The sequence below is a fragment of the Pinus tabuliformis genome, chromosome 6, assembly GCF_031772625.1.
Source record: "Pinus tabuliformis cultivar Carrire ecotype Pingquan chromosome 6, CPIR1, whole genome shotgun sequence".
Classification (NCBI taxonomy): Eukaryota; Viridiplantae; Streptophyta; class Pinopsida; order Pinales; family Pinaceae; genus Pinus; species Pinus tabuliformis.
The window spans coordinates 1,931,691,288-1,931,763,376 of NC_142292.1; the positions used below are offsets into that span (position 1 = coordinate 1,931,691,288).

Consider the following 72,089-nt stretch of genomic DNA (forward strand, 5'->3'; position numbering starts at 1 on the left):
CCGAATTGCCCCTGGTTGTACCTCGCTGACCACCACCCCACCCATTGATCATTCATCGCGCTAGTCAAAACACACTCATACCTACCCTAGATGTCCTACCGACCCTAGGCATTTTCCCCAAAAGAATTGTTTGACTATTGCCACTCGCATTACAGCTCCAACCTCGGGCAATTAACCGTATCCATTCATACTATCCACTTTCATTATCATGCCTTGTTGACCCATCATATTAAAGTCATATTTATCCATCATGATTCCTCGAATATTTTAGGTGGTTGATACCTCTTTCCTGTCGACTTCAACACACATTTTCCAGGATAAAGGCAATACCTTAGATGTTGCCCTCCCTTAAGGGAAATTCTCGGGTGGCACAGTGGGAATTATTATCGCCCATTGATGTCATCGGTCTCCCTAACATTAGACACCAACATAAGCTTTCATGTCAGGGTGTTATTGTTGGCATTATGATTCAAGTGTTGTCCTTGATGGCAACTCACTCAGAGGTATGATACAAGTGTTGTCCTTGATGGCAACTCACTCAGATGACAGATCATAGAGCAGCAGGTCAAGAGAGAGGTATACGCAGGTTTACCGTGATGAAAGCGCGTATACACGCGGGTTAGTGGAGCAAAAGGCGTGTATACGTACACACGCAGGTTTGCAGAAGGAAAGGCGCGTACATGTCGGAAACCATGGTTTTGGTCAGTGGTACTTGGTCCATGGTATTTTGGTATTGGTCCGTGGTAATTGGCCCGAAGTGACGACCCGAGGTATTGGTTCTACATGGTTTTGGACCATGGTACTGAGAGAAGCCTAAACTTATATAAGGAGAAGATCATTAGGCCAAGTGAAGGTGTGAGCATGTGATGAAGATCTGATGATGTGTGAGATCCAGATGCTGGCTATGGGTTGGTGATGCCTTGCTTGATCTGAACCAAGAAGGCACTCATGTGAAGGATGATGAACGATGGATCAAGAGCTTAATGATTGAATGATTATCATTATATGGTTTGATTATGGATAGACTAGATCTATTGACACATGTTTATTGTATGAATGTTATGATCTGGGTATGACAGATGTTTGGAACAGCGGCAATGTTATGAGTAAATATTTGCAGATCTGTACGCGAGTTGGCCTTGGTGAAAGCGCGTATATACGCAGGTTTGGTTCTTCAAAGTAGCGTATATAGTTTGAGATATGATATTTGAGGCTGCAGTTGGATCTGGTTATTATTGCAGAGTTCTGTTGTTGATTGTGTTGTTGACAGGGTGATTCAGAGATTGTTGATTACAATAAAGATTGTTTTGTATTTATGGATCCAGTATGAAAATGTATGAAACGTGATCCCTGGATGATTTTTGAGTTCTGTAGGCCGGTGCCTACGTACTGGTAAACATATTGGCCAGTACAAGAGCCAGGGGGTTGTAGCTCCCTTCCAGAAGCAGCTGGAAAACGAGTGAAGGTTGGAGCCTTCAGTAGGCCAGCGCCTACGTACTAGTAAATGGATCGGCTAGTACAAGAGCTAAGAAGGTTGTAGCCTTCTGCAGGTAGAATCCTGCGTGCTGGTAAAGGACTGCACCAGTACATTGTAAAAGAAGTTTCTTATTAAAGGAAGATAGAAACAAATTGCAGCAGGTGGTTTTCACCCACATTGGGTTTCCACCTGATATCATGGTGTTCATGTGTGTGGCTTATGTGTGATGATATGTTCTGTTATACTGCTCTTGTTTATTGTTAATATGGTTAATAATGTTCTGATGCATTCACTGAAGATAAACTAACTGAATCATAAGATTACTGTATGTACGCTAGTTGCATTTAAAACAGTCGCGTATATACGCGGATATCCTGAACTGAAGTCGCGTATATGAATCTGAGTATGAAAATGAAAAAGTGGTTGAGTTGCTAATATTGATTCACCCCCCCCTCAGTATTATTTCCAACAATTGGGATCAGAGCAAGTCCTTTGGTAGAAGCTTGATTGCTTGAAGGAGATCCGTAGAAAAATGGGAAAGAAAGCGCGTCAAAAGAAGAAGACAGCTCAAAGGAACAATGACAGCCTGCCGGTGAGTGAAAGTAAGTATTTAGATTTTGAATCACCTCAGATTGAAGACGGACAAGCAAATGAAGCATCAGATAAAATCATAGATCAACAAGATCTACCTAGCAAAAGGGAGAGTGACCTCAAGGAAGAAATTATCAGCTTAAAAGCTCAGCTGGAATGTGCCTTCAGAGTTCGTCAAATGCTGCAAGTGCTGAATGAAGAACAAGAAAAAGAGATTCTCAAATTAAGGCAACAAGTGGAAGAAGGAAGGAAGTCTGAAGAAATCTTGAAGAAGCAATGCATGGAAAAGGAAGAAAAACATCAGGTTGAGGTAAATATCTTGAAAGATAAATTAGAAGAAAAGGATAAACTATTACGATTTCAAGATAGTACTAAGATTTTGGATGATATTCTTAGTAGTCAACGGTCTCCTGCTGTCAAAATTGGTCTTGGTTTTCATGAATCTATTGAAGGTGAATCTAGCTCACAAGGTGAGGCAAGAAACTCTAATGAGAAATCTGAAATGCTCAACAAGGAACAGCCAAGGAAATTTATAATGTTGAATTTTATGTATGTCATAATCATGGACACGTTGCAGCTAGATGCAGAAGTAGAATGGTTCAAGACCATCACACAGAAAGATATTCACGTTCCAGGTACTTCAAAGGATATTGTTTTTCTTGCAACATGTTTGGTCACAAAGCTGTTGATTGCTACAGAAGGAATATGAAATATGTAAGATGTTATGCATGTAACAAGCTTGGACACATAGCAAAGGAATGTAGGAGAAGGTTGTGGACACCATACCAAAAGGAGAAAACATCATCACAGTTGAAGATATGGAAGAAAAAGGAAGTACAGCCAGAAAGATGTGGCATAGCAGAATACACAGACATGACAGACTCAGAGGAAGCTGAAAGTGTGGAACATCTTTGTTCTAAATCTCATACGCAAGTTTCATGAAGACAAGTCGTGTATATACGCGAGTTAGACGCTGCACAGTCGCGTATATGGAGTTCTTAAGAAAAGCAGCAGTACAGAAGTCAGATATGGTTCAGTCACTGTTTGATGATGGCATGACACAGGTTCAGGGGGAGCATATACTTCAAATAATGCATTGTTGGCATTACAGTTAGAAGCCTTTGGTGATGATGCTTATGATACATCTTGCTACTTATTGTTGGTCGGTCAAAAGAATGGTATTGCAGGTTTGGATGCTGATGCTTATGGTGCAGATCATATATGATGTATGATAATCATGGTCTTGAATGGATTGTTGGTCTTTGTTTTGTTACCCCACTATGCATGGGATGGATAATGTAATGGTTCTTGTTGTTGAGTCATGTATAAACAATTGGTATATCCTCACTTGGTTGGGTGGATGAGTTTAAAATGGTGTATTCCCACTTGGTTGGGAGATTGATGTATGTATAGAGTCATGATATGCTTTTGCAGACCTTGCATGTGCTCAAGGGGAGCATGGACGGATTGGTACATCTTGGCATGTACAAAGGGGGAGCTCAATCAGAGATTTCAGCAGGTACTCAAGGGGAGTATGGATAGCAGGTGGAGATCAAAGAAGAGAATATCTTGGTCCGCCCTTTGCCCTTGATGTCAAAGGGGGAGAGTGACTTGGTGTGGTTGTTGCCATCAAGTCCAAAGGGGGAGATTGTTGGCATTATGATTCAAGTGTTGTCCTTGATGGAAACTCACCCAGAGGTATCATACAAGTGTTGTCCTTGATGGCAACTCACTCAAATGACAGATCATAGAGCAGCAGGTCAAGAGAGAGGTATACGCAGGTCTACCGTGATGAAAGCGCGTATACATGCAGGTTAGTGGAGCACAAGGTGCATATACGTACACACGCAGGTTCGCAGAAGGAAAGGCGCGTACATGTCGGAAACCATGGTTTTGGTCAGTGGTATTTGGTCCATGGTATTTTGGTATTGGTCCATGGTAATTGGCCCGAAGTGACAACCCCAGGTATTGGGTCCAAGGTATTGGTTCTACATGGTTTTGGACCATGGTATTGAGAGAAGCCTAAACTTATATAAGGAAAAGATCATTAGGCCAAGTGAAGGTGTGAGCATGTGATGAAGATCTGATGATGTGTGAGATCTAGATGCTAGCTATGGGTTGGTGATGCCTTGCTTGATCTGAACCAAGAAGGCACTCATGTGAAGGATGATGAACGATGGATCAGGAGCTTAAGGCTTGAATGATTATCATTATATGGTTTGATTATGGATAGACTAGATCTATTGACGCATGTTTATTGTATGAATGTTATGATCTGGGTATGACAGATGTTTGGAACAGCGGCAATGTTATGAGTAAATATTTGCAGATCTGTACGCGGGTTGGCCTTGGTGAAAGCGCGTATATACGCAGGTTTGGTTCATCAAAGTAGCGTATACAGTTTGAGATATGATATTTGAGGTTGCAGTTGGATCTGGTTATTATTGCAGAGTTTTGTTGTTGATTGTGTTGTTGACAGGGTGATTCAGAGATTGTTGATTACAGTAAAGATTGTTTTTTATTTATGGATCCAATATGAAAATGTATGAAACGTGGTCCCTGGATGATTGTTGAGTTCTGTAGGTCGGCGCCTATGTACTGGTAAACATATTGGCCAGTACAAGAGCCAGGGGGTTGTAGCTCCCTTCCAGGAGCAGCTGGAAAACGAGTGAAGGTTGGAGCCTTCAGTAGGCCAGCACCTACGTACTAGTAAATGGATCGGCTAGTACAAGAGCTAAGAAGGTTGTAGCCTTCTGCAGGTAGAAGCCTGCGTGCTGGTAAAGGACTGCACCAGTACATTGTAAAAGAAGTTTCTTATTAAAGGAAGATAGAAACAAATTGCAGCAGGTGGTTTTCACCCACATTGGGTTTCCACCTTATATCATGGTGTTCATGTGTGTGGCTTATGTGTGATGATCTGTTCTGTTATACTGCTCCTATTTACTGTTAATATGGTTAATAATGTTCTGATGCATTCACTGAAGATAAACTAACTGAATCATAAGATTATTGTATGTACGCTAGTTTCATTTAACACAATTGCGTATATACGCGGATATCCTGAACTGAAGTCGCGTATATGAATCTGAGTATGAAAATGAAAAAGTGGTTGAGTTGCTAATACTGATTCACCCCCCCTCTCAGTATTATTTCCAACAGGTATCGTACTTCGTGTTCATTGTAGTTCTCTCATTTAGTCAAAGACCCATGCATCGCTTAACACCTCTTTTAGTAGTGCTTACATTACAATGCATGGGAGGTACCCACAATCGAAGACCCATGCAACCATGAGCACCTCACTCAATAGTGCTTCACTTTTTTATGCATGGGGGCACCTGATTTTGTCTATCTGTTAGAAGCGCCCTTGAGGGCATAAGTAGTTACCATCAGCAAGTCAGCCACTTCAAATGCTGACTTGACAAGAATTTTTCCTGTATGATTGTAATAATTAGTCACTAGTCATCATAACGAGCATGGGACATGCTCGCCTCATATAGACACCTTTTTTAGAGCATGGTTATCTTTCTCCTCAGTCAAGGTTTTTCCCGACTCATCTCTGCAACAAGTTATTCTCTCTCTCTCAAGAAGTAGATTAAGCAGCCTCTCAGGCATAAAAGAAAATTTTGATGTATTTCGCTTATACGTCTTCTCCTAACCTCATACATCATGGGGAAATTGTTAACACCAGAAAATGATACACACATTTGTACAGTCCAAATGGCACCCAAATTAGCCCAGCAAAGCGTACAAGTGAAGATTTTCCATCTGAAGACAACATGAAAATTTAAAATAAAATAAAAAACTCCAAAGGTCTCATATGTAAAATTGAGTTGCGTGATCTATCTAAAGGCCAAAATTGACAACTGTGTATCTTTTCCTTCGATAGTCATGCAATCGAAGGAAAATGAAACTCGGTGATTCGGGACCACTTCACACACTTGGAAGATGAGATTCCCCGACATGTTCGAGTCAAGGATGGTTGAATTCGAGTTTCCCTGAAGATATACAACCTCCAAAGGGAACCCCTTGTCCTACTCATGGGTCATTTTCTCATTGATGGATCAAGAGAGGGAAGAGGGATTCTGATGAAAAGGTAGTCTTGGATATTACCCAAAATCCCCTTTTCAAATAAAAATCGGCCCTTGACCTGTGGTAACAACCTACAGGCTTTATCGGAAGCACTTAAGGCTTTAAGCCTTTTATGACCATGGACATATGAGGAATCAAAGCCACCTTTTTATCGGTGCTCTTAATCACCCATCGGAAGCCACCACCTGAGCTTTAAAGCTCGCAAGCACCATATTACATGAGTCGGGAATGATCCATCATCAATACATGGGAATCATATATATATAAAGCCCCCTTATATAACCGCGCCCACATACATATATAATTATATGGGAACAATACAAAACCCACTCTAATCAAAATACCGGACTTCAAATTATATATATACCTTTGCAATTTTCGGCAAGTCCGATATCGGCCGTCACCACCATAAACATTATACCGCAGACCCGATGACCCCGATGAGGTTGCGGACCCGATCCACAATTCACCACAGTTGATATTTCTATCGCATCCGCCTCTGCCCAATAGTATTTCGTCGGCGATTGGCAATCGCTCGATGCGCTATACACATATATGCATCCACCGATATAGAACCGGACCCGACTTGGGAATTCAACCTGATATATAAAATATCGTGTCCACTTTCATTTCTAAGGTTTCCGATGCGATATCGTTCCGCCGATATAGAACCGGACCCGACTTGGGAATTCAACCCGATATATAAAATATCGCGTCCACTTTCATTTTTAAGGCTTCCGATGCGATATCGCTCCGCTGTCGCCGATATGCCGATGCGATGATGTTACCCGGACCCGATAAGTTCAAAGGCAAACTTAATATTATTTCAAGTCCGCCTAGTGCTCTGCTAAAGGTTTCGGCGTTGATTCTCTATGTTAATGGCTTCTCTGCTCTCGGACTCTAGTTAACCCAGATTGGCTTTAAACACAAGATTGCTTTCGGTTATGAATAAACGCACAGACAGATCGAATTGCATGAACTTTAAAAAGACAATTTAAACACACAAGACCTCCACGAGCCGCTTTAACAAAACGTTGCACAAAATACTGAAATTGCTCATAAATAAAACACAGAGTCTCGGCCTTTGGCCAGATTACACCATAAAATGACCTCTGTTACCCAAATACAGTCCACAACACACTTTGAGCTCTCACTCCACTCCAAACCTCACACTCTTCTCTCTCGCTCACCGCATTTGTCCTCTTTTTTAACTCAATAATATCTCTAACAATCTCTAGCAACAATATTCTACTTTTAAGAGATCTAACAGCAATCGTCTATCTCTTAGCTCTCATGCACACCTAAGCTAACAAATATTATCCCTAATCTAAATAAAACAATGCCTTATTTATTACAATAACTAACAATTTGAGAAGTCATTCTTCTCGGTAATAGTCGATGAAACTTAACTGTGATTAGCCACAACATGTGGACAATCCTCCACATTGCTGGCTAATGTCGATGCTCCTGCATCAGACTCCTAGGGAAGAAAAGATTTGTTCTTCAAACCTTCAGGACTCACTCCATATTTCTGTAGTTCAGCTGTTGTCAACCAACTGGAATCTTCCACTGGCTGCTCCTTCCACTTGACTAGATATTGGAAATATGTCTGCCTTCTGGTTTTCTTAGATACTCTTCGGTCTAAAATAGCTTCAACTTCTTTTTGAGATGCTTTTGGTACTTGTTCCTCCCAATCCACAGTTTGAATTTCATCACCTGTGACTTCTTTTTGCAACTCTGTTTCTGCCTCTCTGAATGGATACAAGTCTGCAATATTAAAAATGGGGGATATTTCGATCCCTTCTGGTAGCTCAATCTCATATGCACTAGCTGAAAATTTCCTTTTGATTTTACAGGGTCCTATTTTCTTCAGTTTCAGTTTATTATAAGTCCTTGTAGGAAATCTCTCCTTCCTCAAATATGCCATGACTAAATCTCCTACTTGAAACTCTTTTTCTCTCCTTTTCAGATCTGCTCTCTGTTTGTATCTTATGCTACTTTCCTGCAATTTATCTTTGACTTCTTCTTGTAGCTTTTGCATTTGTTCAGCAAAATCTTCAGCAATTGCACTTCTGGCTTCTTGTTTTCCCAAATCTCTGAGCTCATATACTCCTCTTGGATGCATCCCAAAGACAATCTGGAATGGACTCATTCCTGTGCTTCGATTTGGTGTATCATTGTAAGCAAATTCAGCTTGAGCTAATGCCAAATCCCACTGTTTGGGATTCTGATGAACCAGAGTTCTTAATATATTTCCCAAGCTTCTGTTCACAACTTCAGTTTGTCCATCGGTCTGAGGATGGTAGGCTGAACTAAAACTAAGTTTAGTTCCCAGCTTCTTCCAAAGTGTTCTCTAGAAATGCCCTACAAATTTTGTATCCCGATCTGATACAATGCTCACAGGTAAACCATGCAATCTTACAATCTCAGAAAAGAACAAATTGGCTATGTGTGTGGCATCGCTAGTCTTCTTACAAGCAATAAAATGGGCCATTTTTGAAAATCTGTCTACAACAACATATATAGAATCATTTCCTCTCTGAGTTTTTGGTAAACCCAGAACAAAGTCCATACTCACTGCATCCCATGGTCGATCTGGTATGGGCAATGGCTGATATAGACCTGTATTTTGACTCCTTCCTTTGGCATACTGACATACCCTGCATTTCTCAACAAACTTTTTAACATCAGTTTGCATTTTAGGCCAATAATAAAAAGCATTCACCTGAGTGAAAGTTTTGTCTTGTCCAAAATGACCAGACAATCCTCCACTGTGCTTTTCTTTAATGATGTTTTCTCTCATTGAACATTTAGGAATGCATAATTTGTTGCTCTTAAATAACAGGCCTCCTTGAATAAGGTAGTCCATCCATTGACTTCTGTTATGGCTCATTGGATTCTGCACTGTCGTGTAGATATCCCTAAAATTCTCATCATCATGATACATTTCTATCATCTCATCAAAACCTACAACACCCACTTTGAATTCTTGCAAAAGAAAACTTACCCTGCTCAACACATCTGCCACTTTATTAGACTTACTGCTTTTGTGCTTTATTACAAAAGTGAAACTTTGTAGAAATTCTACCCACTTGGCATGCTTCTGATTTAACTTTGGCTGATTATTAATGAACTGCAAAGCATGATTATCTGAATATAAAATGAATTCCTTTGGCAGTAAGTAATGCCTCCACTTTTTCAACACCTGCACAATAGCGTAGAATTCTTTGTCATATGAAGAATATCTCCTTTTCGCATCATTTAATTTCTCGCTGAAATACGCTATCGGTCTTTTCTCTTGGCTCAACACTGCCCCAATTGCTTCTCCACTTGCATCAGTTTCCACTTGAAAGACTTTCTCGAAATTTGGCAATGCTAGAATAGGCTTTTCTGTTATCTTTCTTTTCAACAAATTAAAATTCTTGTCGGCTGCTTCTGTCCATTGAAATGGATGATTGACCTCCCTGATTGTCTCAAGGATTGGTGCACAAACTTGACTGAACCCTTTTATAAACTTCCTGTAAAAACTAGCAAGTCCATGGAAACTTCTTACCTTGAATACACTCCTGGGAGTAGGCCAGTTTCTGATTGCTTGTACCTTTTCCGGATCCATTTTTAAACCTTCTTTGGAAATCACAAACCCCAAATATACCAGCTCCTCTTTCATGAAACTACATTTCTTCAAGTTAATTAGTAGTTTTTCCTTCTGCAGTGTTTTCAAGACTAACTTCAAATGTTCCAAATGTTCCTCTTTACTTTTGCTGAAAACCAGAATATCATCGAGGTAAACAACAACAAATTTACCTGTATATTCTTTCAGGACCTCGTTCATTAGTCTCATGAATGTGCTGGGCGCATTAGTGAGCCCAAAAGGCATCACTAACCACTCATACAGTCCACTATTTGTTTTGACCGTTGTCTTCCATTCATCGCCTTCCCGAATTCTAATCTAATGATACCCACTTTTTAAATCTATCTTTGTAAAATACCTGGATCCACTTAAACAGTCCATTAAATCATCCATTCTGGGCAAAGGAAATCTATACCTGACTGTTATCTTATTGATAGCTCTGGAATCTGTGCACATGCGCCATTCTCCTCCCTTTTTCGGACTAAGCACCGTTGGCACAGCACACGAACTCAGACTTTCTTGGATCAGTCCCTTGTCCATTAACTCTTGAACCTGTCTTGCAACCTCTGCATTTTCTTGAGGAGTTAATCTATAGGCAGCTTTATTAGGTAGACTTGATCCTGGTATTAAGTCGATATGGTGACTTATACTCCTAATCGGTGGTAATTCATTTGGCAATTCATCCACAATGATATCCATGTAACTATTTAACATAGATTGAATTTCTTCAGGCAAATCATTTAAATTGGTGGAGGTTAAAATTACCTTTGGCCTTCCTACGATAGCGAAATGCACCTCTTCGCTTTTATCAACCTCTTGTAGCAGTTCCTTGCCACTCATTAACATAATACTATTTTCAGGCAGCTCTTTGTCAACATCATTCTTTACTGGCAGCAACGTATGTTTAACTCCGTCCTTCTCTATAGTATATGTATTCCTTCTACCATCATGAATCGCCTTCCTGTCAAATTGCCACGGTCTTCCCAATAACACATGACATACATCCATGGGCATTATGTCACATAAGATCACGTCTTTGTATGTGTCGATCTGCATTTCCACATTACACTGCTCTGTCACAATGACTTGATAACCCTTCTGTAGCCAAGATACTTTGTAAGGTGCAGGATGCGCTTTCCTTGTTAATCCGAGCTTTTCCACCATCTCTGTAGACACAAGATTGTCAGTACTCCCGCTATCAATTATAACCTTACAGCACTTACCCTTTGACTTGCACGTAGTCCTGAACAAGTTCTTCCTTTGCGCAAGTTCTCCAATCTCCTTTTTTGATCTTAACAAAGTTCTTCTAAGCAGCAATGCTTCACCTTCTTCCGATGTTTCTTCTACAAGTCGAAGTGGTTCCGGCTCTGCCTCAGCCACATTTGCACCCCTCTGGCTTGCTGACTTGTTACGAGGACAGTCTCATGACATATGTCCCCATTCTCCACGGGTATAACACCTAACATCTCTTCCTCGCCCTCTTCCTCTGGGCGCGAATCTCCCTCTACTAGATTCACCCATCTGTGGTGATCTGCTACTTGAACTCCCTGTGTCAATTTGATGTTGTGTTCCTCTAGATCGGCCAGCTCCTCTACCTCTTGCTGAGCTCTTTCCTCTATTCCTTTGACTTTGTTTTCTTAATATCTTCTCTTCTGCCTTCAATCCTGCTTGATAGGCATCCTCAACAGTTTTCAGACTTAACAGACCAATCTCATCTTGGATCTCATACCTTAGCCCATTAACATATCTAGCTACTTTTTCCAAATCATCCTCTACATGCCCTGTTCTGATACTTAATCTGTAAAATTCTTCAGTATATTCTTTAACAGACATTCCTTTTTGCTTCAGATTTTGCATCTGCTTAAAAAGATTCAAATGATAATCTTTCGGCAAAAACTTGGCTTTCAGTTTACTTACCATTTTATCCCACTGCTTGATCTTAGATTTCCCCTTTCTCGTTCTTGATGTCTGTACCTCGTCCCACCAGATGGCTGCATGACCTTTCAATCTAGTTACTGCAAATTTTACCTTCTTGTTCTCTTCAACCTCTTCATAATCGAAGTACTGATCTATGGATCTGATCCAATCCATGAGCTCCTCGGCATTCAAACTCCCTTCATACATAGGAATCTCCACTTTAGGTTTGCATCCAACCTTTGCCAACATCTTCAGGATTTTGATATTTTCATTCTCTTCTTCTGCTTCCACATCTGTATCAGATTCTTCTGCAGGACTCTCAGCTCCCTCGTCAGGCGCTCTTCTTTGGGCTGTCTCCATTGCCTCCATTCGTGTACGCAAACTCCGCACTTCTTCTATCAAAACTACATTTGGTTCTGGTATCCCTCGACCAATTCCTCTCCTTGGCAGCATCTTTACTGTAAACACTATCTCTTCTGCTCTGATACCAAAATGATGAAAAGGTAGTCTTGGATATTACCCAAAATCCCCTTTTCAAATAAAAATCGGCCCTTGACCTATGGTAACAACCTACAGGCTTTATTAGAAGCGCTTAAGGCTTTAAGCCTTTTATGACCATGGACATATGAGGAATCAAAGCCACCTTTTTATCGGTGCTCTTAATCACCCATCGGAAGCCACCACCCGAGCTTTAAAGCTCGCAAGCACCATATTACATGAGTCGGGAATGATCCATCATCAATACATGGGAATCATATATATATAAAGCCCCCTTTTATAACCGCGCCCACATACATATATAATTATATGGGAACAATACAAAACCCACTCTAATCAAAATACCGGACTTCAAATTATATATATACCTTTGCAATTTTCGGCAAGTCCGATATCGGCCGTCACCACCATAAACATTATACTGCGGACCCGATGACCCCGATGAGGTTGCGGACCCGATCTACAATTCACCACAGTTGATATTTCTATCGCATCCACCTCCGCCCAATAGTATTTCGTCGGCGATCGGCGATCGCTCGATGCGCTATACACATATATGCATCCGCCGATATAGAACCGGACCCGACTTGGGAATTCAACCCGATATATAAAATATCGCGTCCACTTTCATTTCTAAGGTTTCCGATGCGATATCGTTCCGCCGATATAGAACCGGACCCGACTTGGGAATTCAACCCGATATATAAAATATCGCGTCCACTTTCATTTCTAAGGTTTCCGATGCGATATCATTCCGCCGATATAGAACCGGACCCGACTTGGGAATTCAACCCGATATATAAAATATCGCGTCCGCTTTCATTTTTAAGGCTTCCGATGCGATATCGCTCCGCTGTCGCCGATATGCCGATGCGATGATGTTACCCGGACCCGATAAGTTCAAAGGCAAACTTAATATTATTTCAAGTCCGCCCAGTGCTCTGCTAAAGGTTTCGGCGTCGATTCTCTATGTTAATGGCTTCTCCGCTCTCAGACTCTAGTTAACCCAGATTGGCTTTAAACACAAGATTGCTTTCGGTTATGAATAAACGCACAGACAGATCGAATTGCATGAACTTTAAAAAGACAATTTAAACACACAAGACCTCCACGGGCCGCTTTAACAAAACGTTGCACAAAATACTGAAATTGCTCATAAATAAAACACAGAGTCTCGGCCTTTGGCCAGATTACACCATAAAATGACCTCTGTTACCCAAATACAGTCCACAACACACTTTGAGCTCTCGCTCCACTCCAAACCTCACTCCTCTCTCTCGCTCACCACATTTGTCCTCTTTTTTAACTCAATAATATCTCTAACAATCTCTAGCAACAATATTCTATTTTTAAGAGATCTAACAGCAATCGTCTATCTCTTAGCTCTCATGCACACCTAAGCTAACAAATATTATCCCTAATCTAAATAAAACAATGCCTTATTTATTAGAATAACTAACAATTTGAGAAGTCATCCTTCTCGGTAATAGTCGATGAAACTTAACTGTGATTAGCCACAACATGTGGACAATCCTCCACATTGTTGGCTAATGTCGATGCTCCTGCATTAGATTCAAAATTCTATATAAGAAGACCATTGGAGAACCAAACACAAGGCAATGTTACGTTGGCAAAATTGTTCTCAAACAATCCTGCATCTCATTTTTTAGAAGAAGTGAAGCACTATTATGTTGGAAGAGTTGCTTCTTAGCAATCCATCATTCTAGTGTGGAGAGGATTTCACCATTGAGAGAGTCTTGATACTTCTTTGAGAGAGAGGAGAATCTTGCAAAGATATTGAAGAAAGGAACCTCCTTGTTGAGAATTTTTTAACACCATTGCTCAAATAATTCTTTCCAAGTGTTTAGTATTCATCTATTGTATTCATCTTCTACTTTCAGTAGTCAATAAAGGGAGCCATTTTCCATTATATTATTGACTTGTTTGCTTCATCAAGCATTATTTATGTGTTTTGTTTTTAGTTTTTAGTTTATGTTATGCATGCATTGTTTCTTACCATTTGCAATGATTTGCTTCTCTTGTTTGTCCACTAACAACAACTAATTTGATCTGTGATTTCTTTGCAGGGAACAACCAACTACTAAGAAGGTGTCTTTTGGTTCCTCCTTGCTACAAAAACACATAAACAACAATTATAAATATAGTTACATCAAGTTACCAAAGATGACCAAAAGTACATTATGAAGGCCGACCATAGTTACAAATTCAACACCTACAACTCAAAGAATCAACAACAAGAATGGGGAAAGAGGACATCCTTGATAGAGCCCTCGAGAGGCTCAAAAGAACCCAGCCACTCTTCCATTGAAAGGGTAAATCCACATAGATTTTATGCATAGTGCAGCCCAATTTAAGAGCTTGTAATTAAAACCAAACTTCGCCATCACTTTAAGGAGGAAATCATGACTTATCATGTCAAAAGTATTTTCCATGTCTAATTTGATGATCATTCCATTATCCTCTCGATTCATACTAGAATTTATTGCTTCTTACACCGGGATTATATTGTCAAAAATATGTCTCTTGTGAATGAAGCCCTCTTGATTTTCTAAAATGATATTCGAAAGAAGTGGCTTGAGCCTCCTAGCCAATATTTTGGACATCACTTTATAGAAGAAACAAAGTAACCTATCAAACGGGAACTGTACCAAGTTCTCACTTTTTTAGAGTTGCAAAAAATCATCCGACTTTGAAAAGTGGTGATTCAGAATACAACTTTTTTTTGGAGCATATTTTTGACACTTTAAATTTTCTTATGTATTAAGTATGCACATTATTTTTAAATGTTTGTGATTTTCATGTCAATTTGAAAAGTGTTGATGCAACATCAACCCCCTTTTTTGGGGCTTATTTTTGACACTATAAATTTTTTGATATAATTAAGTATGGATATTTTTTTTTAACGTTGGTGATTTTCATGCACGCTCATGCGGGCTTTCAAAAGCATCAACCTTTTTTTTTAGACATATTTTTGACACATTAAACTTTCTTATATATATAAGATCCACACCATAATTTTAAATCTAAAATATTTTTTATTTTTTTTTAACTATAACGGATATGTTTTTTTTTTTTTTTTTATAGTAGGAAAAGAGTGGGGCTTTGCCAAAGCAGCCCTGTTTACATCATGCTTGTACTTCTAAATCGGCTTGTCTATCTAATCATTTAGTAAGGAGTTTCTATATATCTGTCCTCGTTTATGAACAGCAACCCTTTATCCAGAGCAGCCCCTTTGTTGGCCATCAAATCCGCTTCGTTGTTTGAGCTTCTAAGTATATGGAAGAATTTGTAGGAAGCAAAGGAGGAGAGCACTCTTTTCAATCTTTCCAGAGATCTATTAAGGCCTGCATTTCTGAATAGTTCTCCAGCATTCAGCGTCTTTATAAGAATCTCCGAATCTCCAAAAACCTGAATGTCTCTGATCCCTTTTTCTCTGGCAATTTGACATGCTTTGAGGAGACTGAGCAGCTCTGCTTGATTGTTAGTCTTCAGGCCAAGACCCCAACAGAAAGAATCTTGGGAGAGCCCTTCAGGGGAATAGATGATCCCACCGGCACCCGAGGGGCCGGGATTTCCTTTGGAAGCCCCATCAAAGAAGATTGTGTGGGAGTTTTGAGCTCTCCACCAGTGCTGGAATGTTTCATCTGTGTCTCTCTTTTTCCAGTTTGGGGGCTCTGCTTGTGGAGAAAGGAGATTTTTTCTGTTTTGAAATTCAAACTTTCCAAGCCACCTTTTCTCTACCTGCTGGAGTGATGCATCCTCTTTGTAGTTCTGATGTTGTGCCACTTCTAGGAGAAGAGATCTGGACTTAGCTGCTACTTGCAAGGGAGTGAGATGGAGGTCTTTAAAGATCTTCTGGTTACGGGCCAGCCATATCTTCCAACAGACAAATTTGGGCAGGGCGTTCCAGATTTTGTACCAAATCGATTTTTGAGGAATACACTGAGAATAGCGATGGCTCCAATCTGCGAAGAGATCTGGGACAGATATCTGAGTGGGGGAGCTTATATTTAAATCTTGGAGCGTTAATTCCCATACTTCCTTTGCAAACTGGCAGTCGATGAAGAGATGTTGGGCAGTCTCGGCGTTGCTTCTGCAAAGAACGCACCAGTGAGGGCCAGCGAAGTTTCTTTTTGCAAGGTTGTCTCCAGTTAAGATCTTGTTGTGAATCAGGGTCCAGAAAAAAAAAAATTTACTTTCGGAAGAGCTAAAGGCTCCCAAACGTTTTTCCAGAACTCGGCACTGTACTTATTGTTTCCCGAAGTCTGAAGTGCTTTGTATCCTTCTGTTGCTGTATATTCTCCAGATTGACCCCAGCCCCACCGATCTTGCAGTGAACGATGTATCGGTGAAGCGTCTTCGATCAGTTTCAGGAATGTATTCATTTGCAGTTGCAGGTGGGCAGGAGGCACGGGGATTGCCCAGCCGGCCCAATCGCCTCTCTGATCCCATGAGGAGATATCAAATAAACTTTGCTTCCCAACAGAAATGAGCCATTCCCTTAAGTCAGCGATTTCCTCATTTTCGCTTAGCGGATTTTGTCCCATTATCCGATCCTGCCAAAGACGAGTTTGTTTACCATTTCCTGGTATTCTGTAGACATTTCTTTTGAAAAAATTGCAGCTCTTATAACAAAGCTTCCACAACAACGTGCTGTTAGCTGTGTAACTCAATTGGAGATTTCTCAAATCAGTTTTATTTGTATACTTTGACCGCAATATGGCACTTACAGGATGTCCTGGTTCTTTAATCATTTTCCACAGAATTTTGCTGCCTAAGGCGAGGTTGACCAGAGAAGGATCTCGAATTTGCAGTCCTCCTTCAGCGATGGGCTTCTTGACAGTTTCCCAGTTTACAAGATGTTGTTTCTTATCATTGCCCCTGCCTCCTTGCCAAAGGAAATCTCTGAGGAAAGAGGAGATTTGATCCATGACATTTCTGGGAGCAAGCAGAAAGGCTGCTTGGTAAATAATTAAGGAAGAGAGCTGAGATTTAATTAAAATGACCTTGCCTCCTTTTGTCAACCAGTATCCTCCCCATTTCGAGATCTTGGTTTTAAATTTGCAAATTATGTCACTCCATAATGATCTCTTATTCACCCCTGAGATTATGGAGAGCCCAAGATATCTGATTCTATCCCATTGGGAATGCCCTTTGAATCCAAGTGTGTTAGCTATATTATTGAGCTCCTGTTGATCTGTATTCCAGCTGTAGACTTCGCTTTTTCTTTCATTTACCAAGGCTCCTGAGACTTTGCAATAGTTCCTGATGACCGTGTCAAAGGCCTTTGCTATTCTAATTGAGGCACCCCCCAACAGGATTGAGTCATCTACGAATAATGCATGATTCAGGGGTCTTACTCTGTTGGAGGGTTTGAGGCCCGGAATGGATCCTGTCAGTCTTTCAGCTTCAAGTTTTCGACTTAATGCTTCAGCCAAAATTATGTAAAGATAGGGGGAGAGCGGGCATCCCTGCCTGATGCCTCTCTTGGCTTTAAAGAAATTGGCAGGCTTGCCATTTATGAGGGGAGCAATCCAAGGATTATTCATGCATGCTTTTAAGAGGTTAACAAACTGAGTGGAAAAACCAAAGGAGAGCAAAACTTTGCTGAGGAAAGCTCTGTTGACTCTGTCAAACGCATTCGCCATATCTAGCTTTATGAGCATACCTTTCTCTTTCCTCTGCTTGCTTGAGTGTATAGTCTCCTGCACTTGAATGACATTGTCCAGAATGTGTCTACCTTCCACAAAGCCTCCTTGGGAGTTAGAGATAATTCTGGGAAGCAGTGGCTTTATTCTGCTGGCTAACAACTTTGCCAAAATCTTATAGGAGGCATTGCATAACGAAATTGGCCTGAATCTGGCAAAGGTTTCCGGGTTAGAGTCTTTGGGAATCAGAGCTAAGTAGGTTGAGTTGGTGCTACCACCTACTTTAGCTTTTGTCATGAATCCCCTTATCATCTTTTGCAGATCGTATTTTATGATATCCCAGCATACTTTGTAGAAATGAATGGTGAATCCGTCCGGCCAAGGGGCCTTGTCGGAATCCATAGACCAGATAACTTTGATTATTTCCTCCTCTGAAACAGGCTTGCATAGTTCTGAGTTGTCCTCCGGTGAGATTAAGGAGGGGATGTGATTGAGGAAATCTGCTTCGTCCACTTCTTCACCTTGAGCATCCGGGCTGTAGAGGTTTTGGAAGTGTAATTATGCTGCTTCTTTGACTTGTTGAAAGCCCTTGCAGATTTGGCCCGTCGAAGTCTTTATTTCTGCTATATGATTCCTTGACAGTCGAGCCCTGTACTGTCGGTGGAAGAAAGAGGTATTACGATCCCTGGCGTTTAGCCACAGGCTCCTAGACTTTAATCTCCAATATTCTTCCTCTTTTCTAAAAGATTGGTAGGCTACTCTCTGCGCTTTTGTTTCCTTGTCCAAGAGTTCTTCATTAATATTTTTGCTTTCCATGTCATTTTGTAGTGAGTGCAAAGCCTGGACTGCTGCGACTCTAAGAGAGATGGGGTTGGGAGCTGGTTTCTTGATCCACTCCTTCAATGCTTTTTTGGTAAGCTTCAGTTTTTGCTCCCAAACGAAGCTTGGAGAGCCTGAAATGGAGGTGTCCCAAGCTGCTTTCACAGTCTCCAAAAAGCCTTCCCTTTCGATCCATTGAGGAGAAAAACGAAATGGAATGGGGCCCAAATCCTCCTCATCTTCTAAACAGAGCTGGATTGGCTTGTGGTCAGAGGACAACTTGGGCAGAATTTTTGTTGTTATGATTTTCTTGTTCATGAGGAGGGAGGTTTGCACAAGAAATCGGTCCAGTCGAGCAAAGATATGTTTTGTTCCTGTTCTGTTGTTTGACCAGGTGAATAAGCCTTGGATTGGGTTAAAATCTTGCAGATCCCAGTGCTGGGCAAGCTCCTCCACTACTCCCACCATCGGGTCCTTAGAGTTGGTACCTCCTCTTTTTTCTTTGGCTTTCAAAACTATGTTGAGATCCCCAGCGAGAATGATATTGGTGGGGGATTCCTGCTCAAGAAACTCTGCCAGAGAATTCCAGCAGTCTCTTTTTTCGGAGTAATTGACAGGTACATATAGATTGACTAGAGAGAAAGGTAACTTACTTGAAATGTGAGTTATTTCTGTGCATATCCAGTGCAGGGTCTCGTGAGAGTTGATCAGCTGAAATTGATCTTCATTCCAGAGAGTTGCCAGACCTCCCGAGGAGCCCCGAGCGCTGACAGCTATTCCTGAATTTTTCTTCCATTTTAATTTGCTGGTTTCTAGCAGGGCTTGGCCTGCTATCTTAGTCTCTTGGAGCATGAGGATGTCAGTAGGTTCCGACTTTAAAAGATCCTTTACTGCTTCTATTTTTGCGGGGTTCCCCAGTCCTCTGCAATTCCAAGAGACTAGCTTCATTATTTACCTATGTTAGGGGTGGAGCCACCCTTGGATGACCTGGGCCTGCTGCTTCTTCCGATTGTCATTTCTATCGTGGATTGGCTCCCTTGGGTTTTGAACCGTTCTGCTTCTTCTCTTTTTTCCTTGCGGGATTTCCTTCCGGGTCGTTTTAATGGTCTCTCAAAGAGCTCTTCCTCTGAGGACTCAGAGCTTTCAACTAGCTTTTTCTTTATGATTTCTGCATAGGTGGGGTTAGAGGGGTTGCCTTGGATGTCTCCCCCTCCCTCTTTGCTTGCAGGAGGGGTTTCCTCATGGTTCTCTTTTTCCTATTCTTTGTTTGGTGGATCAGGTTGTGACTCCTCGGTTCCTTTTGCTTTTTCTCCCTCTTCCTGAGATGGGATGTTGATGTTTCTGTCCCCTGATGCTACGCTTTTTCCTGCATCTTTCTTTGCTTGGGTTGTTCTCTGGACTAAGGTCCATTGATCTCCATTCTGTTTTTCAGGCTGTTCCTCCACTTTCTTCTTGCAGTGCTTGGCAAAGTGACCGTAGCCATGACAATGTCTGCATTTAAAGGGGAGCTGTTCATAGTCGAGCTCTTGGATGTGCGTCCACCCTGCCACCGAGAGCTTGATCGCTTCAGGCAATCCTTCTTCAAGGTCCACTTCGACGCAGATACGCGCACAGGAATATTGGTCTCTTCTAACAGCCTGATCTATGTATTTACCTAGTGCGTTCTCAATGGTCTGAAACGATTTTTGATTCCAGCAATGAAGGGGAAGATGGGGGAGCCTTACCCACACCGGCACAGCAGATGGGACGTCTTGAGAGGGATCAAAGTCTGGGTTCCATTGATTTAAATACAGTCCCTGTGGCCCCATGAAGTAGGGACCGTTTCTGAATATTAAACTTCTGTCTTCCTTGTTTTCGAAAACAAAAATGAAGTACCCTTTGCCAACAAAATAACTCTTCACTCCATCTTTTATCAGAGGTTTCCAGTTTCTCTGGGTCCATTCCTCCACGGATTTGGGGGAGGGCCATAGGCCTGTAAACTGGCCTATGAGGCCTCTTTCTGCCAAATTCAGAGCCGCTTTGCAGGTGTCCTCCTCTGGCAGGGCAACAGAGGGTATCTTCTCCATTCTTTTGATAAATTTCTGTTGTGATGCAGAAGGAGGGCGATTTGTCCCATTTGCAATCAAATTTCTGAACGCTGTGACTTCAGGGGGCGGATCCGCTGGGGGGGCAGAGCTCTCAGGAGCCTCCATCCGGCTGCAGAGTGGAGGGCGAGGCTGTGCGCAGGGGCGCAGCAGCCTGGGCGGCGTTGTAGGTCGCAGAACCCTAGCTTGAGAGCAGAGGAGCCGGCCGCGCGCGCGCAGAGATTACTTTTTACTATTCGACAGTTTTTTTAAATCTAAAATATTTTAGAAACACATACACACACATATAATATTTTAGTATGACCTAAAATAGTTTTTGTTTGGTTAGAAACTCATCTTCTATGTAAGGAAATGGGTTAATAGTCTAAGACCTAAATGTATCTAACAAGAGTGAAATCCTACGTCCTTATGAAATATTAGCAGGTCATTTCAAGTGGCATGGTTTTCCTCAATGTTCTACAACGACATGTCCCCCATGGTGGGGTGCATGCACCCCACATTTCACACATACCCAGGACAAGGGGATGCTTGGGGAAATGTTTCCCATGTCCCCCTTTGGGGGAAACTTGGGGAGACACGGGAGGGAACATTTCCCCAATGTGGGAGATGTGTTTCCCCAAAAGGAGTTCTTGTGCACATAAGGTGTTGGTCGTTCCACCTAAAGTTTGTTTGAAAAATTAATTTATAAGTGGGGAACCTAATATTTAACCCTGTGGTATTACTAAGGCTATGTAATTAAAAGTGCCATTCTCCTTTATCTTTCATTTTTATAATTTTACTTACATTATCATTAATTGACTCAGGATGTTTGAGAGTGGTTCTGACTTCATCGGATTTCATATGAAGAAAGTAGAATTTAGATCTTACTCAAAATCCAATAGATTTAACAATTTTAAAGATTTGGGGATTGCGGCATTTCCATTGAATTATATCGTGTATGACTTAATCAAGAACACCAAACCCTCTATGTACTTCAATGTTGGTGACATTGATTATTGAACTCCTATGTCATAATCCTAGTAAAATTGTACCTATCACTCAAACAAAATCTCGACTTAACATGTTAAGTTTTTTTTTATCTTATTTTAATGCTTAGAGGGTGATATTGATGATGAGGCTCCCAATATACACAATGATTTGATGATATGTAGGTATTTGTTGTAACATGATTTTTTTTTACAATAGAGGCCATATAGAGCCTCTTTGTTAGATGTATGTTTGGTATGAAATGCATTTAGAACTATTTTGGTTATATGCACTCTTACTATACAAAATATAAACTTTGCATATTTGTGTATAATTATTTGAATTAATATGCATAAACATGAATATTTGTGTTTTTTGGTTCCCTAGTTTTTTGGTCCAATTTTTTTCGTAGTTCCCAATTTTGGGTCAACCAATTCGATCTCTTAACCAATTTTGATAACATTGGCTCATTGCCCATTATTCATTTTTAGTTTAAACTTGATTCTTGACTATAGACACTACTTACCTTAGATCAAGTCTTTGACTCGTCATTTTTCACTATTTTTGAGTGAATAATTTCAATTTATTATTCCAATCTTCATACTTTAATATCTACTATCTTGCTTAGTACTAATTAGATTCTAGAATAATGAATTATAAACTTAAAAATGTATACAATATTTTACTACTTTGATTTCACTTAATCACTTATTATGTATGAATGAATGTAGAATTTGTGATTAAGTGCAATAGAAATAGTAAAATAATGCGTGTATTCTACATTTGTTCATACATAATAAATGTTAAGTGAAATAGAAATAGTAAAATAATGTGTGTGTGTGTGTGTGTAAAAATATTGTCTACATTGTATACCCTAATATCTTTGTCCCCTTTGAATTTCCTTAAAATTTGCGGTGCTCCCACACACCCCCCTTGTCTGTCTCCCTATTCTCGCATTCTCTGTCCCAAAAACTCGGTGAAACATTGGTTTTCCTTTAATCTTTCCCAAAAACAAAAAATTGGCGGAACATTGGTTTTCCTTAAATAAGGGTGACAATCAGCGTGCATGATCAATCAGTGTGAATTCCCCAATAGCAATCAATAATAATCATAATTTGACAAATTAAATTATAATATTTTTTTAATGATTCATTCACCAATAGCAATTAGTGATGACCATCCATTACTAATTTGATAGATTAAATTATAATATATATGTATATTACACCAATGCCCTTACGGAAGCACAAGTAAGAATTTAGGAGGAAGATGAACTTATCTGGACACTAGCTCCCCATGGTAGATACACTCCAAAAGATGGTTATCCTTTCATTTTCGCAGAGAACAAACCTGATAGCAGTGTTTGGTGGTGGCGGTCGCTTTGGAAGCTTAAAGGCCCTGCAAGAACAAAGTTGTTCATGTGGTCTCTGTTACGTAACAAGGTTCCTACATGTGATAATCTTCAACGTAAATCCTTTCAAGGTCCAACCTGGTGTGCTTTATGTAAGGAGAATGCAGAATCTATAAATCATTTATTCCTTGAATGTCCCATTACACTTCAATTATGGAGCCAGATATATCAGATGTTAGCAATCAATATTAGGTGGCAGGGTGAATCATTTCCAAAGGCTTGGGTGTCATGGTGGAATAGGGCTCACCCCGTAAAACTTGGGAATTTACCCTTGTTGGTTTGTTGGGGCATCTGGCTAGGTAGGAACAAAAAAATCCTTCATGAAAAATATCAGAATTGGACTATAACTAGTTCCCATACATTGGCAACATATCACTTGATCCCTTGAGATGTAAAAAATTAGAGGATCTGGAACATTAGTACAGAAGTTATTGACAAAACCATGCCATGGGCATATTTTGATGGATCTGCGCAACCAGAAGGTTATGGAGGTGGGGTTGCCTTATACTTAAATGCAAAGAATTTTCTCAAACTGAAAATGGGATTAGGGGGAGGTACAAATAACTATGCAAAACTAAACAACCTTAGATTTCTGCTTATTTTTTCCCTGGAGAAAGGATGTCAGCGCTTACAGATATTGGCGATTCAAAAATTGTCATAAATTGGTTCAATCAAGAATCAAATTGTTAGGTGCACCCACTCAGAAATCTGCTGGATGGAGTAATGATATTAAAATTTCAATTTGATTATGTGATATGTCGTCATATCTACAAGGAAAGGAACCAGATTCCCAACAGTGTATCCAAAGAAGCTAAGCAGCAACATTTTGGCTCTTGGATGATTCAGGATCATTTGGAACAGAACTTTTTTTAGTACTATCACATGCCCTTCATCGAACAACAAATACAAGATCCAGGTTCAACATGATCCCTCTCAGCGTATAGATGGGACACTATTTTATTATTTTTGCTGATAACTCATGTTTTATGGATATGTACATTTTTATACATTTTTACTCAGATACTTATATGTAGTCACAGTTTTACTGAACTATATGTTGTATGTGGCAAGATGGCCACTAGTTTTGAGATATGCTCCTTTATAACATCTACATGTAATTTTCAATATTTTATATAATGAAAATTATGATTTTTCCCCGGGGGGGCAATATATATATATATATATATATATATATATATATATATATATATATATATATGTACCCACCTCACCTTCTTTAACCACCTACGACTCCTTTAAGTTGTTGGCCAAGGGAGAGAGGTTGGGAAGGGAAGGGAGATTCTGACTCGTATATCATAAGCACAATCGAAGTGCCGAATTATATTTCTAAGCATCCACAAGTGCATAAATATGTTTCCTATGCCTTGTGCCACTTATTTTAAATGATTTTAAATTACATTGTGTGAATGGATTTGGCATCCACAAGAGCAAATCTATGTTTCCTATGCTTTGTGCCACTTATTTTAAATGATTTCAAATTAGACTGTGTGAATGGATTTAACTCCTAGGTCGCACCATGAATAATCTGATATTTAGATAGACACAGCTACTAGAGAACAACCTAGATTCTACATAGATCGTGTATGGTAGGAGTTGGTCCTTAGATCGTGTATTGTTTGAGTTAGCCTTGGGTCACACCACAAACAATCTTATATTTCGATATCAATGGGCTTACCTATGAACAATCAGTGTTAAGTCCCTATAATACTAGTGTAGCCCCCTTATTGTTGTTATTAGTGTAGCCCTCCTATTGTTATTGCTGTGCCCATCTAACCCCCATATTGCTATTGTTGTGCCCTATATAAGCTCACTATTGTTATTGTTGTGCCCTTACATTTTTATTGTTGTGTAGGCTTTGATTATATTGTGACCCCTTAGACTCCTATATATACCAAGGAGGTCTTGTCATTTGTATCATCCAAAAATAATTCATTTATATGATGTAAAGGTGGTTGCCCTTTCGAAGAGACTAATTTTCAAGTCGTTGATCTATCTTTTCTTTTTTTTATGATCTGATTGCATAACATTTGGTGACATATCCCATTTTCACTGGAAATTTTTGGATGGAATTATTTTATTGTCTTGGTACTCAATTAGCTTATAGTTCATCTTAGTGTCTTCAATATGACGGGCAAACTGAGATAGTGAATAAATGTTTGGAAGGCTATCTTCGTTGCTTTGCATCTGATAAACAAACTCAATGGGTCAAGTGGTTACCTCTAGTTGAATGGTGGTATAACACTTCCTTCTATACTACAGCAAAAATGGCCCCATTTATGGCACTTTATGGATATCATTCATCGTCCATGATGTCATCTTTAAGAGAAAATTCTAAGGTTCAAGCAGTGGAAGATCACATCGAGCATCGACAACAAGTTCTCCAACTCTTAAAGGATAAAATCACTTTGGCATAATCAAATGAAACAACAGGCAGATCAACATCATCGTGAAAGAAGTTTTGTGTAGACGACTACGTATTTTTAAGCCTACAACCATACAAACAAATGTCCCTCAAGCAAGCTAAGAAGGTTAATAAATTATCACCCAAGTATTATAGTCCTTATAAAAGTGTTGCAAAATATTTGTACTATGGCATACAAATTGGAGTTGTCTGCATGTTCCCAAGTGTACACAGTTTTCCATGTTTCATGCTTAAGGAAGGTTGACAGTGACAAGCTCCAGTTCAAACAATGTTGCCAAAACTTGACGAAAAAGAAAAAATCATATTGGAGCCTAAAACGGTTACGAAAACAAGAACTTGACAACTACGAAATTGATCAATTTCAAAGTATCTCATTAAGTGGAAAAACTTACCCGCTGAAGATTCCACATGGGAGGATGAGAATTTTATACAGAAACATCCATAACTACTTAAACGTTGAGGACAACATTTTTTAAATGAAAGAGACATGTTAGGTCCCTATAATACTAGTGTAGCCCCCCTATTTTTATCACTGTGCCCATGTAACCCCCATATTGTTATTGTTGTGCCCTTACGTTATTATTGTTATGTAAGCTTTGAGTATATTGTGACCCCTTAGACTCCTATAAATACTAAGGTCTTGTCATTTGTATCATCCAAGAATTGTTTATTTTTGTGATATAAAAGAGATTGTCCCCTCGAAAAGGCTAATTTTCAAATTGTTGATCTATCTTTCCTTTTGTTTTGTGATCTGGTTGCATAACAATCTAATGTTTAAGTACATTCAAAGGTATGGTAAACCCAAGGGTCAAACCATGAACAATCTTATAATTAGATAGTCACAGGGCTACTTGTGGACAAACTAATATTTACATTGTCAAAGGGCGTACTAATGTTTGTTTTTCTGGTTTGGGAAATGTGTGGGGGTTAATTAGGATAGATGAAAACTGCCATTTATACCATGTACTTAAAAACACCTGCACAAGTTATCTGTCATATTTAAATAGCAGATAATTCTCAAAATCGACAACTCTTAGAACTAGAAACAACTTTACAAAAGTTGGCAATTTATTCACTGTTCAACATTCTTGCTGAGCATTCACAGGGAAAAAAGATCTTAGAGACATAAAATTTGGCGATCCCCTCCTAGCCAGCTTAGGGCTAAATTTATGCTCCATAACCTCCTTACAAACTTGGGGTAAAATAAATGATAAAAATTATATCATGCCTTGAAATGGAGACATCAGTTATAAAGTGACTGTTTTGCATGCCTCATGTCCAAAATGTAGAAAAATGCAAAGAATTATAAATTACATTAAAAATTTAAAAATAAAAACCTCGATCCTTTGCATATTTCTTAATTAATAAGAAGCTTTGTTTTATTTAAGCTCTTTGTTAATTTCTTAATTAATAAGAAGCGTTGCTGTATTTAAGCTCTTTTGGGATCCAGTATCATTTTCTCCCCCAGTTGGGGGGCGTTAATTTCTTAATTAATAAGAAACTTTGCTTTATTTAAGCTCTTTTGGAATCCAGTGTCATTTTCTCCATTGGGAGGCTTTAATCATTCCATTTAAAATCTCCATTGGGAGGCTTTAATCATTCCATTTAAAAAGGAAATATAATTGTTTGCAAAGCGAAAATATCTTAAATCTTGCAAATTTACTCCTGTAAAATAAAAATACAATAATCTGACAAAATATGGTGTTTCCTGAAATCAGCAGCTTTTTAGAGATTATTTTTAAGGTGGTTTCCATAACATTGACCATCATTTTTATTTAAATTCAATCAATTCCCTACCCAATCTACATCTTAATTTTTCCAAGGCAGCGGACAAAATTCAGTGGCTACACAATTGTTCAAGAAACTTGAATAGGTAACCAAAAAGCATTTACAATTGTTTAAAGCAACACCCAAAGTGATGCAAAGATGAAATAAGAAAAAAATAGCTTCAGATTCCATTCATAATTTACGAATTACAATACAACTGAAAATAATCAAAAGGGTTCTTCAACAAATTAAACCAACAGCTCCATCAATTCTTCCATCATCAAATAGAGTTAAATCAGTTTTGCTTTGCCAGAAATGTGTTTAATTGTCCCCAAAATGAGAAAAATATATATATCAACCATAAACTGTAGACATGAGAAACAACTTTGAGCAAACCAAAAGATTTAAGATTTACAAATTAATATGTGTAATTCAGTGATCACCTCTTAACCAGCGTAGGGCTAAAAATAGAAACAATTTTACTAAGGTTGGTGAGTTATCTGTGCTCCATAACCTCTTAACAGACTTGGGGTAGGTCAACCGATGGAACTTAAATCCTGCCTTAAATGGAACCATCAATTATAAGATGCTGTTTAGCATGCATCACGTCCAAAATGTGGAAAAATGCAAAATATCTTAAATATTGTATTACACCTGTAAATTAAAAATAAATTAATCTGACAAAATAGTGGTGTTTGCTGAAATCGACAGCTTTTTAGAGATGGTTTGTTAGGTGGTTCCCATAACATTGACAATTATTTATGTTTGAAGTCAACAATTTCCCTGCCCAATCTACATCTTAAACTCTTCCCAGGCAGCGGGCAAAATTCAATAACTAAACACAATTGTTCAAGGAACTTGAATAAGTAAGCAAAAAGCATTTACAATTGTTTAAAGTAACACCCTAAGTGATGCAAAGATTAAATGAGAGAACGGCTTCAGGTTCCATTCATAATTTACAAATTATGATAGAACTGAAAATAATCATCAAAAGGGTTCGTCAACAGATTAAACCAACAGCGCCATCGATATCGATATAGATATATATATATATAAACAAACTTGAATAAACCAACAGCGCCATCAATATATATATATATATATAAACAAACTTGAATAAGTAACCAAAAAGCATTTACACTTGTTTGAAGTAACACCCAAAGTGATGCAAAGATTAAATGAGAGAACGGCTTCAGGTTCCATTCATAATTTACAAATTACGATAGAACTGAAAATAATCATCAAAAGGGTTCGTCAACAGATTAACCCATCAGCGCCATCGATCGAGATATAGATATATATATATATATATAAACCAAATAAAATGTAAACATAAGATACAGCTTTGAGCAAATCAAAAGATTTAAGATTTACAATTTAATACGTATAAAACGTATCTTCATGGCAGAAAATGGAATCAAATTAATGCCTTTCATAATTTTATTAAACTCATCAAGAAAACAGATTTAGTTTCTTTGTTTATCCCGCTTTTGCAAAGGCATTAGTTGCTCTCACTTTTTCACAGTCGACATCGAGTAATATAAACCATATATTTTACCAGGCCTACCCACAGGGGCCAAGTGATACATTGTTTTACTAAAATTTAATAATTTCCGAATATGGATACCAAAAACGACGGCATAAGGTTTATGCAAAACATTTCAAACCTTACTTAGAGAAAGGCTTATATTAAAAATTCTGAACTCATTAACAAAGGTTTCAATCATGGAAAACTAATCTCTGCAGTTGTGCTCATCTTTCAGAAAACAAGCTCATGTGGCTTCATTCCTGATCTCAAACTAAACCTCGCAGCCAAATACTGCTTCATCTCAGGAACGGATTCTAAGGCCTTTACGACTTCAACATCCAGGACTTTTTGGTCTTCCTTTTTCTCTGGAGGCAAGGTCGTTTTCTCCTGAAAACTCGACACATGTTATATTAGTACCTAAGATTTACAAGAATACCTTTTTAAAAATATCCTTACATGGACCAGACTTGGTGTATAAAGAAAAGCACTAGTTCTACACATGTTTTTATTACCAAACCAGGTGCTCATGTTGTCAAAGATTTTTTATAGCAACCTTTTCATAAAGAAATTACTCTTGAAAAAAGAAAGGAAAAAGAACTTTCACTAAAAAAATCCAACAAATCTAATCAGCGACAACCTCATAGCCTAACACAGTTAGCATTCTAAAGAGGTGGGTTTCTTAAATTCAAATGTGTGTGTGAGAGAGAGAGAGAGAGTTGGCTTATTGTTGACTATTAAACATCGGCAGTGGAACCAAACGGTCTATATATGCAACAACAGCATATACACAAGAGTGAATCTGCTGCATATACGCAAGAGTGAATCTGCTGCATATACGCAAGAGAATTATATTTACAGAAAACATTTTGATCTAAATGCTGTTGGAAAGCCATTATTGTCAGGATCAAAATAAACAAAAAAATAGTTACCTCTTTCTCCGCCTCAAAAAACTCACTTTCTGTCTTCTTCTTCCTGATAACCTCCTTTTCAAAGTACTTATCTGTGAATTTGCTCGCATCAACACTGCTTATATCAATCTTGGTGGAAGTTGCAATGACATATGCCTTATTTACCCTTCTGATTGGGACACCATTCAATTTAAAAGGGCCTGAACAAAACCCGACGTAGAAGAGAAACCAATGAGCACAATAACTTAGAAACTCTGAAAATATTAGGAAAACACAAGGAAACCAAACGGTCCCACTTTGAAGAAAATACCTTTGATGATTCCTTTACATGTATCAACTTATGAACATTAGTAAGAAAACACAGGAAACTGAATAAGCCCATCGGTGATGGACCCATGGCAAGCATAAAATACATAATAAATAAATAATTTATGCTAGTTACATGTAAATCTCAAAACCTACACATGCACCATTTACAATGAGCACAAAATACATATATTCTTGAAATTGTAGGAAGCCATGAGTAAATTGTAGGAAGCCATGTGTATATGCAACCTAGAAATGGTAAATTTTTCAAACTGAAGCTCTTTCCCTTCCAATTTTGCATTTAATACAATACCTAAAACATTCAGCACAAAGCAAAACCACAAGCATCATTTTTTTTAAACTAAGGTTTAGAAAGCCCTACTGGCCCAAGGGCAAACCAGCTGTCAGAGGATTATAGAAATAAACAATGGTACAGAAGGTCAAGGACCGGTTGATGGGCCACGTCAATTTTGACCTGGAAAATGCAGTAGATAACATGATTTCATGGCCTAAACTAAATCCAGGTAATGAAATTATTAAGTTCCTGGTAAGAGCCAATAGATTACTGGGGAGAACAAAGAAGATACAGCTGCATTGGAGATCCTAGAGCTGTGCTGGATGTGAACTTAATGACTCAGAAGAGAGATATAGTTAAAGTAGGCAGAAATAAAGAATCATCTGCTAATGGGACCTGAGCTCTACACAAGACAATGAAGTTGAGTGAGGAAACGAGGAAGAGAGGGATCCCAGAAAGCTGAATTACACTGCCTTGAATGCAAGCCATCTCTGTGTCACCTTATTTCAGCAGAGAAAAAACACAATGACTAGCAAAAGCAAAGTGAGGTGAAACAAAGGACAAGCCAGGGTAAGGGGCAGAACTTCAAGCTTATTTGTTGTTTTCTCCTGTGGATCCAGGAGATACCACAGCAAGGTGTAATGGATATAAATCATATGATAAATAAACAGTAGTACCTAACTAGAATGATTATAAAATATTAATTGCCATATACTAAATATGATATAAAGTTGCCTAAATAGTCAAAGGGCGTGACTCTCCAAAGTGATGCCCTTCCGAGTATATTTTACTTGGGGTTATTCTCATTGCAATCATATTACCATATCAATCAATTATTCAGTACACTTACATTTTGTAGACATCGTTGTCTTTATTGTGTATAAGATTGTTATGCTTATTACATTGGTATCAGGGACAATAGTAGGCCACTTATACTGTGACAGATCCATCGCAAAATCACTGCAGAAATTCCTAGGGGTCACTTATGCTGAGCTCACCACCAGATTTAGTGGAGGCCCAAATTTGTGGAACCGTGAGTTATGAACTCCAAAAGCAGCATTTTTTATGGAATGCCACAGCAAGATGCTAATTTAACCTTCTCGCCTATATGCCCTTTTTGTGCAACAATGTATGATTATATGAAACCTTTGAAAATAAATATCTTCTCTGTCAATACTGCCAGAGGCCATTTATTGCCAAGTAAATTCTTATGGAGATCCCAAGGCTGTTCAATGAGATGTAACCTGAGTATGAACCAGAAATTCCCATACCAGATAAGCCCCACTATCTGACTGGAGAGGATGAACAATGCCAGAAACAAGATATTGTGCATTGTTTAGAAGATTGTCTTGAACCTCAAGCCAAGGTCAATGTCTACCTCTCCAACAAATGAAATGAAGTCAAAGGTAAAGAGTGAATCGAATGCCACTTGGAATATAATTCCAAAAACTCTGATTCTGAATCCCAATTCCAATTCAATGGGGAATGTGACGAAGAGGAAGACAATCATTTCAATAAGGAAATTCAAGCATAATGAAATCGATGAATAAGACAATGATTTTGGAAGGGATGTGAATGAGGAAGAAACAAAGGAGGAGGAAGATCAAAGCTCCAAAAAGTGAAGAGGAAACCCTCGAGGCTCAAACCAGTTCATGATCTGAATGAAACCCAACCAAAAGACAAAGACACTGCCCACAAAGAGGTGTTGGTCTGAACTGAGTCTGGAAATATCTTCTCAAGACCCTCAAAGTTCAACTGCTATCTATTTTAGTAAATCACTACACATGGTTTTCAGTCTCACGTGGGTGCACAAACATCTATAATGGACGATTCAAGAGATTATTGTGCACCTCTTAAGGATGTACAAATTGGTACACAATATTCCACAAGGGATCAAACACATATGCGATGACTTTATTCTAGAAGGGTCAAGGAAATGTTATTCACCCTTTGTGGATGGTCCAGTGCTTAGTAAGTCCCTCTACATGCATGTTAAGAGAAACTCCCAAAAGCCTTTAAACGAAGAGACAAAGGTAGATCAACTGAACATGCAACACTGTTAATAGAAAGCATTAGACACGTAAAGAATTAAATAGATGTTTTTTGCAGGTTTGTAGAAAATTCAAACTCCAGACCTGTGCCACTCACTCAGAAGGATTGAAGCATTTAAAATCACAGCCTTCACATGCACAGCACTCTCTTTGAATATGTCAGTGAACATTGGACGACATCATCAAAGAGCACAAGAGAATCAACAAAAGGGATATTTCATTAATAGTGACGGAATTGCTTTACATGCTTGGCTGGCTACTGGAGAGAAAACAACATCACACACCTCAATAAGGAGCACTCAATATTTTGATCAACAAGGTTAGAGGCAACTTAAATCTTCCAAGCTTTGATGTCAATATATTCATTGATGAGTCGGACCTTGCATATGGTTATGACCTAACCATTGGGAACTCGAAATACATGAGCCTCCAGCATTTTGAAAGATATTGTTTTGTCCTAAAGAATCCATCTAACACAAGCAATCGACATTTGGAGTTAGGTGACATGTATGTTTTTTTTTCAACAGGAATAAGTATTCTTTGTATTAAATCCACGACTGGTCGCGGCAAATACCCAGGAGAATTGCATTGCTAATTTGTTCATGGACATCTTGGATGTCAAATTGCAACTATCTACCCTTACCCAGATTACATCAAAATCCCCATACTCTGTCAGTACCCTTATTATCCTGGTAGTATAGATACGGCAAAATTGAAACAGGAATACTAAACATTTGAAACCAGTCATCACACAATTGCTTAGTCAGAACCATATACAGGGAGATTGATGTTGATATCCCTCGGAGGAACCCCTACTGGGTTGGCTGGCTTGGTGTTCTAAAGTTTAAGGTCCATAACAATGCTTTGAAGAGCATCGACTTCTTCCTCCAAGCGAGAAATTCGTTGCTGTTGAGCTTCAATTATATCCAATGTGTTACAGTAAGAGGCTCTTTGCTGATAAAGCATGACATGTAGGTTATATATCTCTGAATGCATTGTTGCATGTTCTTTCCTGCAATGTTCACATATAGTTGAGGCAGAAGAGTCTGACTCTGAAAAATTATATCCAGGAGGAGGTCCCTTTGAAACTGAAGCCGAAAGAGACGTGAAGAACCAGCAGAATATGAGACAAAGACCACACATCCAATATTCTTTCGAATGCTCAAAGTTAGTTGGCCGAATAGACTGACTGTGGAATTAAAAGGTGTAAGCCAAAATAGAAAGTGACAGCCCAGAAAGGTAAGACAGCCTACCCTGCCCTTTTCCAAACTGCACACTGGGACCACGAAACAAACAGAATTGCCTCGGGTTCACCCAAAGTCAAAGAAGGAGAGAGTTGAAACAATTACCTCCGAGCCAAAGAGAGAAAGACGCCACACTTCCCAACTACAATGGTGCTCTACACCATTGTCTCTATTGCATCTAAGAACTTTTACGCTTATCACACAAGGTGAAGCATATATCATGCAACTGTCAAAATGCAGCGGAAATGTAAACACATGCTTGACAGAATGGTGGACTATGCAGAAAACAGCAATGAGCCTCTAAAGGATTAACTCATATTTCTCTATCATGCAAAGAGTGTTTAGTCTGGAGTCAATGCTTCTGCAGAGTTGGATGGAGCAACCTTGGACTCCAGGTAATGGGAGATCAACTCACAGTCAAGAGTATAGTGATGGAAGTAAGTCTTCAAAATGTTGGTGTTACAGAACTCAAGGTGACAGACAACATGGATTAAACATTATCCAGACTGTTGCATCATAGTCATGGAGACCCGATTCCTGGCTATGGATTAGTCTAATGAAGAAGGAGATAAGAGTTTTTGTAGTCCTGACCTTGTCTGTCACAGCTAGTTTGTGACGTTAGAACATATCAACGAATACTTTCATGCATCGCAATTTTTTTTCTGTAGTAAATTCTCTAATGCAAGGGCATCATGTGCAGTATCAGTTCATGAAAGATCACCTAATATTATTATTTGGAAATTGCTTTGAGAAAGACACCACGAGGTTGGGAGCTGCACTGCATAAACAACTTTCCTTCAGTCCAATGGGTATCTAGATTCTATTTCACCAAATTCACCTGAGGCTTACACTTAGCCTCATCCCATTTTGGCAGACCACGGCAAGAAAGGAACAATTCTGGAGACTTTAACCTCGTGAGTAAACCAAGACCTTATTTACAATTACCTAGTATATTTGATGGTCAGGGAGGGAAGAACTGACATTGGGGAACAGTATCGGATAGTTATCTGGCAGTTTACTCTCTGTATTGGCATCTTATGATTCCGCATATATTCTTTTAATAACATTCTCCTTCTTCCCCAATAGAAAGATTCCGAAAGCCCTAGCCACCAAGACCCGTTGACATTTGACAATTGCTTCGCATATTTGATGATCGGGAAGGAAAACTGGGAGTGAGGCACAAGACCGGATGGTAATCTGGCAGTTTGCTCTCGGTATTGGCAACTTATAATTCTGCATATATTCTTTTAACAGCATTCTCCTTCTACGTCCCCAATAAAAAAGGTTCTGAAAGCCCGAACCACTCTCTTATGAAGATCAAAACTTACATTTTTTTATGAAATTGTATTAAAGTTCCGATTAAATTCAACTTTCAATTCCGGTTATTCAAAAAGAGGTCTAATAGACCAGGCAGACATTAAAGTGCAATCAATCAAACAACCAAACTGAATTATATCAGCCTAAGAATTTAAAATCCATAAGGCCGGTTGAGTATTTATCTTATCGAAGTAAGACCTATCCAAATAAAAACAAAACCAGTTCAGACATTTGCAAGGGATAAAAGAAGCATTTTTACCAGTAATAAGCAAAAGTCCAGACTCCAGCTGCTTCAGGAAAACAACACGTTTGCCCTTAAACCGTCCAGCCAGAAGGATCAGTACAGTTCCCGGAGTAATGCTGGACCTATATAGTCTCAAAAAGCAGATTTCATAAGAGAAAGAGCAACATAAAAGCACCATGCGGACCAATGATTACTGAATAGTATCTGCAAAAATAGATCTAAACCCTGAATTATTAACAAGTCTATAGGAGTATCGAATAACGTCCGTAAAAAATGATAGTAAAAACCTATGCAAGTATTGAAAAATGCCTGTAAAACTTGATCCTAAAACCTAAACCCTAGATTACTAAAAATACTTATAGGTGTATTGAAAAATGACTGTAAAAATTGATTTCAACGTAGAAATATTAGTTTACCTGAGCTTGGTAGGCTTGGGCTTCCTCTTGTTAATGAGGGGCTTGGGCACGTCTTCTGCAGGATAGAATTTGGGAGCCTTTTCATCGGATTTGGGCACCTGCGGTTGTTTGGCATGCTGGGGAAAGCCACCACCGTTCTTTTCCTTGATGGCCCAAATACCTCTTTTGTGATACATTTTCGATCTAGAAAAACGACCTACTCCCCTTATCAGTTCTTTGTTTCTTGAAACCCTCTGCTTCCCTGCCATGGTCATCTCTCCTCCTCCTGCAGCAGGAATCACTCCCTCAGGGCTCAAGGCTTACTATGGAATGCTACAGTTTTACTGCTAGGGTTCGGGGTTTAACAAAGGTTTGCTATTCAATGGATATGTACTTGGACTTATTTTCCTTTTGCTTTTAAAATAGAAAATTATAAAAATCACAATTTTTACTTTTTAATAAAAAAAACTATAGAGACATGGCACTCTATTCTAATTAAAAAACTATAGAGACATGACACTCTATTCTAAGGCGAGACAATATGTGTTGCCGAGATGATATTTGTTTTTTTATGAAATTAAAATTATATTATATTATAATTTATAAAATGGTAGATTTAAGGTTGAATTAATCACATTGTTAGTATTTGGTCGACATTAGTTTTTCGAATTAATCACATTGTTAGTATTTGATCGACATTTCGAAACTTGTTCTGATGATGAACCATATTAATTGGTTTGAAATGTCGACAAACCCTAACGACGTGATCAATTCGAAAGACAGATATTTAATTTATAAAATATTAATTATTTTATAGTTTGGTGTATATTGTTGTTCTTAATAAGAAATATATATTAAATGTTAAAAGAGCAAAAAGGTATAAGCAGTGTATTTAGATGAAATAGAATGGCAAGAAAATGCTTAAGAATTATAGTATCAAAAATAAAATAAAAAACTTGTTTCAATGGGTTATAATAAAATATACAATAAAAAGCTAATGAAACATCATTAAAATCTATAAAAACTCCTTTAACTAATTTAATTAAAACAACGAAGCCTTGACCCAAGGTTTTGTGAACCACCATGTGCCCACAGCGATGGAGGCTAGGCAGAAGTGCTACAACGTGGGGGCCAGCCCTAAGATCGTATATCGCCCACAAGACCATGCACCAAGTGGAACGAAGCTCGACGACTAGGGCAGTCCATTGGCCTGACCCTCAACCCCATGGGGCACCACATGACCACGTGCCCGAGATTTAAAGGCTTGACCGGCGGGGGAGGGCGTTAAGGCATAGTCCTCGGCCCTATGTGGCCCATATGGCCATAATTTTCAGAGTTAAGGTGTCATTGGGCAATTTAATCATCCAACAAAATGCACCAGCGGAGGGTAAATTTGTCTCTCAGTTAGTGAATTTTGGGGCGGATTTGTAGGACTATTAGATAGAAGGTCAAATTTGTAGGATGATTAATAGTCAAGTTCATGGGAGAGCTTAGGAGTTGATATCTTTTGGAGTTTTTGACCAAATTGAACTCAAAAAGAGTGCACTTAGGGGTTTTTGGATGTTCTAAATCCATTGGTGACCTCTAATTTATGATTTGAGCACATCTACATAGCCTTTTTGCAGGTTTGAGACTAAAGGTGTATGGATCAGTCAGGGTTTGGAAGCAGTTTTGGAAGGTATTTGGGCATGGAGAAGACCTTGTAGGGGTATTCTCATCTTCAAAAGTCTACTACAGTAGTTGTAACTTGTAGGGTTCAACTTAGGTTTAACTTCTCTCAATTGTTTATGTGCTTCAATGTGGAATTGAAATGTTCACATGCTCTTTTTAGCTCATTTCAGTTGGAGTATGTCATATTTGTAGGAGATGCTTTGAGTTGTTGTTGTTTGTTAGAGTTTTTTGTAGGAGAACATTACCTTATAAGGGTAATAGCCACATGTTTACCTGCAACAAGTTATGTACTTCATTTGGTATTGAATATATGAGTGGTCAAGTCATGTTGACAGGTCCGGAGATGTAGCCTAGGAGGGGTGAACTCCGTCAACAAACCTTTTGTTATGTTCTTCATTATGCCTGCATGGATTATACGTTGTTATGTTCATTATGTTAAGTTACATATGAAGACTAATTCATGATTTGAAGAGACATTGGAAAACATTGTTGTTTCAAAACCCATTTTTATCCTGTAAAGCATTAACATGGTCCTAATTTTTGTTTTATTTGATTTTGCAAAATAGGAAGATATCACCTAATCTAATTTCAGATCATCCTCCCATGTGGAACCTTCAATAGATAAGTTCTTCCACTTTATGAGATACTCTAAAATTGATCAATTTTGTAGTTATTGAATTCTTGTTTATGTGATTGCTTTAGGATCTAATATGATTTCTCCTTCCTCGTCAAGTTTTGGCAATACAATTTGACCTGGGAGCTTGTCAATTATAACCCTCTTTAAGCATGAAACATAGAAAACTGGGTGTACTCATGAAGATGTAGGCAGCTCCAATTTGTATGCCATAGTACCAATCTTTTGCAACACCTTACAAGGGCCATAGTACCTAGGTGATAATTTATTATCCTTCTTACCTTGCTTGAGGGACATTTGTTTGTATGGTTATAGTTGTAAAAAGACCCAATCACCGACATCAAAATGCCTTTCACTGTGATGTTGATATGTCTGTTGTTTCATTCAATTATGTGCCAAAGTCAGGTTATCCTTTAAGAGTTGGAGAACTTGTTGTTGATGCTTAATGTGATCTTCCATTGCTTGAACCTTAGAATTGTCTCTTAAAGATGATGTGACAGACAATGGATTATATCCATAAAGCACCATAAACGGGGTCATTTTTGTTGCGATATGGAAGGAAGTGTTATACCACCATTCTGTCAAAGGTAACCATTTGACCCATTGTGTTTGTTTATCATATATAGAGTAATAAAGATATTCTTCCAAACATTTGTTCACTATCTTAGTTTGCCCATCAGATTGAGGATGATAAGATGAGCTATGAGTTAATTGAGTACCAAGACAAGAAAATAATTATGTACAAAAATTTCCAGTAAGAATGGGATCTTTGTCACTTACAATAATCTATGGGTTTCCATGTAGCTTTTGAGTTATTTCCACAAATGCATTATTGATTGTACTGGCCTTAAAATGATGAGATAATGCACAAAAGTGTGCATACTTGGTAATTTTATCAACAACCACCATGATGACACTCTTTCCTTCAGACTTGGGTAAACCAGTAAAATCCATTGATACCTCCTCCCAATGCTAACTTAGAATGGCTAATGGTTGTAAAAGACCTAGGGTCTTAATTGTCTCCACTTTATTTTTTTGACAAACCAAACATTCTACCACAAACTTCTGAATATCAGATTTAAGGTCATCCCAACAAAATTCTTTCTTGACCCTATGCTAAGTTTTTAAAAATCCTGAGTGCCCTCCCATAGGAGAGGTGTGCAATTCCAAAAGAACCTTTTGTTTGAGTTGGGAGTTCTTACACAAATATAAGCAATTTTTGTACCATAGTGAATCACTTTTCCATATAATGTATCAAATGCACTAGGATCTTGTTGCATCTTTTCAATGAGTGCCCATACCACTTTGTCATTCTTCCATTCATCCCTTGCTTCAGTTATCCAATCAGGTTGGATAATAGAAATGGCACAGGGAAATGTTTCCACATCCTCATCCCTTCTTAAGGGTGCATCTGTAACAACATTTTGCTTCCCTTTTTTGTAGATGATTCCAAAGTCACAACCCAACATCTTTGTGACCCATTTTTGTTGCTCTTCTGAAAATAATCTTTGTCCGAAGAAGTATTTAAGACTATCATAATCTGTTTTTACCTTGAAGTGTCTTCCCATTAGTTATGGGCGCCATTTCTTTAGAGCATGTAGTGTTGTCAACATTTCCTTCTCATAAATAGGTTTGTGTAAATACTTTCCCTTGATTAGATGACTTTCAAAAGCAATGGGTACTCCTTCTTGCATTAAAATAGCACCAATTCCATTTCTTGAGGCATCACATTCCACAATAAAGGTTTTTGTGAAGTTTGGTGTAGCTAAGACTTGAGCTTGGCACATTTCCTCTTTGAGATGTTCAAAGTCCCTAGTTGATTCTAGAGTCCAAAAAAATGCATCTATCTTCCATAATGTTGTTAGTGGTGCTATTATTTTCCCATAATTCTTAATAAACTTGTGATAATACCCCATCAACCAAAGAAATCCTCAAATATGCTTTAAGGATGTGGGAACTTTCCATTCCTTTATGGTTTAAATTTTGTTAAGGTCTACCTTAACACACTCATGAGATACAATTTGACCCAAATATTCCACTTCATGTACACCAAAAAATATTTGGAGGGTTTTGCATATAATTGTTTCTCCTCCAATAGTTTGAGCATCCTGTCAACATGTTGAACATGATCTTTCCAGGATTTTTTGTAGATTATTATATCATCAAAAAATACTAACACAATTTTTCTAAGGAAGGGTTTGAAAACGGAATTCATCAAACCTTGAAATGTGGAAGGTGCATTAGTAAGGCCAAAAGGCATGATTAAAAAATCATAATGATCTTCATGAGTTCTTACTGTCGTTTTTCGAATGTCTTCTATCTTTATTCTAATTTGATGATATTTTGAGCAAAGATCCAACTTGGTGAAGTAAATTTCTCCATGTAGTTCATCCAACAATTCATCAATGATAGGAATGGGAAATTTATCCTTAATAGTGAGCTTATTAAGCTCTCTATAATTCAGACACATATGCCATGATCCATCCTTCTTGTGCACCAATACTATTGGAGAAGAGAAAGAACATTGGTTAGGTTTAATTATACCTGCCTCAAGCATTTTTCCAACTATATGTGCAATTTCACTCATGTGAGCATAGTGATATCTGTAAGGTTTGATATTTAGAGGAACACTTCTTGGAATCAAGTAAATAGCATGATCATGATCGCGAATAGGTGGCAGACCTTTGCAAGTCTCAAATACCTTGGAATAATTTTCAATGACTCTTTGGAGATCCCCTTTAATTCAATTTCATTTCCTTCTGAGAATAAGTTCAAGAAATTTTCTTGAAAATTAAAAGTTATTGTCCCCAAAGATTGTAACCATTGGACTCCTAATACAACATTTGTACCACCCATTGGAATGGCAAGCATTGGACTATTCAATACATATTCCCCCATGGCTAGATTGATATTATGGCACTTCCCTGAGCAATTTATAGTTCCTCCATTTGCAACCATCACTTGACACTTTGTTGAATATAGAAAGAAATTCAAATCCTTGGCTATCTGGAAATGAATAAAATTATGAGTACTACCTAAATTAATCAACACTATTACCTTTTTCTTCTTGATATATCCTTCTATATTGAAAGTGTGAGGAGTGGTAACTCCTGCCAATGCATTACAAGATATGGTTGGCTTCATTTCTTTTATTCATTACTTGGGGTTGGTTCCTGGTGCATACATTCTCCTTTTGATGTTTTTTGTTCCTATTCTTCCTCTTGTTCACAATCTATGTAGAATAATTTCTTCTCATCACACTTATGACCTTTAGTGTATTTGCTATAACAACTGTAATAAAGCCCTTTTGCTCTTTTTTCCTCCAGTTGTTGTGGTGTTAACCTTGTAGGTTATGGGAAGCTAGGAACTGCAACACTTCCATCTTCATAGTTGTGAGTGGTAGACCTCCTTGTTTCCATAACTTTGCTTTCAACTTTTATTGCCACGTTGAATGCATTTTCCAATGAATTAGGTTCTCAAAGGCGAACCTCATGTTGGATGTTATCCTTTAAAGTCCCTATGAGGATATCAATCATATGCTCCTTTGGAATATTGATTACCTTGATATTCTATCTTTGGAAGCCCTCAATATGCTCTACAATTAAACCCTTCTATTTGAGATTTATCAATTGTCTAAATAAGATATTGCTCTTTGTATCCTCATAATGTGTTATCAATTCCTTCGTAAAAATTGTCCAAGTGACAAGTTCTTTACAAGAACAAAGTCATCGATACCATACAAATTGATTTGGTTCTAAATAGAGAGATGCAGCGTCTACCTTTTTTGTGTCTTGTACATCATGTATATGAAAGAATAAATCCACCTATAGTATCCATGTTACTGGATCCTTGCCATCAAAATTCCTCATATCGATCTTTGGAATGTGGTTAGACTTCAACCCATTGTTAGAGTCCCTAAAATCATAATTCATATTCCTTTTGTCCTCATCCTTATTTTCACATAATACCTTGTCACCACTAGGAAGCCTTTCTTGCAGCAAATTTGTCAAACCTTCCTTCAACCCTTCCATCTTGACATTCATCATTGATTGCACTTATGCTTTTAAACCATCCTTCAAAACGTCCATGTCCCTTTTAGTTTTACTTCTAAACCATCCATCTTAACATGTATCATCACTTCCAATTCATTTTTTGTTACTCTTTGCGAGAACGAAATTTGTTGCCCTTGGTCTCGTAATTTTGATATATCATGTTGCATTTCTTCCTCTTCTTCATGCATCATAGTATAGCTTTATGGTTGCTTACTAGGAGTATCCATTTTTTTGTTGCGAAGCATATTATAACCAAATAATGATATACGTGCTTCACTATGTCCTTTGAATGAGTTCAAACAAATTTTTCAAACAAAAGTTATGCCAATTTAAAAGATACACACCTTTTTTCTTGCTTTTTGGAGCTTGATCTTGAAATTGTTGTATCTTTGTAATTTAGGCCTCCCAAGGTCTATAATTTCATCCTATGGTATCGATTTTTTTCTCTTTCCAACACCACTAGTTAGACCGAGATTAGATTCTTCAAGATAAAGTTAGGCCAAATCTCCCAAGATGACCTACATATGGACTAGTTCAGTAGAGTGAACTTGTACGAAATGCCATGTGTTACAGTTTTAGCGTTCGGCCCTAAATATAGTACCCAAGAAACTAAAGTTTGTGCAATTTCAACCACTTTTTACAAAATTCAATTTGGATGCTCGAAACGAAAGTTGTGATGATTTTCCCCAAGACACATGTTTAAGACATAATTCTGGAGCATAAAAAAACCCTAACTTCCTTGAATCATATCTTCAAGAATATAGTGAACCAAGATATACAAATTTTACACGATTTTTGCCAATATTTCAACTCTACGTGGTCCAAAGTTCAACTTCTGAATCTTCGCAAAATAAATAAATAAATAAATAAAAATAAAAAAATTATAGCGAAAATTCCAAGATGGCATGTTTGAAGCAAGGAAACCCTAGGATCAAAAGCTCTGATACCAAATGTTGTGTAACCAAATCACAAAACAAAAGAAGAGATAGATCAATGAATTGAAAATAAGCCTCTTCAAGGGGGAAACCTCCTTTTACATCACATAAATGAACAATTCTTGGATGATACAAATGACAAAACCCTCTTGGTATTTATAGGAGTCTAAAGGGTCAAAATATAATTATGGTCTACATAACAATAATAATGTAAGGGCTCAACAATAACATTAGTGGACTTCTATATGGCACAACAATAACAATATGGGGGCTACACTAGTATTATGGGGACCTAACATCTTTCACACAACATATTCAAATAATTACAACCGAACTTATACCAAGAATGAATCCACAATTTGTACACAATGATTTTAATGTGGAAACCCTTTGGGGAGAAAAAACACCAAATCTTTGTTTGTATTATGATGTATCTTATGAGCACCAGCTAGGTTTACATCAATATTTTATTAGTACCAACTCACAAGAGGCTCCAACCCCCTTAAATCTACAAGCACCCACCTCATATCTATGCAAGAACCAACTTGCTTATGCTAGTATAGTCTACTCTTTCAAGGGATTTTCAAACTGAAATCACCAACAACATTCTTTAATTTGAATTTGTTTTAATTTCACTACTCTCACACAGTAAACTCTCCTTTGCAACTCCTCTGCCTCTACAAGTTACTTAATATTTTACAAGCACCAACTCGCTCAATCTATAACACTATATTTCTTTAATTTCCTCATTATCAGGGTCTATTGCTCTCATCATGTTCACATTCAGGCTTACACAAATTCTTCACAACATTGTGGCTCTTTGTTCTAAGACAAATTCCACACTTGTTGCAAGAATCACCGCACCTCTATGGAATCCATAATTGCCACCCTAGGGATCCTAGTTACTGGCTTGGAAATTTTACTAACACATGCAAGTTTTAGAGTAACGAAAAACCTCTTCACAGTACCAGAGCTTGGACCCAGGTTTGATTCCCCCGAGCTACATTTGAGGGGGGTGTTGGAAGAATCACCACACCTCTATGGAATCCATAATTTCCACCCTAGGTATCCTAGTTACCGGTTTGGAAAGTTACTAAAACCTGGCAGTTTTGGCGACTACTTGAGAACTGGAGCTTCATTTAATTCTCTATGGGCTCAATAATGCACTTTTCAAATTTTCTACTACTTGAAATGATACTTCTCTACACAGCCAGGTTGTTCCCTCGTCGTTCTATTATCTTGGTGCTATATACTCAGTTACTAAGTGTCAAATATTCTCATTAATTTGTGATCACCACATTCTCTTATCTCTCACTGCCTTCTTCTTCTAAGTTCATATTTATCTTAGAGAAATCTTGATAATTTATTTTTCATACAATTGATCGTTATTCATGACTTCTAATTATGAGATTGGATCTCTGACTCTCTCACTTCTCAATTGTCCAGTTGCATACTTGTTTCTTTAATTTTGTAAATACATTAGATACCAAATCCTTAGTTTTACATGTTGTTCAGGTCTTAGTCCTCTTCTTTGCATCATATGCCCATGGCTAGAACCGTGGGCTTATAATGCCTTGCCTCAACACCTAAAGAACTTGACAAATTAGTTGACCGACGATAACATTCTCATCTCTCACTCTATTAACCTCAACCCCATCCTCTTCAAACCTTTGTGAAATCCTTTAGCTCTAGGTGAGATGTGAAACTTCATGTCTTTTGATAGAGAAGTTTCTTATCTCCTTCTCTCAGACTTGTCAACCATTGCCTGATTTGATAATCACCCTATGAGTGACCTCAATTAAAGATTTATTAAATGAAGGTATTACAGACTCATGTGTTGGTGTGTGTTTCTATGTTATTTAGGCAACAGATCGATCAGATTGCAAATACACAGACACTTGAATGGAAAACAGCAAAGAAATACAGTAAGAAAATACAAGGACACAAGAATTAATAAGGAGTTCACCCTATACTCCAGGGCTACATCTCCGGTCCAGCTCTCAGTGGTGGCCTTGTTTTATTTGTGTCTTGAAGTAGAGAATTACAATGAAGGAGCTCAATATGAGTCTCCTAAAATAGATTGGCTTGGCAGGGTGGTTTTTGGATTCCCCAAGCCACTGGAGTACATAGACTCTCTTCCTTACCAGCTCTTTGACCTCTCTGGTCTGATAGATCCTCTCAAGGATGGCTTGAATCTCTCAAGCTCTCTGGTGCTCGATGCTGCCTTTGGTCAGCTCGGCCCTCTGCCTTCTTTCTGTTTTTTGCTTCACTGGTTCTTTTCTCTTCTCTGTCTTCTATCTTCGGTTCTCTCTCTCCATCCTCGATGTCCTTTCTGTTCTCGGTTCATGGCTTTAAACCATTCGAGCTCATGGCGTTTCGGTTCCTCTTCCACCTTCATTGGATCGCCTACTTGCAGCTGTGCTTGGAGTTCCCTCTTCTCGATGTCATCATCAGACTCACAGGGAGCGGCCAATTGTCCTCCTTCAAACCGCACCAGCCTGCTTCGTCAGTCCAATTCTTTGGTTACGTCGTGGAATGAGTCATTTGCCACCTTGGCGGTCCATTCGGACTTCAAATTCTTTCATATCGCGGCTTAATCCCCGTCAATTCCGTCTTCTCCATCGGGCGCGATCTCAGCCGTTAGATCTGGAGCCCCCAAATCCGACACCATTTGCTCGTCCCGCACGGTTGACTAGCTCGACCGTTAGCGCGCGATGAGTGGCGGTTTCCTCTCTCCTCCGCTTGCCACGCATTGGGCGCTGAGTGGAATCACTCCTTTTTCATCAAAACTGCTTACCGCCCATGGATGCCCCCGATCAATACCGTCGATTTTGGAGCGGGTCCCGCCTTTAGCACTTAGCCTTTTGTCCCACAGTTTTCCCGGCTCCCACGTGACCGAGTGCTCGGGGCTTCTCCATTTTGAGGGTTTTCGCCCAGTGATGCGCAAATCGCGCATCAAAAACTCCCTCTATTTCTCGATCCGGGCCTCCTGCACAATCTCCATGGACCTCGGTCAACGCACTTTGACCGAGGTCCTCGTCGTTCCACACTGGCTGCCACTACCACTGGTTTAGAGGTGTTTTTGATCGCTGTTTTAAATTCTTTGAAGTCTGTCCCGACCTAGTACAACCATGGCTCTGTTAATCATTCTTTATGGATCCAATTTGGATCATGGCCTTCCCACTGAAAAGCTTTTGGACCACCAAAAGTTGGTTTTCTTTCAAGCATCGACTAAGTGAGGGTACTGCTGTCTCACTTGCCCAATCTCAATCCACTTTGCATTGCTCGGCTTCGAACCTTTGAGTCCAATTCTGAGGTACTCAACATCTCCTCTGCGTGTTGTCCTCACCTTCCTGTCCAAGACTGTGTCTTCCTGCAATTCATTCAGATATTCAGGTAGCAGGTCATCAATAGAAGGCAATTGACTCTGCTCTTCAGGATCCTCAATCATTGAAGGTTCAAACATTCTCAAGCAATCTGCATTTATGACTAAGTAGATGTGCATGTAAGCTGGTAGATCAAGGCAAAAATCATTTTCACCAATCTTCTCGAGTATCCTAAAAGGTTCATACTTAATAGGCTTTAGCTTTTTACCTTCACCTTGCATCCTGCCCTTGTTGATATACAGTCAGACCTGGTCACCAACTTGGAAACTATGCTCCATCAAATGCTTGTCATGCCTTGCCTTATATCTGGCTTGGCTCTTTTCCAGCTGTTCCTGTACTGCCTGGTGGATCTCCTAGATCTGTTCAATGAACCTAGTTTCCTTGTCCACATCATTGTGTCCGTCAACGGTGGTATCTTTACCAAAGACAAAATCCAAAGGAGACCTTGGTATGAAACCAAAACAGGTCTCAAAAGGAGATCTCTGTGTAGAAGAGTGTTTTGCTCTGTTGTAAGCATGTTGTACATAACACAAATGTTCATCCCAAAGCCTAGGATGTTTGCTGCAATATCCTCTGAGTAACTGGATCACTGTCCTGTTAACTACTTCTGTCTGGCCATTGGTTTGTGGGTGAAAAGCTATGCTTTTCTTCAATTTGGTGTCCATTAGTTCCCACAGACTTGACCAAAACTTCCCCACAAATCAGGTGTCTCGATCGAATACAATAGAAGTGGGTAACCCAAAATGAACCCATACATGTTCAAAGAATAGTTTTGCAGTTTGTTCAACTGTAATCTGTTTATTACAAGGTATCAAAATGCACATTTTGCTAAACCTGTCCACAACCACATACAGATAATCATGACCTTTTCTAGACTTAGGCAGTCCCCCAACAAAATCCATGGAAATACTTTCCCAAGGGTGAGAAGGAACTGGTAATGGAGTGTACAAGCCTAGTTTTCTATTGTTGGGTTTGCTTTTAGCACACATAGTACACCCTCTTATATATCTAGAAACTATCTCATTCATTTTTGGCCAATAACAAATCTTTGCAGCTGTGCAACTGTTTTACTTACCCCAAAGTGACATGATATCAAAGAAGTGTGTGCCTCTCTGATTATCTTTACTCTCTCTGTTTGTGGAATGGAGAGTTTCCCACAGTGATATAAGAGTCGGTCCTTTACATGATAATCCAATTCTTCTACTCTTTTTCCTCGACTCAAAGTTGCATATACATCTTTAAAGTCTATATCTTGAGCATATTGTTCAATGTAGCTTCCATGTAGTACAGAATTATGCTTAAGTATAGTAGATGCATTTATAATGGGTCTAGATAACATGTCTACAACTTTGTTGTGTATGCCCTTTTTATATCTGATGACTAAATGAAACTGTTGTAGAAAACCCATCCACCTGTAATGTCTTGATCGCTGCAACTTATTTTGGGAGTGTAGATATTGAAGTGGTTGATGATAAGTATGTATTATTGTCTCTTTGCCCATTAAATAATGTTTCCACTTTTTCACACTCTGAACTAATGCATACAATTCTTTATCATATGTAGGATAGTTAACTACTGCAGAATTAAAAGTCTCAGAATGATAACATATGGGTTTACCATGCTGTGTCAACACTGCTACCATGGCATAGTCACTGGCATCTGTTTGGATCTCAAATGATCTTTGTAGATCAGGCAGTGCTAGTACAAGTGCTGTACTAATCTTTTCTTTCAAGGTGTCGAAGGCTTTCTGATGTTTGTATCCCCACTGAAACACCTTGTTCAATCCTATCAAAGCATGTAAGGGAGCTGCAATTGAGGAAAAGTTAGAGATGAACTTCCTCCAATATTGTGCTGCTCCTAAGAAGCTTCTCACTTCTATAGCAGACTTGGGTTTAGGCCAGTTTACAATGACTGCCACTTTAGAGGGATCTATTTTCAATTCACCACCCCCTACTATATGACCCAAATAATTTAGAGATGTTTTGCCAAATTCACATTTTGAGAGTTTAACATAAAGTTTTTATCTTTTCAAAACATCTCATGTCTGCTTAACACACCTTAAGTGTTCCTCCCACATTTTACTAAAAATCAGAATGTCATCCAAATACACATTAATGAAATCATCAAGAAAATGCCTGAGTACATCATTCATTAATCTCATGAAAGTAGCAGGGGCATTGGTCAAGCCAAAAGGCATAACCAGCCGCTCATACAATCCCTGCTTTGTTTTGAAAGCAGTCTTCCACGCATCTTGCTCTGCAACTCTGACTTGATGGTATCCACTGTGCAAGTCTAGCTTGGTGAAATAAACAACTTCCTTCAATTGATCTAAAAGATCATCTATGCAAGGAAGCGGATAACGATTTTTTATTGTTATCTTATTCAGTGCTCGGTAATCAATGCACATTCTCCACGAGCCATCTTTCTTTCTCACCAAAACAATTGGTGACCCACATGGTGATGTTGTTGGCATTATGATACATATGTTGTACTTGATGGCAACCCACTCATCTCAGATGATAAATTATAGTGCAACAAAGTTCACGCACTTTCATGAAGATAAAAGTTTCTTTCATGTAGAGAAAAGTTCACGCACTTTCATGAAGATAAAAGTTTCTTTCATGTAGAGAAAAGTTCACGCACTTTCATGAAGATAAAAGTTTCTTTCATGTAGAGAAAAGTTCACGCACTTTCATGCAGAGAAAAGTTTCTTTCATGTAGAGAAAAGTTCACGCACTTTCATGCAGAGAAAAGTTTCTTTCATGTAGAGAAAATTTCACGCACTTTCATGCAAAGAAAAGTTCTCTTCATGCAAGAGAAAAGTTCACGCACTTTCATGATTGGTTCATGGTATTAGTCCGACAGTTTTTGATCCTATGGTTTTGGTCCATGGTATTGTATCCAAAAGTGTTGATCTCACGCACTTTCATGGTTGGTTCATGGTATTAGTCCGACAGTTTTTGATCCTATGGTTTTGGTCCGTGGTATTGCATCGAAAAGTGTTGATCCCAAGTATTGGGTCCGTGGTATTGTGTTATTGTGGTTTTGGACCGTGGTATTGTGAAAGGCCTAAGACTATAAAAGAGGAAGGAGATCATTTGGCAAAGCATCATCTGAATTATTGAATATCTGATAAAGTGCTAGATTTGGAATACTGTGATTGGGTTATGGTGCAGATCTAGATCTGAGCTAAAGAGGGATCTCACCGGTTGATGGAGAACAAGATCTAAGAGTAGATCGGGATCAAATGGTTTGAAATGAACTATATCTATATAGTTGATTATGCTTATTCTAGATCTGTATACTAACGCTTGTAATGATCTGAACTGGGTATAACTTAAGTTTGAAATCGCTGCAAGTCATGATTGAATTTATAGATCTGTATGCAGGTTTCTGAATAGTGAAGTAGCGTACATCTCTTGATTTATGTTCTAGCTGCTTCTGTTTATTGCTACAGTGTTCTGGGTTCAGAAGTGGGGTGTGATTACTGTTATTATGATCTGGGTACAGTCGTCAGAGAAGTGTTTATTTTGATTCAGTTTGTGCACAAGGAAGTTGGTTGACTGCAGATCTATTTGATACTTGGTGGATCGGGTTGGAATGTTTATCATTATCTGGTTTGATAGACTAGATCTGAATTATTGACGTATGTTTATGTATGGTATGATTTGGGTATGACAAATATATGGAACAGTTGCAAGTTATAAGGAAATATCTGCAGGTTGGTTTTGGTGAAAGTATTGTTTCAGTATTGGGTGATTGTGTGCCTCAATGATATAGATGGTTCCAGTATGAAAATTGGATGAAACGTGGCCTTTCAGATTATGGTGTTGTGCTTCAGTGTATCCAGTCTGAAAATTGATGAAATGTGGTACCTGGAGGAAGAAAGAGAAGGTTGTAGCCTTCGGTAGGTCGGCGCCTACGTACTAGTACATCAGCTAGTACAATAGCCAAGAGGGTGGTAGCTCCCTTCTAGTAGCAGCTGGAAAATGAGTAAAGGTTGGAGCATTTCAGCAGGTAGCAGCCTGCATACTAGTATATGGATCGGCTAGTACAAGAGCAAAGTGGGTTGTAGCTCCCTTCCAGGATAGTCTGCAGAACGAGAGAAGTTGTAGCCTTCTGCAGGTAGAAGCCTGTGCACTGGTATAAGTCTGCACCAGTACAGAACTATTGTAAAAGATATTTCTTATTAAAGAAGATTGAGACGACTTGCAGCAGGTAGTTTTCACCCACATTGGGTTTCCACCTTACATCATGGTGTTCATGTGTGCTTCTTGTGTGTGATGATCTATTCTATTTTACTGCTCCGATTTACTGCTCATGTTGTTAATAATATTCTGATGCACTCATTAAAGATCAACTAACTGAATCATATGTTTACTGGATATACATTTGTTGCAACACATATGAATCTTAATATGGAAATGAAAAAGTTATATTGATCTGATAATACTGATTCACCCCCCCCCTCTCAGTATTATTTCCAACAATTGGTATCAGAGCGGGTCCTTTGGTAGAAGCTTGATCGCTTGAAGGAGATCCGTGGAACAATGGGAAAGAAGCTTAAGAAGAAAGCGCCTAAGCAGAAGAAGACATCTCAGAAGAACTATGACAGTGGGAGAATCGATTGGGGATTATGCAGAAGCACTTCAGATTCAGAATGAGATTCAGAATCATTTCAGAATGAAGATGAACTATCAGGTATGAATTTTTTATCCTCTGATGTTCCAACTATCTATCCATTTGAAGGTGATGTAAGTGATAATGAAACAACTGAATGTGCTCTTATGGGTGAGCAAGAAGGATATCAAATAGAGGCAGAATTTAAAAGGCTGACAGAAAAAATTAGAGATCAAGAAGATCTATTGAACATAAAGGATGGTGCCTTCAAAGAAGTTGCTACCAGACTAAAGGCTCAACAAGAGGAAGGAAGCAAGGTAAGGAAGTTATTCAAGGACAAATATCAAAAGTTGTATGATGACGTAACATCTCTAAGAAATGAAGTCAATGAAAAGAACACAACAATCAAGAAACTCAGAGATAGATCTAGTTATTATGAAAGTCTTGAAGCTACGATCCTCTCACTAAAAGAAGATCTTGAAGAATCAAAGAAGCAGAATAAAGATCTACTCCAAGCTATTGAAAAACAGGAAAACAAAGTCATCAGCTTAAAATCTCAGCTGGAATGTGCCTTCAGAATTCGTCAAATGCAGCAGGATTTGAATGAAGAACAAGAAAAGGAGATACTCAAACTAAGGCAACAAATGGAAGAAGGAAGAAAGTCTGAAGAAATTTTGAAGAAGCAATGTTTGGAAAAGGAGGAACAACTTCAGATTGAGGTAAATATCTTAAAAGGTAAATTAGAAGAAAAGGATAAACTGTTACGATTTCAAGATAGTACTAAAGCCTTGGATGATATTCTTAGTAGTCAAAGGTCTCCTGCTATCAAGACTGGTCTTGGTTTTCATGAATCTGATGAAGGTGAATCTAGTTCACAAGGTGAGGCAAGGAACTCTAAAGAGAAATCTAAAATGATCAATAAGGAGATGAGAGGTCAATCCCATCAACAATCAAGGAAAGAGATTCTTCAAAGAAAATCTTTTACTCCTAACTATGGAAGTAATAGTCGGCCATTTACTTAGATGAATAATATTGAATGTTATGAATGTTATAATCTTGGACATGTTGCAGCTAGATGCAGAAGAAGAATGGTTCAAGATCATCACACAGAAAGATCATCACATTCCAGGTACTTTAATGGATATTGGTTTGCTTGCAATATGTTTGGTCACAAAGTTACTGATTGCTACAGAAGGAATATGAAACATATAAAATATTATGCATGCAACAAACTTGGACATATAGCAAAGGAATGCAGGGACAAAGTATAGGGACCATATCAAAAGGAGAAAACATCATCACGCTTGAAGATATGGAAGAAGAAGGAAGTTCAATCAGAAAGACGTGGCACAACACAATATACTCAGACACAACACAACACAGACATAACAGACTCAGGCAGAGCTGAAAGTGTAAAACTTCAGTGTCCTGAATCCTATACGCAAGTTTCATAAAGGGAAGTCGCGTATATATGCGAGGTAGACACTGCAAAGTCGCGTATATGTCAGTATGAGGAAAAGCAATGAGGACAGGCTCAGAAAAAGGGTCTGATATGATTCAGTCCATTATTTGCTTTATTGGTTAATAGTTACAGTCTGCTAAGGATGTGTGGAAATGTCTTGATACTTGCAAGATGTTTAGAAGTGTTTTGGTCCTAACTTGATGATGATGATGTCTTGATGCTTATTGCTGATATATGCATGATCAGATCTAACAGTAAACAGATGGCACAGGTTGAGGGGGAGCATATGCCTTTAATAATGCATTGTTGGCATTATGGTTAATAGTCCTTGGTGATGATGCTTATATGGCTAAATGATATATCTTGCTATGATGTGGTTATGAGTTGTCCATGATAAAATCTCATATGATTCTTGGGGTTACATAGTTGATGTTCAGATCATATTTGTAGATTGATTCTTAGATGGTGCATATATGATGCTTACATGGTGATCTTCATAAGGATAAGGAGAAGTACAAAGCTTGAATACACAACTTCATGATGAGTCTCTCATATGCTGCTATCGTCATATGATCATATAATACAGTTATGATGCAGAATTCCTATAGTTCTTGGTGCTCATGTGGATGAGGATTGTTGATGTTGATGTTATTAACAAAAGATCTTGAGGTCAAGATACATAGTGCGGGATACATGAATGATTATTCAAAGTTGCATTGTTGGAGACATGATAATGATGAGTTCTTACCTATATGTTGATAGGTTGATACTGTCAGGCCAGGTTAACTCCAGAGTTGGCAGAAGAAAACTGATTGATTTATTTCATTAGGTAACTATTGCTTATATACAGGAATGTGACTGAACAGTTCATCTACTTGATGACTGTTCACATTCCGGGTACACCCAACTGCTGAGGATTAGGTGTCAACAATTCCCCCCCTTAATCTGAAGGGATGTTGGTGAGTCCAAGCATCGTTCTGAATCTTTCAAGCTTTTCTCTTCCAAGCGCTTTGGTGAAGATGTCTGCAATTTTCTCATTTGTGGAACAATGACGGAGATGGATTGTTTTGGCCTCAACATGATGTCAGATCAGATGATATTTAGTATTGATGTGCTTAGTACGATCATGGAACTTTGGGTTCTTGGCCAACTTTATTGCAGAGGTGTTGTCAATCATGAGTGGGGTTGATTGTACTTGTTTTACCTGAAAATCTTCAAGAATTTTCCTGAGCCACACAGTTTCTTTCGTTGCTTCAGCTGCTGCCACGTATTCTGCTTCTGTTGTGGAATCTGCTGGAACTGATTGTTTGCGTGATCTCCAAGAGACAGCTCCTGATCCAAGACTCATAGCATATCTTGAAGTAGATACTCCAGTTTCTTTGTCTCCATCGAAGTCTGAATCAGAGTATCCAATCAAGCTGAAGTCGTCCACCTGTGTATACTTGATTCCAAGGTCTTGAGTTCCCTTCAAGTACCTTAGAACTCTTCTTGTAGCAGACCAATGTCCCTCACAAGGCTTTTGCATAAACTTGGAGAGGATTCCAACAACAAATGAAATGTCTGGTCTGGTATTAGTGAGGTAGATGAGACTTCCTATAAGCTGTCTATACTTTGTTGCATCCTCAAATTCCTTTCCTTCAATAGATGTGAGCTTTAAGTTTTGTTCCATTGGAGTAGAAAGAGGATTGCACTCTGTCATGCCAAATCTGTTTAACAAATCTCCAATGTATTTCTTTTGAGAAAGAAATATGGATTTTGGATGTTGGGTTACTTCAATGCCAAGATAATAATGAACATAGCCCAAATCAGTCATTTCAAAACTTTTTCCTAATTCTTTCTTTATGGATGCAATATAGCTTTCATTGTTCCCTGTCATTAAAAGATCATCTACATATACCACAAGATATACAACTGTTTTGCCAACTTTCTTGATAAATAAAGTTGCATCATCAAGATCAAAATGATTGAAGTTGAGTTTCAGAAGATGCTCTGTTATTTTTTCATACCAGGCTCGTGGTGCTTGTTTGAGGCCGTACAAGGACTTCACAAGTTTGCATACTTTATGTTCATGTCCTTTTACAGCAAATCCTTCAGGCTGGGACATAAAAACATTCTCTTTTAGATCTCCATTCAAGAATGCAATTTTTACATCCATTTGATGGACTTTCCAACTGTTCTGAGCAGCTAGTGCAAAGAGTGTCCGGATGGTGGCCCATTTTGCTGTGGGGGCAAAAGTTTCCTCATAATCGACCCCTTCCTTCTGTGCAAAACCTTTTTCCACAAGCCTAGCTTTGTTCTTGTCAAGTGAGCCATCAGCTTTGTATTTGTTCTTGTAGACCCACTTGCAGCCAATTGGTTTGGTTCCAAATGGAGGATCAACCAGCTTCCAAGTGCCATTCTTTATGAGGGCATCATACTCCTTTTGCATCGCTTCTTTCCATTCATCATGAGAAGCAGCTTCTTTGAAGGAAGTTGGTTCAAAATCTGTAGACAAGTTCAATTCACAATCATAAGTAACATCCATATCAACAGGTGAATTAGAGTCATCTACATCACCTCCATCTTGTCGGTTTGTATTTCTGGTTCCTGTTTTTCCAATTTCATCAGGATGAACACTTTCAAGTGTCTTTGTCAGCCACTTTGGGGGACCTTTCTGAGATGGTCCAGGCTGCTCTGTTGATTGAGTTGGGACTGAATCAAGATTGAGTCTCCCAATTCTATCAATTACATCACTTAAAGCATCATCCGTTGTTGGAGTTTCATGCAGAGGAGATTGTTCTTCAGAAGAAGATTCCACATCTTGTTCTAGTACAGGAATCCCCCCTTCAAGATGTGGAATCTGATTATCAAATTCTTGAAATGATTTTGTTTTTGCGAATCTATCCAAGCGATCAAGTTGCCGCTCAAAAACATTGTCAGATTTGGATGATTCGAGAAAAATGACATCTCTAGATAAAACAAACTTTTTATTTACTTCATCATAGAGGCGGTATGCTTTAGATGTGTTTGAATACCCCAGGAAGATACACTTACGACTTCTAGCACCAAGTTTGTTTCTATGTACCTTTGGTATTAAAGCATAACAGGTGGAACCAAAGATCCTGAGATGTTTTACCGAAGGAACATGTCCATACCACAATTCATAAGGAGTCTTGTTTCTTATAGCACTAGATGGACATCTATTCTTTATATATGCAGCACATAGAACAACATCAACCCAAAACATTATCTTTACATTTTTGAAGAAAAGCATGGATCGTACCATATTCAAGATTGTTTTGTTCATTCTTTCAGCTACACCTTTATGTTGAGGATTATAAGGCACAGTTGTTTGATGTTTAATCCCATGTTGGCGAAGATAGTGTTCAAATTCATTTGATGTATATTCTTTTCCATTATCAGTGCGAATAGACCCAATATGAGATTGTGCATCATTTTCAATCCATTTATGAAAATTCTTGAATGTTTGAAAAGCATCAGATTTGTTCTTCAATAAATAAACCCAACACATTCTGGTGTAATCATCAATAAATGTCATGATATATTTATTTCCATTTGCAGAAGGAACATGCATTGGACCACATAAATCTGAATGAATGAGTTCAAGCTTCCTATGTGCTCTTGAATGTGAATCATGAAAAGACTGTTTGCTATGCTTTCCTAGAATGCAAGCATCACATTGCTTATGTTTTCTAGGAATTGTAGGCAAACCAGCAACACCATTTTTCTTCAATAAGCGGAGACTGTCATAGTTTAAATGTCCAAATCTAGCATGCCATAATAAACTTGATGGAAGTGTACCTTCTTCATGATGAGAAATATATGAGAAATGTTGTGCATCAGCAGAGGTTCCTTGCAGTTTGAGAAGCCTTTCTTCTTCTATTCCCCTCATGACAAGTGAGTGGTCAGAAGCTTTTCTTACCTCAAGCTTGCCATCAAACATATGAATGGAGTGACCTTGCTGGCGGATGTGGACCAAGGACAACAAGTTTCTCTTGAGCTGTGGGAGATATAGAACATGATCCAGAAGAAAGTCTGGAAGACCAGGCAGTTTAAGCCTGATTGTGCCAAGCCCTGATGGCTTGATTTTTGACTGATCTGCAAAGTATACTGCTCCATCAACATTGTCAGTGAAATCTTCAAAAAAATCTTTCCTATGAGTCATATGACATGTTGCTCCTGAATCAAGCAACCAATCATTTTTCGAAGAAGCAAGTGAAGCATTAAACAAATCTTCATTTACTCCAATGTTACATTGTGCCTCAATATAGTGAGCGGATTCAGGTGCTTTACCTTTGTCTGTATCATCAGTTTTACCTTTCTGCTGGTTTCTTTTCTGCTCAATTTTGTCCCATGGTAGCTTGCATGTAGAAGCATCATGTGATCCATTTCGTTTGCAACGAATGCAATGCAGATCTGCCTTTTCTGCTTGAGAGTGTCTGCCCCCCCTGCCTCTGAAGTATCTTCCTCTTCCTCTTCGTCCACCTCTTCCTCTTGTAGAATCATGAGCAGGATGCTTTTCTTTATGAGCAAGGTAGACAGTCTCTTCAGAAGATTCAGGGACTGTCTTCTTTCCAAAGGCTTTTTCTCTTTCAGCAAACTTTTTCACAAGAGAGTCAAAGGTTATATCTTTAAGATTTCCATTTGCTTGTAAAGACTCAAGATAATTGGAGTAAGTAGGATAGAGTGCCTTGAGAAAAGCAATAAGAGGGATATCCAGCTCAACCTTAGTGGATTTGATATCATGCATTATGGATTTAACTTTAGATGCAAGAGCAAGAGGATCATTATTTTTCAGTTCAAGGGTGAAGAGTTTAATCATGAGCTGAACAACTTCAAGTGCAGAATGTGAGTCATAGAGTTCTTTGAGTTTTTGTAGAGCTTCAAAGGCAGTTGAATATGATGAAATATGGCGACTTACTTCTTCATTTACAGATGCTGCGATTAATGCATATGCTTTAATGTTCTTGTTATCCCAAATGACGAGCTCTTTGTCTGATGTAGGCTGTACTGGGTCATTGTCTCCTTCTCCGACACACACTCCCTTCCACAACTCATTGAAGATGAGGGTGTGTTTGATCATCCGGGACCATTCAGGATAGTTCTCCTTGCCAGTGAGAACTATCCCTACCATAGAGATGATTGAATGCATTCTGTAAAAATTCTTCTGCTGAAAAAAAAATAAAAAAATCCTTATGCCACAGCCTTATGCACTTTATTTTCTTCTAACGTTTGATAGAAGCATCAGCATTTCTTATATCACTGCAATACTACTATGTTTTGAAAAAAAAACGCTCAAGGGATCACTTCAATATATCACTTCAATATATATCAATATATATGCAATACTATTTTGAAAGCAGCGCAGTATATGACTATATCATTTCACTGTATTAATATATCACTATTTTGAAAGCAGCGCAATATATAAATACTTTAAACGTTTTGACTTCACTGGTGTAGAGAACCAGCAGGACGGCCTCGAATCTGGCAAGGGGCTCGTGGAGGGAGTGTATGCCCGATACAAGACGGGAGAAATAGATTTCGACAACGAGCGTTTAAGCAGGGTTTCGTCCTAGTCTCAGTTCGGTGATTTTTAAGTGAAGTAATCGTGCTGAGGGCCGATGAGCACTTCTGGGTTTTGCATGTTGAAGGGGCACAATGGCTTTTGTAAGTAGACTTGGAAGCCTGCTTAGGCAATCTATAACAAAACATATTAGATTAAATACCTCGGCACCCCCGCTTTCTCTCTAGAATGCTGTTCGCAACATGTCATCTTCTTCCAAACAATGATTCAAAAAAAATGCTTCAACGTGCTCTCTCAATACTCCAACAGTGATTCAAGAAATGCTCCATCATGCTCTTTCAATACAGCTCCAAAGATGGTATCAAGTCTCCGCGACAAGTCAGCTCCAACAACGCCAAGAGTGCATGCAAAAAGATGGTTTCAAAGATCTCCAAATTGAAGACTAAGTGCGTCCAAAAGTTGCTTCAACAGATCGGTTCAAAAACATGACGACCCAACAAGTGAACCCTGCAGCAGTTGTCGCTGTCCCCCCTGACTCAGCGGTTGGAAACGCCTTTGTGCATCAATATTACCATGTTCTCCACCAGTCGCCCCAAATGGTATTCAGGTTTTATCAGGATTCGAGCAAGCTTGGCCGCCCAGAACCAAATGGAGAGATGAGCTGTACAACAACCATGGCGGCGATAAATGATAAGATTATCTCACTAGACTATAGTGACTATACAGCAGAGATAAAGACTGTGGACTCTCGGGCGTATTGAATGGAAAAGATGGTCTAAAATGGAATTTCACACAGTCTTTCTTCCTTGCTCCTCAGGACAAGGACTACTTTGTTTTAAACGATGTATTCAGGTACTTGGACGAGCCTCCACAGCCAGAGACAGCTAAGGACCAGTGAGGAAAATACAGTCTGGCCTCGGCCTCAGGGAAAATGACAGAGGCCTTTTTTTTTTTTTTTTTTTTTTTTTTTTTTTTTTTTTTTTTTTTTTTTTTTCTGGTAGCGGGTTTCGTCGGACAGCAAGAAAGACTTGCTTGGAAACGTTTACCTCGCAGATGCGCAGGACAATCAATGAGAGGCAGTGAAACGGATGTTGGGATCTGAACCTTTGTCAGGGGTGGAGAGGCAGCGAAACCGATGCGCAGAGAATCAATGAGAGGAGTTACGACTATTCTTAGGACTGGCTCTGATACCATGTCAGGCCAGGTTAACTCCAGAGTTGGCAGAAGAAAACTGATTGATTTATTTCATTAGGTAACTATTGCTTATATACAGGAATGTGACTGAACAGTTCATCTACTTGATGACTGTTCACATTCTGGGTACACCCAACCGCTGAGGATTAGGTGTCAATAGATACTTACATATGTAGATTGTTGCAGATATTCCCAAGTGATGATACATATAAGATCATCTTGTTGATGAGATGGCTATGGTGTTTTACACATATGACATAATGTGAATGATTTTATGATGATGTTCAAAAGGATGAGTTGATATCTATATGCAAACGTACCTTGTCATAGGACATTTACAGGTTGCTGATCTGGAAATGGTTGTACGCGAGTTTCATAAGGAGTATCCGCTTATATATGCTTGTTTCTGTGGATACAGTTGCGTATATGTTAATTTGAAGGAAATCAGTGGGCCAGACTCAGGGTGAGAAGAGTCTGATATGGGTCTGACAGAGACCATCTGGCACAGGTTCAGGGGGAGCAGATAAACTTCTAATGATGCATTGTTGGCATTATCTTAGAAGCCTTTTGTTTTAGTTCACAGCTGTTGTTGGTTTCAGGTGGAACAAAGGCAGAGGAAGAGCAGAAGGAAATCAGGGTTGCTGATCTGAATGGTGATTGTCAGATGCTGCTGCTATCAGTTATTGGTGACTTTCATAAGTCTTGCTCTAGATATTTCGTCTCTATGTCATGTATCTCTTTTATGGTGTCAAGGTCATGTAACGACCTATCTTGGTTTCCCCACTATGCCTGGGATGAAGATGTAATGTTCTTGTTTTATCATGTGTAAACTTTTGATGTATCCCCACTTGGTTGGGTGGATGAGTCAATTCTAGTATATCCCCACTTGGTTGGGAAATGGATGTATGTATGAGTCCTTGGTGATAGGAAGGTCATTGATGATAGAGTCATGTTCTTCTTGTAGAACATATTTTTGCAGATCTTGCCTACAGTCAGGGGGAGCATGAATAGCACAACTCAGCAAGAGCAGAGCTTTCAGCATGTAGCATGGACAGATTGGTACACCTTGGCATATACAAAGGGGGAGCTCATTCAGAGATTTCAGCAGGTACTCAGAGGAAGCATGGACAGAGTGGTACTTCTTGGCATATACAAAGGGGGAGTTCATTCAGATATTTTAGCAGGTACTCAGGGGGAGAGTACATCTAGGAAAGAGATTATCTTGGTCTGCCCTTTGCCCTTGATGTCAAAGGGGGAGAGTGATTGGTTGTTGTTGCCATCAAGTCCAAAGGGGGAGATTGTTGGAATTATGATACATATGTTGTACTTGATGGCAACCCACTCATCTCAGATGATAAATTATAGTGCAACAAAGTTCATGCACTTTCATGAAGATAAAAGTTTCTTTCATGTAGAGAAAAGTTCACGCACCTTCATGAAGATAAAAGTTTCTTTCATGTAGAGAAAATTTCACGCACTTTCATGAAGATAAAAGTTTCTTTCATGTAGAGAAAAGTTTGCGCACTTTCATGCAGAGAAAAGTTTCTTTCATGTAGAGAAAGGTTCACGCACTTTCATGCAGAGAAAAGTTTCTTTCATGTAGAGAAAAGTTCACGCACTTTCATGCAGAGAAAAGTTTCCTTCATGCAAGAGAAAAGTTCACGCACTTTCATGATTGGTTCATGGTATTAGTCCGACAGTTTTTGATCCTATGGTTTTGGTCCGTGGTATTGCATCCAAAAGTGTTGATCTCACACACTTTCATGGTTGGTTCATGGTATTAGTCCGACAGTTTTTGATCCTATGGTTTTGGTCCGTGGTATTGCATCCAAAAGTGTTGATCCCAAGTATTGGGTCTGTGGTATTGTGTTATTATGGTTTTGGACCGTGGTATTGTGAAAGGCCTAAGACTATAAAAGAGGAAGGAGATCATTTAGAAAAGCATCATCTGAATTATTGAATATATGATAAAGTGCTAGATCTGGAATACTGTGATTGGGTTATGATGCAGATCTGGATCTGAGCTAAAGAGGGATCTCACCGGTTGATGGAGAATAATATCTAAGGATATATCGGGATCAAATGGTTTGAAATGAATTATCTCTATATAGTTGAATATGCTTATTCTAGATCTGTATACTAATGCTTGTAATGATCTGAACTGGGTATAACTTAAGTTTGAAATCGCTGCAAGTCATGATTGAATTTATAGATCTGTACGCAGGTTTCTGAATAGTGAAGTAGCGTACATCTCTTGATTTATGTTCTAGCTGCTTCTGTTTATTGCTACAGTGTTCTGGGTTCAGAAGTGGGGTGTGATTACTGTTATTATGATTTGGGTATAGTCGTCAGAGAAGTGTTTATTTTGATTTAGTTTGTGCACAAGGAAGTTGGTTGACTGCAGATCTATTTGATACTTGGTGGATGGGGTTGGAATGTTTATCATTATCTGGTTTGATAGACTAGATCTGAATTATTGACGTATGTTTATGTATGGTATGATTTGGGTATGACAAATATATGGAACAGTTGCAAGTTATAAGGAAATATTTGCAGGTTGGTTTTGGTGAAAGTATTGTTTCAGTATTGGGTGATTGTGTGCCTCAATGATATAGATGGTTCCAGTATGAAAATTGGATGAAACGTGGCCTTTCAGATTATGGTGTTGTGCTTCAGTGTATCCAGTCTGAAAATTGATGAAACGTGGTACCTGGAGGAAGAAGGAGAAGGTTGTAGCCTTTGGTAGGTCGGCACCTACGTACTAGTACATCAGCGAGTACAAGAGCAAAGAGGGTGGTAGCTCCATTCTAGTAGCAGCTGGAAAACGAGTAAAGGTTGGAGCATTTCAGCAGGTAGCAACCTACGTACTAGTAAATGGATTGGCTAGTACAAGAGCAAAGGGGGTTGTAGCTCCCTTCCAGGATAGTCTGGAGAACGAGAGAAGGTTGTAGCCTTCTGCAGGTAGAAGCCTGTGTACTGGTATAAGTCTGCACCAGTACAGAACTATTGTAAAAGATATTTCTTATTAAAGAAGATTGAGACGACTTGCAGCAGGTGGTTTTCACCCACATTGGGTTTCCACCTTACATCATGGTGTTCATGTGTGCTTCTTGTGTGTGATGATCTGTTCTATTTTACTACTCCGGTTTACTGCTCATGTGGTTAATAATGTTCTGATGCACTCATTAAAGATCAACTAACTGAATCATATGTTTACTGGATATACATTTGTTGCAACACATATGAATCTTAATATGGAAATGAAAAATTTATATTGATCTGATAATACTGATTCACCCCCCCCCCCTCTCAGTATTATTTCCAATAGATGTGCTAGGCCTGATGAACCCCTTCTCGAGCAACTCCTACACCTGCTTCTTGATTTCAACATTCTCTAAAGCAGACAACCTGTACATTCCAATGTTAGGCAATGGAATATCTTGCTGCAAAATAATATCATGTACTATTTCCTTTTTGGGTGGCAGACCTTTAGGTTCTTGAAACAGAACATCATACTCTGAAACAATCTTTTCTATATCAGCTTGCTGCTTAGCATTACAACCCTCAAATACATTGGTTTGATCAGGTTTCTTTTCTTTTACAACCATTAATAAGAATTGTTTGCATGAATTTATCATTCTTTTCATCTGCCCTGAGTTTATGAGAGTATAATTATTCTTGAGCTTATGAGCTCTTACAAAGTATTCGATTCCATCTTTAACAAGTAGATACTTGTTCTCATCTCTATAGAAAATAGCTTTTCTATCATACAAGTAAGGACTCCCTAAAACAATTCCACATATATCCAAAGGAATTATGTCTAACTCAACCTCATCTACAAATGCTGACCCAAAAGAAAACTTGAGTTTGCACTGTCTAGTCACTTGTAGTTGTGCTTTATCATTCAACCATCCTAATGGGTATGGTTTCTTGTGAGGTGCAGTTGCTAATCCCAATTTCTTTACAATTGCTTCGGAAATCAAATTTACTTGTGAGACACTATCAAACAAAGTATCAATCTTTTGATATTTGGAAACAACTCGAATATGGAAAAGCTCATGTCTTTTTCTCTCATGTTCTTCATCAATAACAGATTGAGCATAATTACTGGTAGATGCTTGAGAATTCTTACCTTTTATACCTGTGGCTGCAATGATTGTTTCATCTCCCGAGTCTGACCCCAAATATTTCTGAATAGCTGCAACAGTCTTCTTCTTCTTGCCCTCGGACTTCTTAGGTCTCAGCTCTGGATGCAAAATCCAACAATGCTCATCATCATGCCCCTCCTTTTTACAGTGAGTGCATGAAGCTTTGATTTTCTATGCAGTGTTTGCCTTCCTTGCTTTCCACTTCTGCTTTCTTTTCTCCTTGCTCTTGCTTGCACTGGGTTGGGATGGTCCCCCAACTTTTGGATTTCCATTCTTTCCTCTAGCTTATAGATGAGTAGCTTGTACAGATACCTCATCTACACTAGTGGGATTAAACATGAGGATGGTATGCCTCATTTAGCTGTGTAGACCACCAATGTACTTCAAAAGAGTCTCTGGTGAGTCTAATGAGATCCCTAGAATCAATGCTCTGTTTCTAAATTCCAGAGTGTACCCTTGCACACTTTGCCCTTTCAACTGCCGAAGAGTTTGCCAACTCATCATGGCTTGTTTCATGTAGGCCAATGGATAGAACTGCTTCTTGATTGCAGAAACAAAGTCACTCCAGACAGAGATAGTCTTACCATGTCTTTTCATGTCAGCTTGGGTTCTGCCTTCCCACCAAACCAAGGCAGTGCCTCCTAGGTGTAGGCTTGCCAGCTGAATTTTGCTCTTGTCTGAATCGATGTTCTGTACTCTGCAATACACATCAATTTGTCTAATCCAATTGTCCAACTTTTCAACATTTAACTCTCCATCATATATAGGCAAGTCAAATTTAACATCCAGCTTGATCAAAGATGCTTTCTTATTATGCATAGGGCTATTAGGAGGTGTGAGAAAGCTTTCCTCTTTCCTTTTTCCCTTTGAGTGGTCATGGGAACGAGACTCATATTCTTCATTGTCTTGTTTAGAACCTGATGAATCTTCATCCTTTTGCTTTCTAAAGTCCCTATACATTTCTTCTACCATAGACCTTATAGCTAGGAAATTCTCTATGAATTGAGGGTCTGGCCCCACAAAACCTTCCTCTGACATTGTCTTCCAAGGATAGACTGTTACACTAAAAAATGTCACCTTGACTACTTACAGTTAGTATGGCTCAAATCAACAGTCATGCTACCCTCTTAGGCAAGTCTCATGCCTCTGTTATCCATCTCAAACTCAAAGAAGAGAGAAAGTCTTGTAAAAACTATGTTTATCTCTGGGGTCGTAGGTTCTCTCTAGCCTTACCTGCGGGGACGCTGACCATGTTCACAAAATCTGCGTCCATAGACGCTCTGTATGTTAAGGGACAGGTGCGTCCCTCTGTAAAAGGCAAAATGCGCGAGTTTTATCTTGAAAAAGTTACTTGTGGTTACTTCTAGAACATTCTAGAGGTCGGTTTGATGAAATGGATGCGCCTCCAGTTGGTTCATGTATCTCTATTAAGAGGGAACTTATCCCATCAATAAGGGAGCTATCCCACCCAAAGAGGGGGATGATCCCATTGATAGTGGACCTGAATAACCTCTTTACAGCACTATAAATAAAGGCATTGAGCCAGAAGGAGAAGAGGTTGGAGCTATACATTTTCTTTGGGTAAATGCTGCAGGATTTAGGTCTTCCATTAGAGCCTTTGTGAGGAGAGATTGTCTTCACTTGATTCTACTTGGGAGAGGGTGAGCTTTGTCAAAGTAGAGGAAAACCCTTGATGGACCCTGGGAGGAACTTGCACAACACCAAGGCCAGGTTGTAAGAGTTTCTTTGTTTCGTTATTAATACAAACTGGTTTATTTTTCTCAATAGCTTGTGTTAATGAGTTATTTCATGTGTTCCTTGGTCTGCATGTTGAATATATGTTTTATTATATGAAATGCAAGTGCTTGGTAATTGTTTGATTGTTTGTGGTTGCAGGAATTGACTTGAAGGAGGAGCTCATCCGGATCGTCAAGAACGGACTTCAACAACAGCGTTTTGGAATAAGGTAAGCCTAAACACTTGTAGTTTTCATGTTGTAAAAGGTGTATTTAGAGAAAGATCACTCCATTTTGTCTTGTTTGTCATTAGAACGTCTTAGACTTCTAGGAAGGTCAGTCGTGTCCGCACCCTTGACAAATTCCGTGTGACAAATTGGCGACTCCACTGGGGAATCCATTAATGAGAGAGTCTTTTCCTTTATATGAACTTTGCTTTGAGAAAATCATTTTTATTTTCTGGTTTTTGACTGTGAGAATTAGTATTTGGGTGGCTTAGCTTTAGATTTAGTTAGATTTGGTTTTTCTTCATTTTTCCAGAAGGACGCACCCTCTGAGTACTGCACAGTGCGTCTTTGGACGCGCTGTTTCCGTTTGCACAGAGCGGGGCCGCACCTGTGACAACGGGTTGCCTGCGTCTTCCTGTAAAACTTAAGAAAATTCCATTTTTGCTTTAAATTCCTTTTAGATTTTGATTTTCCTTAGTGTTTTCTGCCCAGATCCTTTAGTACCCTGTCAAGAATTTTCACCTGAACTTGTTTTGTGAGCTTTGAGTGTTTTAGTGGTTTTCAACGAAGTTTAGACCTAGGGTTTGATTTTTGGATAGGTTTTGTAGTGACTTTGATAGTAGAAAGTTGTCCAGCCTTAGATCTCTCTGGTTAGTCAACCTTCTTAGAAGTCGGGCCTGTCGTAAAGTTTCCTTGTGTGAGCAACTTGCCATTTGAGTTGTTTTGGGTCAAATTTCGATTTGCTTGTTTATAAAGTATTGATTTCCATTTTACAAAAAGAACAAAAAGATTAGAGTTTTGTTTTGGCTAGTTTTTGATTCTGCAATAGACTAGTCCTTGATTTGATTGTGATCAAGTAAAACACCTTAGAAATAATCATTGTTAGTTTTGGCCTCGTTAAGATTGCTTAGAATAAATTTGCCTTTAGTTTGCTTATGAGTGGATTTTCTTAGATTTTAATAGTTGTTAAGATTGATTTTTGGTTATATTAGATTTATTTGCTTTATTAAAAGAAAATACAAAAACATCTTCTTTAAAAAGTCTTGTTTCAAGTAGCTTTTTGTTTTTGAAAGAAGAAAAGAGTTTTTTCGTGCATGTAAAGAGAGGTTATGTTTTTATGCTTGGAAAAGACAAACGAATTGTTTCTTTGATTGTCTTCAATTAAGAAGTTGCTTTTATAAAGATTGCATTCTCTCAACTTTTTAGTTAAGCAATTCATCGAAAAAGTAAAGTAGTGGATAAATCATTCTAGGTGCATTTTGTAGTGGTTTCGAGTCGAGTCAACACACCACTGGTTTCACTTCCATCACCTTTTGACTTAAGAAACAACCTTAAAAGTAACGCTTAAATTAAAATCAATCTAGTAATCTTTATTTTTCTAGGGCTCTGAAGCACCAACATAGCTTAGGCTAGGGTCTTGGAGTAGGTGAGTACTTAACTCTCCAAGACTACAAAACCAAACAGATAGTCTATCTTGAGTAGAACAAATCCAATTGTTTCAGTTACATTCTGGGAAAGCTCCTCTTAAAGGAGAAGCACGAGCTCGTGTCCGAACCAGTGAGGGGATCATTCCTCCCTCGTTGGGAACGACGCCAGGCAGTACGTATTACAAACGGTAAACCTCGGATTAACCATTGTCGAGGAGCCAGGGGTCACTTATCGGTAAACCTTGGATTGTTGTCAAGGAGCCGGTAAGGGGATTGGAGCTTGCTACTCTGCCCTTGCGTGCTGTCGGAGTTTAGACTGTTCCCCCAGGTGTAATTGTTGTGATTGGTAACCTTAGTGGCCATAATATCTAGGATTCTACCCAAGGTGACGGTGGAGGGAAGGTCCCACTGTACCTGGAGCAGACGTCGGTTATACTCACTTGGATTTTCTGGGGGGTTCGCTTCACTTCGAGACGGTTAAAGTGGAGGAACTTGGTCCAGTCTATTCATTAAGCAGGTTGCCGGGGTAACTGTTCCACCCACCATTTCTGTACTGAATCCTGCGAGGTTGGGCCTAATCACCAACTAGCGCTTTTGGTCCGGAAGACTACTGTTTGTGTGTGGTTTGACGCTCTAGATTATTTAGGCGTGTGCTTCAAATTTGTTTGGTTCTTTAGAAGACTTTAGGTGGTTTGATTTGAAATTTTTTACTTTGTTTTCGTGTGTTGTAGTTAAAATCTTTAATTGTGGCGGAATTACCGAGACAGTCCCGTAGACTTCGGGGCAAGTCTCCTGAGATTGTTACCGGAATAGATTTGTTAAGAAAACTCCGTAAATCGTGGGGTGAATCTCCTGAAGACATTCCGGGTCATTTAGAAGGGTTAAAGGTCCTTGTAACTCCTCCTAGTGGCAGTAGAGTAGGATCACCTGAAGAAGGAGAGTTTTCCTTGGTAGTCCATCCAGATTACCAAAGTTTAGAAACAGGTTACAATCCCGAAGCAGTTACAGTTTCCGAGCTTGCTGGTAGTTTTTCATCTGCCAGTGAAACAGGCGAAGAACCTGAAATTTCCGAACCTGTTACTCCAACTCCTAGTGTTCCTGATTCACCAAGAATAGAAAGAATTATCACCGAAAATCTTCCTGTTGGATTAATTTCTATAGAAGAACTTGTTCCAGAGGAAGAAATAGGCGTTTCTGATTCTGAAGATCTAATTACCCTTGATCTAAGGGAGCGTGAATCCATCTTTTACAGTCCTCCTAGAAGTGAATCTTGGTACCTTGCATTAACCAATTTTTTAGACAACTCAGTAGGTTTTTCTACACCTCGTACTCCTATTCCACCTAGAGGAATTCATTCTCCTGTAAATATGTCTGGTCAGTCATCTGTGTTTTCACAAAGTCCTGAATCATTTTTACATGGCGGTCCTTCTGTTCCTACTGGGTATCAATCACTTTCTGGTACCTTTGCGGGAGCATCTCCTCAACCCATTGATCATGGGTTATTAGTTGGAAACAGTGGTAATGTACCATTGAGTATAGGTGATGTTTATATGATGTCAGGTTCAACTCCCATTAACCAACCTCAAGGTGGCCAATTACCGCCTGGGGGGCAACCTTCGTTAATGCCTGGGGGGCAACCTCAAGGTACTTCATTCGTGACTGGGGGCAACCTCAAGGGTATCAACCCCAAGGGTATCAACCCCAGCCTCAATATGTACCCCAAAGTCAACCTCAGTATCAATATCAACCTCAAGGATACCAACCTCAAGGTCAAGGTCAACCCCAGTATTCGTATTTACCTCAAGGTTATCAACCTACGGGTCAATACCCTGGTCAAGGTTATCAACCACCTCAAGGGCAATCATATGGGACTGCACCTTACAGTTATCAACCCTATCCTCAATACGGCTATGGATCTCAGTATCCTCAACCTGTTACGAGTCAATACCCTGGAATGTTAACATGGGATCCGTCACAGGGTCAACAGATGTCGCAACCAAGTATACAGTCGGTACCTCAAGCAGGACAACCTGCAGTTCCTGGTCCACCCCAGCAACCGCAACCTGTCCAGTCAAGTGTTCAGACCCCTGTAACTTCCGTAGTTACTCAGCCGCCAATTGCACCTGGTACTCCACCTCACACGGCTGCAGCAACTACCGCTTCATCTACCATGCTTACTTCTGGAGTATCGGCAGCTCCGGTTTCTACTGTCCCTGTAACCACTCCTCAGACATCTGTACCGTTGTCTGGACCCACGGTTCAAACCACAGTCCAGATGCCTGCAGGCCAACCTGGTACAAGTACGGTTGTTACTACTCAACCTCAATTTGTTCAACCTCCGTACCAGGGACAGTATCAACCTGGGCAAGCTGCCCAACAACCGGTTTACCAGTATCAACCGTATCCTGGGTACACTTATCAACAACCTCAACAACCCCAGTACGGTCCGGTTAATCCTGGTTTTCCAGGAGGATATAATATCCCAAATGCGACTCCTGTTCCTAGTTATCCTGGATATCCTCCTCCTGGGGCTGGTATTGTGACTCAGAGTTTTAGAGATCCTAACCGGCAGTTACCGTTTATTGCGACTTTAGATTTACCCGACTTGACGCGCCTAACGAACGATCCAATTCAATATCTTCAGTTCTGGCCGCCAATGCCAAATAAGTTGCCCAGCGATATACCCAAGTTCGAAGGTAAGTCTGGAGAGGATCCGTCTAATCACGTGATGACTTACCACCTCTGGTGTGCATCAAATTCCATCTCAGATGATTCCATCCGCTTACGTCTTTTCCAGCGTACACTCATTGGTCTCGCAGCCAAGTGGTACATTGAGTTACCACGGGCCTCTTTTTACAACTTTAGCCAGTTAGCTACCTCGTTCTTAACTCATTTTCAGTTACCAGTCAGATACGATAATGGTACAGAATTATTAACTTCGCTAAAACAATCGACATCCACGTACATTTCTGATCACATCCATGAGTGGAGACGTCGAAGAAGATTAGTGAAAGTTTTTATCCCGGACCAAATCTTAGCTGAATGGTTTGTCAAATCATTATTACCAAGAATTACTGAAGATGTAGCTAAGGCCGGAGTAGTTACTGAGGAGCAAGTCATTGCTCAGGCACAATACCTTGACTTAGTTTACACTCAGTCGGGTACGTTACACGAGAAAATTCCGGATCTTCCAAAGTCAAACCAAATCGCTGCTGCTCCTTCGGGATCTCATGCCGCTGATGGTATGATTGGTATCGTGACTACGAAGAGTAAGAAGAAGTCTTCCAAGGCCTCCAATACTCCAATTATCACTTTGCCTGATTCTCCGACAGGAGAGTCTTCTCCTCCTGAACTTACCGCCGACATTCACGCTGTAGAGTCATCTACGGCCAAATCAAAAAACGGTGGAAAGAAGAAAGGAAAGAAGAAGGCTAAAGCAGACAAGGCTCCAAAGGAGAAAACGGAAAAGTCGGAAACCAATGACGAAAAACGCAAACCTCGATATCCTTGTCTCATTTGTGAAGAAGATCATTTTACGAGAGACTGCCCTCATCGGGCCGAGGTAGTGAAAATAGTCAAAGGTTCTCCCACTCCTGCTGTGTTAAAAAATCCATTTCCAGAGCAGGAGAATAAGATGATAGGTTCTTCTTCGAATGCCAGTGAAGAACCCATTTTGATGATGTCTCATGTCAGGATTGCGACTCGATCGCAAGATTATGGTAGTAAGGCTCCTGTTGATGGTAAGGAAGCAGAATCTTCTAACCCATCAACCTCAGCTCCTGGTTCCGATCCACTACAGATCGAAAAACCTAACCCAGACTTAGTGATTAAGCCGCCCGCCAAGGGTGTACTTCGAAGGTCTGCTTTCAATCCACATGCGAGAGCAGCCCAGAATTACAACATTGTTGAAGACTTAGCTGTTTCACCTTCAGCAATGTCGGCACTCGAAGTGCTGCAATCATGTCCAGCGCAACGAAAATTGCTTTTGTCGGCTATTGGAGCTGTCGATGTTCAGGACCCGAACCTAATGATCTTTGATCTAGAAAGTAGTACACCGCGTCTCCCCCATCAAATGGCTTTCCAAATCCCAGTGATAGTCAAAAACAGGCCTATTCATCGGACTGTGATTGATGAGGGAGCTTCTACGTGTATTATGTCGATTCAATGTTGGAGATCGCTTGGTTCTCCTTCGTTGAACCAATCCCCCACCATCCTTAAGGCCTTTGATGGCCGTGGGTTCCGTCCGTTTGGTATTCTACAAGAATTGCCTATAGGGGTCGAAGGTAAAACCGTTAGTCTGGATGTGGAAGTGGTTGATGCCCCTCTAGACTACAACCTTCTTTTGGGTCGAAGTTGGTCATATGCTATGACAGCGGTCGTTTCATCGGTCTTCAGAGTCATTAAGTTTCCACATAACGGTAAGATCGTGACTATTGATCAGCTGACATACTTTTCATCCGACCCAACCTCTTCAGAAACTATCCAGCATGTTGGTAAAACGACAATCCCTTATAGGGACATTGGTGTAGGTTTAGTTAAGGATTCCGGTTTACTGGGAACTTTTCCTCTCCCTCCACTCAATGCAGACCCTTCGTTTGCAACGATTCATATGATCACGTCAGAAAACATTATTTATGATGATCCTTGGTATGTTCCCTCTGACTCTGAGCTAGACTCACTCGGTGATGTTATGCCGTTGAGTCCGTATGAGATTGCTTATGAAGCTCTTATGTCTTTTACCGACTTTCATTCAACCGAAACCGACCAAATGAATGTGGTCAGTGAAGAGTCACTTTTCACCTCACCCTTAGAACGGATAACGTTTCCCGAAGAAGTGTCATCTGACGAACAACTTCGCGAAATCCTAAGTGTAGATGATCTACCATGGGAAGATCTCCATCACAGATCTTCGTTTTTACCTAAGGATGATGCATTTGAAAATGATTTTTCATCTATCTTTACCGCTGAATATGTCAAAGACGCTCAGGATCCAACGAAACATTCTGATTCAGAGCTGAATTTAGGGAATATTTCTCGTACTATTCCCATTGATATTTCAGTGAAGCCCGGAATCGAGGAGAACATTCATATAGGTGCCGCATGTACTGAAGAAGAAATCCAAACTTACAAGGCCCTATTCCAAGAATTCCGCGACGTGTTTGCCTGGTCTTACGAGGAAATGCCGGGAATTGATCCTGCCATTGTTGTTCATGAAATCAAAACCTACCCGGATGCTAAACCCATTCGGCAACGGTTGCGTCAGATTCACCCTCGAAAAGCGGCTGCGATTAAAGCAGAAGTCGAAAAGCTGTTGAAAGCAGGTTTCATTTATCCGATCCCGTTAACGGATTGGGTATCGAATATTGTTCCCGTCAATAAAAAACAAGGAACAATAAGAATCTGTATCGACTATAGGGATA

At 39.1% G+C, this 72,089-nt stretch overlaps 2 protein-coding genes across 2 annotated transcripts; both read right to left on the reverse strand.

Annotated features, from left to right (window-relative positions):
* Positions 1–19,947: 19,947 nt before the first annotated feature.
* LOC149266908 (uncharacterized) lies at positions 19,948–20,883 on the reverse strand. Its single transcript, XM_089409536.1, has one exon. The coding sequence runs from the start codon at positions 20,881–20,883 to the stop codon at positions 19,948–19,950; it is 936 nt and encodes a 311-aa protein (XP_089265662.1).
* An 8,010-nt stretch (positions 20,884–28,893) lies between these two features.
* On the reverse strand, positions 28,894–36,041 carry LOC149266909 (large ribosomal subunit protein eL6-like). Its single transcript, XM_089431187.1, has 4 exons — positions 35,672–36,041; positions 35,271–35,377; positions 29,820–29,998; positions 28,894–29,277 (listed from the first exon to the last, which is right to left on the reverse strand). Exons 1-4 carry the CDS (start codon positions 35,923–35,925, stop codon positions 29,122–29,124), a joined length of 696 nt encoding a protein of 231 aa, XP_089287313.1. The 5' UTR covers positions 35,926–36,041; the 3' UTR covers positions 28,894–29,121.
* Between the last annotated feature and the right edge of the window lie 36,048 nt (positions 36,042–72,089).

Excerpts from the sequence above, each read along its gene's own strand:
- LOC149266909 (XM_089431187.1), bottom strand. The coding sequence starts at position 35,925 with ATGACCATGGCAGGGAAGCAGAGGGTTTCAAGAAACAAAGAACTGATA. Across the intron at positions 35,378-35,671 it reads CCCAAGCCTACCAAGCTCAG|GTCCAGCATTACTCCGGGAA; the intron begins GTAAACTAATAT and ends GAGACTATATAG. Across the intron at positions 29,278-29,819 it reads TTTTTGAGGCGGAGAAAGAG|GAGAAAACGACCTTGCCTCC; the intron begins GTAACTATTTTT and ends TCGAGTTTTCAG.
- LOC149266908 (XM_089409536.1), bottom strand. The coding sequence starts at position 20,883 with ATGGAGGCTCCTGAGAGCTCTGCCCCCCCAGCGGATCCGCCCCCTGAA.